This window comes from Acomys russatus, chromosome 32, assembly GCF_903995435.1.
Source record: "Acomys russatus chromosome 32, mAcoRus1.1, whole genome shotgun sequence".
Taxonomy (NCBI): Eukaryota; Metazoa; Chordata; class Mammalia; order Rodentia; family Muridae; genus Acomys; species Acomys russatus.
The window spans coordinates 32976464-33046013 of NC_067168.1; the positions used below are offsets into that span (position 1 = coordinate 32976464).

General features: G+C 48.5%; 5 protein-coding genes and 1 pseudogene across 5 annotated transcripts; 4 read left to right on the plus strand and 2 right to left on the minus strand.

Moving 5' to 3' along the window:
- Positions 1-1231: 1231 nt before the first annotated feature.
- Positions 1232-6993, minus strand: Parp3 (poly(ADP-ribose) polymerase family member 3). The gene is given in 11 exon segments (XM_051140499.1): positions 1232-2013; positions 2364-2454; positions 2456-2520; positions 3847-4024; positions 4274-4360; positions 4510-4656; positions 4886-5112; positions 5209-5347; positions 5461-5649; positions 5866-5991; positions 6506-6993. Coding segments are annotated over 11 exon segments (1596 nt in total). The 5' UTR covers positions 6683-6993; the 3' UTR covers positions 1232-1843.
- A 927-nt stretch (positions 6994-7920) lies between these two features.
- Rrp9 (ribosomal RNA processing 9, U3 small nucleolar RNA binding protein) lies at positions 7921-17864 on the plus strand. Its single transcript, XM_051140762.1, has 15 exons — positions 7921-8229; positions 8465-8547; positions 12454-12560; positions 12944-13011; positions 13097-13138; positions 13601-13727; positions 14589-14713; positions 14797-14889; positions 15260-15360; positions 15453-15587; positions 15672-15734; positions 15953-16098; positions 16185-16264; positions 17589-17662; positions 17771-17864. Exons 1-15 carry the CDS (start codon positions 8134-8136, stop codon positions 17862-17864), a joined length of 1434 nt encoding a protein of 477 aa, XP_050996719.1. The 5' UTR covers positions 7921-8133.
- A 1499-nt stretch (positions 17865-19363) lies between these two features.
- On the plus strand, positions 19364-24467 carry Iqcf1 (IQ motif containing F1). The gene is made up of 4 exons (XM_051140383.1): positions 19364-19412; positions 19877-19974; positions 22856-22957; positions 24027-24467. The coding sequence occupies exons 1-4, from the start codon at positions 19364-19366 to the stop codon at positions 24465-24467; spliced, it is 690 nt and encodes a 229-aa protein (XP_050996340.1).
- An 11983-nt stretch (positions 24468-36450) lies between these two features.
- On the plus strand, positions 36451-37409 carry Iqcf5 (IQ motif containing F5). Its single transcript, XM_051140384.1, has 2 exons — positions 36451-36454; positions 36967-37409. Exons 1-2 carry the CDS (start codon positions 36451-36453, stop codon positions 37407-37409), a joined length of 447 nt encoding a protein of 148 aa, XP_050996341.1.
- Positions 37410-39918: 2509 nt separating this feature from the next.
- On the minus strand, positions 39919-41439 carry LOC127184138 (IQ domain-containing protein F2-like). The gene is made up of 3 exons (XM_051140385.1): positions 41422-41439; positions 41165-41242; positions 39919-40302 (listed from the first exon to the last, which is right to left on the minus strand). The coding sequence occupies exons 1-3, from the start codon at positions 41437-41439 to the stop codon at positions 39919-39921; spliced, it is 480 nt and encodes a 159-aa protein (XP_050996342.1).
- Positions 41440-46192: 4753 nt separating this feature from the next.
- On the plus strand, positions 46193-46400 carry LOC127184394 (ATP synthase subunit e, mitochondrial-like; annotated as a pseudogene).
- Positions 46401-69550: the final 23150 nt, after the last annotated feature.

Here is a 69550-nt window from a genome sequence, read left to right on the forward strand (position 1 = left end):
AGCCAAGGCTACACAGAGAAACCCAGACAAAACCAATCTTTGCCGCCCCCCACCCCCACCCCCGCAAAAAAAAAAAAAAAAAAGAGACACAACAGAAAGCAACATATGACCCACAGATGGGACCTTGACCTTGCTTTCTGGCACCTGCACCCCAGGCTAGGACAGGGACATCCAGATGACAGCTGTCAGTCTCTGAGGATTGCAGAGCTGTGCCCTCTGGTACAGACACCAGGACACACAGGGGTGCCTGGTTCTCCCGGCAATGCTTAAGCTAGGAAGACAGCACCAGATGGGTTTCCAAATGACAAGTTTCTGAGTTGATGGTGAGGCTCCTCCTCGGATGCTCAGTTATTAAAGGAGACGGGTGCTACAGGGATGACCTTGAGTGGGCAGGACTGTGTGTGGCCATTATCGGCTCATGTGAGCACACATTTCTGGGTGTGTAGCCAGAGTTGTACGCACAGGGCCACCATGGAGAGAAAGGAAGCCCATGGCCACTGTAGCAAGACAGGCTGAGGCGAGAGGTTAACGATTAGCAAAGCTGCCTGTGAACGCAGGTTGTAACTCAGTGTCGGAGCATCTCCCTTAACATGCCCGAGGCCTTGTTCAGTCCCCAACCACAGAAACCGAAATAAAAGAAAAGAAAACACCCCAATAGGCTGGGGATTAGGGACAGGATCCAACCCCTTTTAGCCTGTGCCCCTTTAAACATCACTTTAGGAGGCAAGATTCTGGGGCCACAGCCATGACCAGGCTAGCTGGAATTGGAGGGTGCTGGGAATCACTCTTCTAGATATGGGTGTGTGTGTTGGGGGCTGGCAGGAAGAGGTAAAATGGATCTAGCAATCCCACTACTCCAAAGGAAATGAAATGTGTAGGTAGAATTTTTCTTTTTCTTTCCTTTCTTTCTCTCTTTCTTTCTCACAATAGCCAACATACAAATCATCCTAAATGTCCCTTGATGGGTGAATAAGCAAAGAAAATGTGGTGTGGACATAATACTGGAATACTACTCAGTCTTAAAAAAGGAAGGACAGGCTGTTGTTGAAACAACATGGAGACCCTGTGGGACATCATGTTAAGGCAACCAGGCACCAAGACAAACACGACATGTCACCTACATGTGGAGCCAAAAGAAGTTGGACCCACAGAAGTAAAGAGGGAAGGGGCTTAGAAAAGTGTGTACACAAAATTCAGTCAGACAGGAGACATGAGTTCAAGAGTTTATTGCACAACTCAGAGACCACAGATGATGACAATGCATAGCCATTCTTCACTTGATGGTAGTGACACAGTCTCAGGAGCATGTCACCATGTGGCCTGTCACTGTGTGTAGATTATGTTTACACAGACTGAGAAGATATCAGTATCACTAGGTGATATAAACTTAGATTATGCAGTCCATCATTGATCAGAGCATTGGCTTTTATACTTTTGAGGCACGGTTACACTCTGTAGCTCAGGCTAGCCTGGAACTCACTATTTAGCCCAGGCTGACGTTGAACTCACAGTGATTCTCCTGCCTCAGCCTCCCAAGTACTGGGATCACAGGCATGAATCGTCTTTGCCTGCTTCAAAACATTGTTATTTGGTTTTGGCTCGTGACTGTAATTTTTTTCTTTCCTTTGAGACATGTCTTCCTATGTAGCCCAGGCTGGCCTCCAAATCTCAGGGTAAAGAGTTTTCCTTGCCTCTGCCTCCTGAGTAGCGGAGGCGATAGGTGTGTGCCAATGTGCCTGGCCTGTACTCTGTTCTTGGGAGGCACACGGAGTGCTATGAGAGTCAGAGAGAGGAGAGTGAAGACTGTGGTCCAGCCTAGCGGGACCTGGGGAGGGCAAGCAGCTCAGAGGTGAATCTCTAGCAGGTAGCGCAGACGACACTGACTCTCCTTGTAGATGAGGTACTCACTCTGGCTAAAGCTGGAGCTTTTGAACGATGGGCATGGCACAGGCCGACCTTGAGGCACCACTACCCGATGCCCATCCAGCTCCAGTTCGATGTCCTGCCTGGGATCTGTAAGGGATGGAGGGCCAAGGGGGTCACTGATGCCTGGGGCTAGCCACGGCTCCTTCCCTGTCACCTGCTACTTGCTACAGAGAAATGCCATCTCATCCCCCATCTTCCTCTGGGAAAGCCCTAGGCTAGCGCTTAGCCTCTTTACAGCCCTCTTAGCCACCCTGGAGAGATCTGTCGAATCTGTGGGTGTTTGTTGCTGACACGCAATCAGTTCCTCAAGAAAGGCTGCGTGTCCTTGCCTCTCCTACAGTCTACTCTCTCTGCTGTCTTCTTTCTAGAAAAAAAAAAATTCCTCCAGTCCCTTATGTCAACCCCACTGTAGACCTGCCCAATTATCTGGGGCTCACCAGGCTCTGTCTGGCCTCGGGCGATGACACTGTCAAAGCCAGGGGGTGGACTCTTCAGGCTAGGATCATCGGTGGTGATGTGGTGCTCTTTTGCCGAGGGCCACCTCGCCCAGGAACATGTAGCCCACCTGGTGGCCCTCACAGTGCATGGCAGTAACTAGAGGACACAAGAGGCTCAGTGGCAGAAGGAAGCAGCTCAGGCCTCCGACCCCCATCTCTCCTGAAGTGGCAATGCAGCCCAAGGGAGCACTGCCATCTTCCAGCACTTCTCATCCTGGCCTGCTCCCTGCCACTTCAGCTGCTACCCTGATCCATGTCTCTCTCTCTCTCTCTCTCTCTCTCTCTCTCTCAAACACAAACACACACACACACACACACACACACACACACACACACACACACACACACACACACTCGGCCCCCATAGGCTCTCAGCTAATGAGTCAGCCAATGGCACCCCAGCCTGGGACCTAGGAAGGGGCATCTCTCATTGGCCTACTCTATTCACTTTGTCACTGGCATCGGGTCCCACCATGGACTCTTTTAAAAAAAATTATTATTATTATTATTATTTTACCATGGACTCTTTTGATTGGCTCTCTTGAGGCCCCACAGCCAGTCTTTCTTGGAATACTCTGTCCTCTTGGTAGACTTCCTTGTTCACCAAGAACTTCAGCCCCATTTGTTTTTGTTTAGATCCTCTCTTGTTTCTTGGACTAGTAGGTGATGGTGACCTCCAGTAACGTGGTCACCCTGGGCTGATGATGTCACTAAACTGAGGTCACCCTAACCATGAACTTGGAAGTCACTGGAGATACCTTTGACCTTCTTCCGCGTGCTACCATAGTGCCTCCTAAGCCCGCTGATGGTTCTCTCTTCTCATTTCTGTAGCCCTGGGGCCAGAGCCAGTGCCCATAGGAGGAGGGAGAGAGGGAGGGAGGGAGAGAGAGAGGAAGACAGAGAGACAGGGAGAGACAGAGTGACAGAGAGAGACAGATGGGGACAGAGACAGGGAGAGACAGAGAGAGAGAGAGACAGAGAGACACACAGAGAGAAGCCATCCTCCACTCCTCTGTCACCCTCTCCACTGCTCCAGCTCCTGAGGCTTTTTGATGTGCACATCCACCTGGTCTCTTCTTGGCTCTGGAGAAGGCTCCCTTGATGGTCCCATGTTCCCCTTTACCTGACACTGCTGTGAACGTCCACACAGAACACGCTGGCAAGGCCTGGCCCACATAGCCTCTCTCCTCCCCTTCAAGATTTCTTTTTCACTTCTCAGAGTCTGTTTGTTGCTCTCATCCTATTTGTCCCGCCTCTTCCTCAACTGCCAGGTGCTTCTTTAGGGTCTCTGAGGCCTGGGACACCTCACTGTGTACTCTGGTCAGTCATGCTTATAGGATTCATCTCCCAGGACTTGGTCCAGTCCATCTTGGTGTTCCCCACCCCACCCCAACCCCCAGGTCTTGATACAGGGGCACCTCACCATAGCTGGCTGACTTGCTGTTCTCCGAGGCAAAATAGATGCCCTTGCCAACACGACCACCCGAGTGTGGCATGATTCGGAGCCCACTGGTGAGGATAGCAGCCACCACGGCCACATTGGTGCCATGCCACAGCAGCCTCCGATTGCTCAGTTTGGAGTGGGCCTGGAATCTGTCTTCCTGAATTGGGGTTGTGGGGGGAGGAGGGGAAGCAGAAAACGGTAGCAACATTCCACATGAGGGTTTATAGGTGTCCCTCCTTCTTCTTGGGGTAGCATGACCAAAGCTTAGGGCCCCACAGGTCACTAGCATTCACCCAGCCTGGTGGAAACTGGTCGGAGTTGCTAAGCCAGTTTAGCAAGGGACAGATAAGTGAATGTTATCCCCAGAAGGGCCAGGGTGGTGATATATGGGGTGACCTGTCCTCACCTCCCCTTCTCGGTTCACTTTCCACACATGTTGTAGAGTTGGGCATCTGTAGTCATTACCAGTCTGTTCCAGGTAGGTCTCTATTGCCTGTGGAGAACAGATGCTGGTGGGAGACTTGTAGACTAGTGTGCTGTGGTCCTCCCATTCCAGAGTTCTCCTTAGGTCTGGGCACGCAGGAGAGAATGCTGGGAACCAAGGCTCCCTGGGTACCTCAAGGGTAGGTGGGCAGAGCTCACTTTGTACTCGGGTCCTCTAGAGTCCAGCAGCTGAAGCTGGCACCTGAGGAGCTGGTAGTCCCGGTCCAGTGGGTGTGGCACCTCTTCCACTTTCTCCTCCCCGGGGGCTGTCTGCAAGGTCTGGGCCAGCTCGATGTCCGCTAGCACCTAAGAGAATGGGCTCTGGGGGCTTGTCTGCCTAGTGGACTTCCATGTCCACCCTCAACCTCTCTGATGATGTGATGACAGACACCCCACCTATCCGTCCCTACCCCATCTCTCCATCTGGCTTTCCCCTCCCTTGGCTCTCGGCCTGACCCTCTGGGCCTTGTGGCCAGCTGCTTCTCTCATCTTTGCCCAGTCTGTCTGGTCTCCTCAGGGCTCGACAGCCCTTTACCAGCAGCATGTCCTTCTTGGCTCGAAGAATCTCAGGGGAGTTGATAGGCGGGGGCCGGGTGCGGCCGAAGTTGTGCGGGATGAGGGTGTAGAAGGTGGAGGACAGCTCCTCTAGGCTCTGGCCGCCACCTGGGGGGCTTTGCATGGCCTCCTCTAGAGCCTCTAGGGCCTCGAAGCCCCGAGCAATCTGCTGTTTGCTCAACTTTCCCAAAGGCATCTTCTTCAGATCTGGGGGATAAAGGGAGGGGCTTCAGCCCTATAGCTCCTGATATGGGGGGGGGGTGGGAGGGGGACCCTGCCACCTTGCTCAGAGCTCCTCCTCACCCAGGTTCATGAGGCTCATCGCGTCCTTGAACATCTCTTTGCTGAATATGTTGGTGATAAGCGTCTGAGTGGCGGGGTCTAAGGAGCAGGGCTTCATCGCAGTCCTCACGGGGCCTCCGTCCACCTGAAGAGAGAAGGCCTGTGTGGGCAGGATGCCCTCACAGGGGGCAGGACAGGAGAGGCCAGAGAGGGAGGCTGGCACTGGAGGGCGTGCTGCCAAGGCAGGCAGTCTTTTCCCTCTTCTTCACCCACCTTCACCACAGCCTCTTGGGTCTCTGCTTCTCCCTTCGTCTCTATAAGTGTGTACTTGCTGGGATGGGCCACGAAGTGGTCCCGCTCCTCCCATTTATTCTTAGTCTTCTCCCAAAATTTCTTCTTAAAGTCCTTCTTTGCATCCTCCAGGCAGGTGAAGTGGTTCGTCTTACTCTGGCCCACTTCTCCCTGCAAGTGACAACAACTTTCAGGGGTGTGCCCGTGACAAAAATGTTTGCTGGTCCCTGGGCTGGGTTGGTCGCCTCTGGAGAGCTGAAGGTGAAAGTGGAATAGTCAGCAGCAGTGGCCCTTCGGACACCTTGAAGTGTGTGCAGAGTGGTGGTGGTGGGGGAGGGGGAGGGAGCGGGCAGTGGAGGGGGGCAGCAATGGCGACGGGCCACTCACCACTCTGCCCCAGTGGTTCCAGCACAGGAAGCCGCCATCGTCTTCGAGCAGCTGGATGATGTAGAATTTGTTGTTGTTGGTGCCGATGTTGGTCTGGTTCAGGGTACAGTCATAGTCCTCATGGACCTGTGTGGGGTGAGTCCGGCAAGGCTGCTTGGCTAGGCAAGATGGGCTGGGTGTGCACACTGGGGGACATCAGAGGGGACCCCGTTTTGGTACCCGGTGACCCTGCCCTCGGGGACACGGCCTGACTGCACGTGACAAAGCCCTGCTGTACCCGTGGGAATTTGGAGAGGGTGCAGCTGCTTTCTGAGGGGGGAGGAGAGGCGGGGAGGAGAGGCGAGGAGGGGGGAATCTGAAAAAGGCCCAGTTCTGCCCTGAGGGGTGAGTTTGAGAGAACACTGGAAAAGAGTCTTGGGGAAATTGAGTCACATCCCTTCCCTGAGTGTGATGCAAGAGGCAACACCCTAGTGTCTGATGGTCAGACGTGGCACACCTTGATGTGATGGACTATGTCCCACCCTTGTGGTCTTGAGAAGACATGTAAGCAACCCGTGACTTCCCTAGAGGCTGAGCTACTGAGCTAGAACGGAGAACCCAAGGCGGAGAAGGCCGTGGTCTGAACATGGGCGCAGCTTACCTGAATTCCGGGGTTACCGCTGAATGGACATGTGGGGTCCACACGGATGATGTGCTTATCCGCAGGAGCTGCTCGGAGAGCCTCGGCAGTGGACCGGAAGCTATCCTCCTCCCCTGTCCCCCGTGGCTTCTTCTTGGAGCCCACCGGCTGCGCTGAAGACTTTCGTTTTGGAGCCATGGCTAGCTTGGGGCAAGAAGTAGGGAACGTTTCACAGATTCCTCACTTCCAAAAAAACTGCACTTTGTACCTCAGATATGCCCTCTCCCCAGGTTGCAAATACAAGGTTAGAGCCTGTCCAATCTGGCCACCCTGGGGTTAGGAAGAAATTGGCTCCCTAACCCTTGCCAGCTCAGCCAGTCCAGTGTGCCCTGAGGCAGCTGAAAAAGTGAAAGAGAAGAAGAATCAGCCCTCCCACTTCTGGGCACCTCCCTTTCTAGAACATTTCCTCCTCCTGTCAGCCATTGTGGATCTGGCAAGGTGTTGGGGCTGAATCATTGGAGCTATAGAGAAGGGGTGGGGGTGGGGAGTAGGGCTCTACAAGCAGCCCTTCCGCAGCCAGATCTACCTTTCTAGAGTTTAGTGGCGCAGAAGCCACTGGCTAACGGTCCTGAGTTCTGGGGGTGCCAGCCAAGGTTTCAGATAAGTGGCCTTCAGCTGCCCGAGATCAGAAACCACTTTAACACACCCTTCCCTTCCCTGCCCTGCCCTGCAGAAGACTCCAGGGCATGGCCACAGGACACTCACCCAAAAGAAACAGGATCCCGGAAGAGGTAGCTGTCACCCAGCCCGGTATCAGGAATGCTGAATGCTCCTCCTAAGAAAGTTTAGTGACCTTTCACGAGCCCTCGGTTTGTCTTTGGTAGGGATTTCCCAGCAACCACCAGAAAGGGGGGAAAGAACTTGAGGGTGGTGTAGAATTTCACTCATTTGGTCACTAGTGGGTGAGTCAGAGGCTGGGCAGGCCGAACTTGGTAGCCCGTCCTATGGTGGAAGAGAGGACATTAATCTGACACATCCAAAACCTCAGGGATTGACATATCCTTCATGCAGCTTTGACTAGGCGCAGGCAGCTCGTATCCGTTATTTGCCCGGTGACATTGGCTCTGGGTTCAGATACTGCTTGCTTCTCTCCAGACCTGCCTGGATTCTACTCCCTGTGTTTCAGAGTTTAGAGCCTGGCTGTGTTAGCTTTATCCTCCCTGCAGATGGGAGGGGCGGGGGCGGGCGGGGTGTGCCGTGATCTCTCTGGGAACGAAGAAGCCCTCACCTCTGGCTCCCCCCAGTGGCTGTAAGATGAAAGCGCAAGCAATGTCCTCTTGGCTCCATCCCTCTTTGAAGTCTGGTGGCAGCAGTGCGCAAGCGCCACAAGCCTAAGCCGGAAGCCAGCCGGAGAGACTTGCTTCCTACTCCAGCCTGGAGCTGGAGCCTATGGGAACTCTTGGAGGCGTGGCCAATGCATCGGCCCAATAGGCGATTGGAGGCGTGACAGGATCCTCTGAAGGGCCCAATGGAGCTGCGGAAGGCGGGGCCCGCCGCGCCTTGAGAACCTATCAGGGCTCCGGGTCTTGCCATGCGGCCCGGGTTTAGCAGCCATGTGAGTTTCCCTCCCCAGCCTCAGCGGCACCTTGATGAGCAATATGTCGACCACCGTTGCAGCTCGTAAGCGGGCAAAGCCGGCCCCCGGGCCCGGGGCCGCAGCAGGGGCCGGCAAGAGACGGCGAAAGGTGAGCATGGCGTTTCCTTGGGCTCGACCGATCTCGCGACTGGCACAGCCATCATTCCATCCCAGGGCCCCCATCGGGGCTCATCCCTTTGCCCAGCCCCATCTGGAGGCAGCGTCGATCTTTTTCTTTCATCCACCGAATCCTGGAAAGCCTTCCACCACTTGGCCAGGGCTAGGAGCCACTGCTTTTCTCTGTCCTGGGGCTCTTGACCAAGACAGGCTCGTATTGTTTCCAGGTCGACTCTGCTGGGGCCAGAGGCAAGTCTAAGGGCGGCGGCAAAATGAATGAAGAGATTTCCAGCGATTCTGAGACCGAGAGGTGAGTTGATTTCCACCAAGTGGAAGGGTAAACTGAGGCTCATGGTGACCAGATCGGCTCAGTGAGACTAGTAACAGAGCTGGGCGGAGAACTCGGGGCTGCCTTTGGCTTGAGATCATGGGTCTTTCCTCTGATATCTGGCAGTGAGATGTCTTTCATTTCTGATGTGTCTATGGAGAGGACTCTGGGCCCTTGAGGGAGAGCTTGAGACCTTTTTTTGGCCTCATGACAAGGAGGCAGGCGCAGGGCTGGATTGATTAGGAGGCAGTGGGAGAAGGGTTCAGAACACACCTGCCGCTTCATTCTATCTTCACACAGTAGTACAATTAGCAGTGTCTTGGACTGCTTTTTGAGATGAGGTCTCTGCTGTGTTGCCCAAGGGAGCCTTGACCTCCTGGCTTCAAATGGCTCCTACAGCTTCGGCTTTCTAGATAGTTAAGCTGGGGTGGGAGGGAGAAAAGATACAAGGGCGTGTGCTACCTGCATGTAGGTTTGTTGGAGGAGGGCGGAACGCTTCCCTCATTTCAGCAGGTGATGGAGATGGCTACATGGTTTCCAAAGACTTGGGACAGGTTGTCATCCTTAGGGAATCCTGGAACCTTCCATATAAACTGGATTTTGCAATTCTGTCCCCCTACCTCTACCCCCAGACAGGGTTTCTCTGTGCAGCAGTTGTCCCGGAACTCACTCTGTAGACCAGGCTATCTTTGAACTCAAAAGATCAGCCTGTTTCTGCCTCCTGAATGCTAGGATTACAGGCCTGACTAGCAGTTCTTCTAAAAATAAATATGCGTTGCCTTCATTAGCTCAGAGAAATGATCTCTTTCTTTTTTTAATTTTATTTTTTGTTTTCGAGGCATGGTTTCCTCTGTGTAGGCTTGGCTGTCCTGGAGTTGCTTTGTAGACCAGGCTGGCCTTGAACTCACATCGATATGCCTGCCTCTGCCTCCCAGTGCTGGGATTAAAGGAGTGCACTACCATGCCTGGCTCGAGGCAAGGTTTTTCCATGTAGCTATAGCTGTCCTGGAACTAGTTATATAGACCAGCTTGGCCTCAAAGTCAAAGATACTCGCCTGCTTCTGTCTCCAGGACATATGCTAAACATTTTAAGTTTCTTGTTTGTTTTTATATGTATGTATGTATGTATGTATACATACATACATGCATGAGTTTGTATGCACTACCTTTGTGTAGATGCCCAGGGAAGACTGAGGACATTAGACCCCCTGCAACCGTAGTGACAGGTGGTTGTGAGCCATCTGATGGGGGTGGTGGGGATCGAACCCAGGTTCTCTGCAAGAACAGCAAGAGCTTTAAACCGATGAGCCATCTTTCCACCCCACTTTTAAGTATTTTAAGTTGTATTATGAAATGAATGTATTAGATGCAGAAGCATCACTCAGTTTTCTTCTACTGATCTTCTAACATGGGCAAAATAGAAATAAATGTATACATGCATTACATTCAGGGCTGAAATAACTTTCTTTTGGTCTTCAAGGCAGGGTTTCTCTGTGTAGCCTTGGCTATCCTAGACTTGCTTTGTAGACCAGGCTGGCCTCGAATTTACAGCGATCCGCCTGCCTCTGCCTGCTGAGTGCCGGGATTAAAGGCATGCACCACTGCTCCTTTTTTTTTTTAATTTGCTTATTTTTGAGAAAGAGTTTCTCTGCGTTGCCTTGGCTGTCCTGGACTGCTTTGTAGACCAGGCTGGCCTCAAATTCAGTGATCATCCTGCCTCTGCCTCCCTGAGTGCTCAGATTAAAGGCATGCACCACTGCATCTGGCTTAGTTTTCTTTCAAAGGTACTTTTTTAACACAAAGTGATGCTGGGAGCTGGGCATGATGGCACATGCCTGTAATCCCAGCACTCGGGAGGATGAGGCAGGTGGGTCGGAGCACTGTGAGTTCGAGGCCAGCGGTCTACAAAGCGAGTCTAGGATAGCCAAGGCTACACAGAGAAACTTGGGAGGCAGAGGCAGGTGGAGTTATGAGTCTGAGGCCAGTCTGGTCTAGAGAGCAAGTTTCCAGGCAGCCAGGGCTACATGGAGAAACCATGCCTTGGAAAACAAAAGAAAACAAAGCAGAGTTGCTAAATCCAATTTATAAGGTTTTGGCAACAAGGGTCTTTACGTGCAGAGCTGTTGCACCACCACTCCCATCTGTTTTTCTGTGTGTAGGTCCTTAAAAATCAGACTGATTGGTTTGAGTAAACTCTGGGGCATGGTCTGGCCTTGACCTTTCTGACGCGTATTTTTTTGTTTTTGGGTAGGGGCCTATTTTGTAGCTCTGGCCGTCTTGGAACTTGCTATGTAAACCAGGCTGGTCTTGACTCGGAGAGATCTGCCTGCCCCTGCCTCCCAAGTGCCGGGCTATGCCCCACCACACTGGGCTTCCTGACGGGTTTTAAGGCCCCTTCTGGTAGAAGTCCTGGGCCAGGGCGCTGGGGGACAGAGCAGCTAGCAGACCGCATGTCTGCTGGCTTGTGATCAGAAGGACTGGGCCGCCCTGGACTCTCTGCTTGGGAGTTCTCAGCATCTACCTCAAACTCCCAGGAACAGACCAAAGCTGGACCTGTGTTTGAGTGAAGGGAGTGTTCTCAGCTGGTCCAGGGGCTGGAGCTTAGAAGAAGGGACAGCAAGAAATTCATCAGCACATGTCTTAAGTCACTACCGTGTAGGATTCACTTGGAACCCTCGGGGTACAAGGAGGATGCTGAGGCGGAGAGCCTAGGATAGCCCCAGCATGTCTGTCTCTTGGGTTCTGCTGGGCCTGTCTCAGAGTGGTTGGCATCCTGACCTTTTCTGTTCTCTATGGTGGAGTTCCTGTTTTTGGTACCCTGTGCCTTTCTCCTTTCGTTTGGGAAGCTCAGTAAAAGGAAAGGACCAGTTCTTGACACCTTGTACATCTGACAATGACTTTTTTTGTTTTTGTTTTTTAAGATTTTATTTATTTATTGTATATGAGTACTCTATCTGCGTGTATACCTGTATGCCAGAAGAGGGCATCAGATCACGTTATAGATGGTTGTGAGCCACCATGTGGTTGCTGGGAATTGAACTCAGGACCCCTGGAAGAGCACGTGGCACCCTTAACTACTGAGCCATCTCTCCAGTCCCCTGACAATGACATTTTAGCAAGGAGTTTTAGAGATTGTCTTATTACAGCTCGGGCTGACCTTGACCCTGTGGCAGTCTCCTTGTCTTAGCCTTCCAAATTCTAGGATTTTAGGGGTGCCACTGTGCCTGGCTTGACGATATGGTTTTGGGGGCTGGTGCTTGAACTCAGGACCTTACTCTGTCACTGAGCCCTGCCCATGGGCACACCTTCATCTGCCACTGTTTTATCCAGGCACCTCCTCTCTCCCCCTCCCCCAATGCTTCCCTTACTCAGCCACTGAGCTACTGTAAGTCTGCAGGCCTGTAGCCCCCTTCCTCCTCTTTTTTTTCTCTTTCCTTTGAGACAGGGTTTCTCTGTGTAGCCCTGGCTGTCTTGGACTCACTCTGTAGACCAGGCTGACCTCGAACTCACAGAGAGCCGCCTGCCTCTGCCTTCCTGAGTGATGGCATTAAAGATATGGGTCACCATGCCTCTGGCTAGGCCTGCCATTTTTTACTTCTGATCTTTTGCATACAATCTGGTTTCTTAGAAGCTTGTGGAACCTTCTCTTTCTCTTCTTGTTGAAGGTCTGTAATCATTTCCTGGTATTAGGGGGCCCTGGCTATTTTTTACCCTTTTGCTGGACACCGAGTGGAGCCTTTCAGTAGGTCAAGTCGCATCCTTCAGTTTTCTGCATAGTGTCACTGGCCCCGAGGATTGCCAAGGGCAAGGCTGGCATTGAGGAAGCACAGTTCTAGCCGCCAGATGAGGGGCGCCCATCCCCTTAGACTCTGCCCCTGTTTCCCACAGCTTGGCTCCGAGGAAAACAGAAGAAGAGGATGAGGAGCTGGAGGAGACTGCACAGGAGAAGAAGCTACGCTTGGCCAAGCTCTACCTTGAACAGCTCAGGCAGCAAGGTGAGCTGGAGGGCTTGATGAAGGCCAGGGTGCCTGCCAGAGCCTGCCTCCTGCCCCTGTTGTAGCCCCAGCCATCTGATGGGCAGCCACATAGGCTCACACTGCTAGTGCCAGCGCAGACAGTGTGATGGTGTCGGCTACTTTGCGGAGGGAGGGTGGCTAGGATCTCCATTGGGCCAGTATTCCCTGGGACAGAGTAGACCTGTATGGAGCTAAGGCCAGTCTGATAAGCAAAGCCAGAAAAGGACTGTGTAGTTTCCCGTTCCCTCTGTGAGGCATTGGGAGCTTCCTATAAGATAGCCCTGGGGTAGAGAGCTAGGCACGGGACGGAAGGAGTGAAGGGGACCTCAGTTTTGGATTACGTGGACTGGTCTGTCCCGCAGAGGAGGAGAAGGCTGAAGCCCGCGCGTTCGAGGAGGATCAGGTGGCGGGGCGCCTGAAGGAGGATGTGGTGAGTGTAGAGGGCATGGTGTCAATGTGGTGGGAGGCTGGGCCTTGTCCCAGGTCCTCACTCCTCTTTTCTCTCCTCTTTGCAGCTCGAGCAGAGAGGCAGGTTGCAGAAGTCAGTGGCAAAGGAGGTGAGTGTGCAGGGCTCCTTGGTGTATGGTGAGAGGGTCAGCATACTCTCCTGGGTTGGTAGGCAGTTGGCTTAATGCTGCTCGGGCTATTGGAGTCTTTGTAGACTACAGTGGACACCTAGGCAGATATAGTCAGGTAAGGAGGGGTCTTACCCTGGTAGCTTTGGGTCCCGTGTTCCTTCTGGCTAGGGTAGGTGGGGAAGATTGGTTCTGGTGGGACGTGTCTTTTTTTTTTTTTAAGATTTATTTATTTATACAGTATTCTGCCCACGTGTGTGCCTGCACGCCAGAAGAGGGCACTAGATCTCATTATAGATGATTTTGAGCCACCATGTAGTTGCTGGGAATTGAACTCACGGCCTTTGGAAGAACAGACAGTGCTCTTAACCTCTGAGCCATCTCTCCAGCCCGGGATGTGTCTTTATAGTTCCATCTTCAGTGACCCATTCCCTGTCTGCCCAGATCCAGGCCCCACCTCCCACCGACATCCGAGTCTTGCGGGGCCACCAGCTCTCCATCACCTGTTTGGTTATCACGCCTGATGACCTGGCTATCTTCTCCGCTGCCAAAGACTGCACCATCATTAAGTGTGAGTGAGACCTTGAAGGTGTGTGTCTGAGGTAGAGCCCCGATGATGGAAGCTTCTGGAAGCAGCTTTGTGAGTGACAGTTGGAGCTTCTGAGCAGCTGTAGGGCTTCTGAGTTCCTTGTGGCAAAGACAGGAAAATGGGGACCGAGGCTTCAAACGAGCAATTGGAGTAGAAGGTGTTTGAGGCTCTGCACTGACTGGGATGGAGTCCTTGGTCCTTCAAGCCCTCCACACTTAAGCATAGTCCTTACCTTCCCACCATCCTCAGAGGAAGCAATCGTGCCAGCAGTTCCAGTGCACTTCCCCCGCCCCCTCAAAACAGGGTTTCTCTGTGTAGCCTTGGCTGTCCTGGGCTTTGTAGACCAGGCTGGCCTTGAACTCACAGTGATCCACATCTGGCCCCAGTACACTTTTCTTCCTCCTCTTCTTCCTCCCCTCCTCCTCCTCTTCTTGCACTTTTCTTCTTCCTTCTCCTCTTCCTCTTGGTCTCTTATTGCTTTTATTTTGTGTGTGTGGTGTGTACGTCTGCCACAGCTCACATGTAGAGATGTCAGAAGATAACCTGTGGCAGTTGAGCGGGTTCCTGGGATTGAACTTGGGTCCTTGCCCATTGCAAGTGGTCCCCACTGAGCAGTACCTCCACTCTCCAAGCCACTTTTGTGTTCTCTTTTGGGGGTTATGGCTGCCATGAGGGACTGTTGGCCTCGTTTGGCAGATGAGACCAAAGTGACTTGCGCACCTAAGTCCAGACCTCCTTCCGTGACCCCTTGTCCATGCTGCCCGTTCATACTGGGAGAGGGGAGGTTGCTAAGCAGCCAGCCGTATTCCCCATCTCAGTAACCTCTTCCTCTCCTGGTGGCAGGGAGCGTAGAGAGTGGGCGGAAGCTGCGTGTGATACCTCGAGCCCAGAAGGGTACCCAAGGGCAGCCCACGGGCCACAGCAGCCACATCCTCTGCATGGCCATCTCCTCTGATGGCAAGTATCTCGTAAGACTAGGTTGGCCCCGTGGGCAGGTGGGAGGTTTGGGTGTGTGGTGTGTGCCTGTGGCCATTTATCTTCTGTCCCACAGGCCTCTGGCGACCGTAGCAAGCTCATTCTAATTTGGGAGGCCCAGAGCTGCCAGCACCTGTACACCTTCACGGGACACCGGGACGCTGTGTCGGTGAGGTTCTGGGCCAGTGACCCACTTGGGACACCTGTTGAGCTTGTGCACCTGGTGCTAAGTGCCCCCCTCCCCAGGAGACCTCCATTCTGGGCGGTGTGTGAAGGGCATCAGTGGGATAGAGGGAGACCAGGTTCAGCTGATACAAGCCCCCACGGAGGGCCTGAGGGATGTGTAGCTAGCTGTTTGAGGCCAGGCAAGCATGTTCCTGGTTCCACACAGGGCCTTATGTAATTAATGCTCTCAGTGCTGGGAGAGCAGGCTCCAGGGTTACGTGACTTACTTTCAGGAGCGCTTCTCTTCTCTGGGCCTGCCCTCTGTTTCCTCTGCTTTAGTCCAGACTCTTTTGTCCTCTCTCCGGCCATTCTAGGGACTGGCCTTCCGAAGAGGTACCCACCAGCTCTACAGCACTTCCCATGACCGCTCTGTAAAGGTGTGGAACGTAGCAGAAAACTCCTATGTGGAGACCCTGTGAGTGTGCTTAGGCAGTGTGCCTGTGGGTTCCCCTGTAGGCGCGAGGTCACGTGTGACCCTCCCTTCCTGCTCTGTTCTTTTCTCTCTAGGTTCGGGCACCAGGATGCTGTGGCTGCTTTGGATGCCCTGAGCCGAGAATGCTGTGTGACAGCTGGGGGTCGGGATGGGACCGTGCGCGTGTGGAAGATCCCCGAGGAATCCCAGCTTGTCTTCTATGGCCACCAGTAAGGCAGTCTGCTGCACTGTTTCAGGGCTCTATGGGCTGGTAAGGGGGCTGGAACTTGGTCCCTCACAGCATCTCTTCCTAGGGGTTCCATTGACTGTGTCCATCTGATCAACGAGGAGCACATGGTGTCGGGTGCGGACGATGGGTAAGAGTTGTCTTTCTGATGTGTCTGAGCACTGCAGCTGCCTGTGAGTGCTTCCGGCCTGCCAGGCTCTGGACTGACCTGGACTTAACGTATAGAAGCATTTTGGATCATTGATCTTATCCATGCCCCTCAGCTATGGTCCTATGCGCTTGGTCCTCTGTGTCCTGTGCCTTCTGTCCAGCTGCTCCGGCCCCTCAGACTGTCTTCCCCACCCACAGTTCTGTAGCCTTGTGGGGCCTCTCCAAGAAACGGCCACTTGCCCTCCAGCGTGAAGCCCACGGGCTGCATGGGGAGCCGGGCCTGGAGCAGCCCTTCTGGGTATCATCTGTGGCAGCCCTGCTCAATACAGACCTTGTGGCCACAGGTGAGTGTCCTGTGAGGTGGGGAAGAGGGGGGGTGCAGCAGAGTGAGTTGGAATAGGGGTAGCTCATTGGCTCTCTCTCCTCCAAGGCTCCCACAATGCCTGCGTGCGGCTTTGGCAGTGTGGAGAGGGCTTCCGGCAGCTCGACCCTCTCTGTGACATCCCCCTGGTAAGTGAGCTTAGATGTCTTTGCCAGACTCTGGAGGGCCCTGGAATGAGCAATTTCTCATCCAGAGGAGTCTCTTCAGGGCAAGGCCACTTACTGTCACAGAGCCTAGCAGGGACTCCCTCTTGGCTCCTTTTCCTTCCATTCCCTACCCCCAACCCCCATCTAGTTCTGACTTTGTGTACCAGGTTGAGAATAGTATGGTGAGAGGGTGGAGGCCTGCCTGTACTGGGGTTGGCTCTGTGTAGCTGGTACTGGCTTGAGAACCAGGCTGGGCTGTGTGGAATTGATTATCCACACCATGGGGTGACCTGTTGGATTGTCTCTGGGTATGTCAGTGACAGCTTGGGTCAGGATGGCTGCCCTGATGCCAGGAGCCAGACCCAAGGCAGCTTTTGACACGCTTGAAGGGGCACTGTCTCCTTAGTCCTTACCATCTTTCTGCTCCCCTGGTGCTCCACTTGCCCAGGGGGAAAGGGTTGGTCCACCAAACCAGGTGCAGGAGGCAGCAGGCCTTCCCACCAAACTCTTGACTGTAAAAGTGGGATTTTTTGTTTGCCTGCTCAGCTCCCAAATAATGGCATGGAGACCTATTAAATTATTAAAACCTAAGGTGGGCTGGAGAGATGGCTTAGAGGTTAAGAGCATCGTCTGTTCTTCCGAAGGTCCCAAGTTCAATTCCCAGAAACCACATGGTGGCTTACAACCACCTGTAATGAGATCTGGTGTCTTATTGTGGTGGGCAGGCACACGTGTGGGCAGAATACTGTGTAAATAATAAATAAATCTTAAAAAAAAAAAACAAAACAAAACCTAAGGCACTATAGCTGGGCAGATGGTATTCTAACCCACCTATGCTGCCCTGGCCTACTTCCCAGCCACATGGCCTGTTACCTGTCATCTTAGTAGTCTCCCTCTGGCACCTTGTTCATCTGACTCCTTCCTGGTGCCTCCTCTCTGGTCCCCACCTGAGTGCCCCTCTGTCTCTCTGGGCCGGGGAAGTCCTGCCTTAACTTTCCTAGCCAGCTCTTTATTAACCAATTAAAAGGTGATGGAGAACAATTTTTACACAACATTGAGACAGTAGATGCTTCGTAAAAATAACAGTGCCAAAGTCCAGCCTGTAGCCAGATGTCTGGGTAAAGAAATCAGTATTTGAGCCAGGCGTGGTGGCGCACGCCTGTAATCCTAGCACTCTGGGAGGCAGAAGCAGGCAGATATCTGTGAGTTCGAGGCCAGCACCCAAAAATATCCTCCAACACTTGACTGACGTCAGGAGCTGTGGTGAGGAGCGTCCTGATGTCTTACTGTGTCCCCCCTCTCTCAGGTTGGTTTTATCAACAGCCTCAAGTTCTCCAGTGCTGGGGACTTCTTGGTGGCAGGAGTGGGGCAGGAGCACAGGTAGGTGATGGGAGGTGGAGCTGAGGGCAAGGTGGCACAGGCCAGATGGGAAGTGTAGAGGGGGTGTCTCCGGTCTGTTTCAGCTGATGGATCATTCATTCCGCATAGGCTTGGCCGATGGTGGAGGATCAAAGAGGCTCGCAACTCAGTCTGCATCATCCCGCTCCGCAGGGCCCCCGCACCCCCTGTTGCAGGCTCCTGACGCTGTCCTTATTTAAGTGCTTTCCAGGCCCCGCCCCCTTTTTGTATTAAAGCCTCTTATTTTAGACCTTGTTCTTCTGGCTTCTGGAGGGGGGAGCGGGAGGGGGTGTGTGTGTTTGTGTGTCAGAGACCTGGGAACCTGGGAAGGCTGGACTCTTGCAAGCTCTTGTCTCAGCCGAAGGCTGACCCCCCCCCCCCCCCCCCCCCCCCAGGGCTGTGGGTGGGAACCCCAGCTGGCTCTTGCTTGACCTTATCAGCCAGCTGCTCTCAAGACTCTGGGCTGATAGGGGTCAGAGTCTGTTCCCCCACAGCCAGGACACTGTGGCTTTCCAATCCTGCGTGAAGGCTCAAGCTGGGATCTGAGGACCAAACAGAAGAAGATGGCCCCTGGAGTGGGAGTCTGTGCTTGGGGACAAGGTCAGAAGTGGGGAAGAGGTTTCAGTCTGATAGCGTTAGGCAAGGACCCTGCTGGGGAGGCGGGTCAAAGAATATTTTTACATATTGGGTGACTCACCCCGATCATGGGGTGCAACAGTGAATGAGAGGAGAGACTGGGGAGGTAGAGGAGTAGGACAGGTGGTCAGGTGCCCTCCAGGGCTTTTTTTTTTTTTGAGAAGTGACATTGAAATCTAAAAAGTGATGGAGAGAGCATGCAAGGACAGTGGGAAGCCGTGAGGATTGGGAGCTAAGGGACCGGTTCTGGGTCACATGGAAAAAATGACCAGGCTGATGAGATGGCTCAGTAGGTGGCGGCACTTGCTGCCAAGCCTGACAACCTGAGTTTGAGCCTCAGAACACAGATGGTAGGAGAGAACTGACCCCCAAAAGTTGTATTCTGACTTCCACACACGCGTGCCATGGCACATGCCATCTTGATAGATAAAATAATTAAGTAAACAAGTAGACGACATAAGCATCTGGCTGCAGGGGTAGTGAGCAGGAGAGCTTGTTAGGGGTGGGGAAGGGAGGCCAGTCAGCAAGCTGCAGTAATAATGTTATAGGCAAGATGGTGGGGGTGATACAGGGATGGCAGCAGAGGCAGGGAGGGCACAGCTGTGTTCGAGGTGGGGGCTGGGCTCGCGGATCTTGCTGATGGATGGACTGGGATGGCCAGAGATGACTTGCGCCCTGAGGTGAGGACAACTAAGTGGGCGGTGGAGCAGGGTTTTTTTTTTTTTTTTTTTTAATATTTTATTTATATAGGGGTAATAGGATAGCCAGACAATAGAGTGCTGAGGAAGACAGGTTCTGTAGACAGATAACAGGATTCCAGGTCAGATGGGAGAGGGTCCCAGGAGCAACCAGGCTATACCTCCTTGGGAAACAGGAAGAAATCAGAAAGGAAAAGGAAGTATGGTGTGGGTCTGCCTTTGGGTTTTCCCACTCCCATGACTGAAGCGCTGCCTGTGGGTTGTGAGCGCTTAGCCTCTGTGTGTCCATGCCATTTGGGGTTGAGCATGAGTTGTGACAGAGGAAATGTGGGGGCGGGAATGGCTCCCCATGGGCTCTCTGGACCCCGGAAATGAAGGTCTTGGAGTCGGGCTCATCGGTGCAGGAGAAGCACCTTCTCCACATTGCTCTTACCCCAGGGTGGGTGACTGAAATGGTGTTTTGTCTGGACTCACTGCACAAGCCCCGGTGTCCTGGGAAGGGAGGGAGAAGCCAGACCTCTGCTTAATTTCCAGCCTGTGCCTCTCCCCACCCCAAACTTGGCGACAACTGGCTTTTCCTTCCCAGTCTGTAAGTTTGGTAGAGTATGAAGAATTCCCCTTTCAAAGAAAAGTGTGTCTATGCTCTTCCTTCTATACGGAGGTTGTGTAGATGGTTCCTGTCTTTCTTTTGAGGCTTTCAAATCTAGACTGGATGATTCTTAGAGGACCGGTAAGTACTCAGGCGATTCCACGGAACATAGCGCGTAGCTAGGCACCGAGGCACCTACATTGGCTAGTGGAGAAGACACTTTTCTCTCTGTGGCCTCTTTAGCACTGTGATTAATGCCACCTGGTCTCCCAGTCCTCCCAGTCCTGCAGAGCTGTGTGGCTGCCTTCGTCAGTGTGGGCACCTTCACCAACGCCCACGAACACAGCCGCGAGAATTCTCTATGGCCAGTCGTCAGAGGACATGCTTTTGTTCCTAAAGTCAACCTGCGAAGGTGCAGGCTTCAAAGTGACCCGGAGCTTCAGCAACAGTTTCTGAAAACGAAGCACCGAGTCCTAGGCTTGGGAGAGCAGAGGCTATTCAATTCATTGCCCCATGTTCTCAGAAGTAAAAGTTGGGCTCGTTCTTAAAGACGTTTTGAAAATCTGTGTATGTTATTATTTTTATTTCTGTGTAAGCCTGTATGTCTGGAAGTCATGGGAGTGGAGTGCCCTTGGAGGTCAGCTGAGGACAACGGTCCTTTGGGCTGTAATGAATTGCCCACTGTGGGCCTTGGGATCCAAACTCAGGTCTCTGCAAGAACAGGTCTTCTGTTTTCATAGCTGAGCCATATCTCCAGCTCCTTAAAAAATGTTTTGGTTTTGTTGTTGTTTTGAGGGGTGGTGGTGGTTCAAAACAGGGTTTCTCTGTATAACAACCTTGGTTGTCCTGGAACTCACTTTGTAGACCAGGCTGGCCACAAACAGAGATCTGCCTGCCTCTGTCTCCTGAGTGCCACCGCTGCCTGGCTCTTTAAAAGTTGGGTTTGTTTTTGTTTTTAATAGTTTTTTGGGGCTGGAGAGATGCCTCAGCAGTTAAGAGTATTGGCTGCCCTTCCAGGACCTGAGTTCAATTCCCAGCACCCACATGGTCTCAGCTCACAACTGTCTGTAACTCAGGAGGTCTCACACACAAGAGGGCAGAACACCAATGTACATAAAAAAATTAATAGTTTTTCTTCAGAATTATAAACTCTCAAATGTCTCTTATTTCTTGTTTTCCTCACATTCTCACCCAGAATGACACTCAAGTATCTGAATAACACTAGGTAATTATTCCACTCTAGAGGGAGCTGGAGAGATGGCTCAGTGTATGGATAAGAGCATTGTCTGGCCTTCCAGGGGTCCTAAGTTCAATTCCCAGCAACCACGTGGTGGCTCACAACTATCTATACAGGAATCTAATGCCCTCTTCTGGCATGCAGGTGTACATGCAGATAGAGCGTTCATATATAAAATAAATAAAATCTTTAAAAGAAAGATTATAGCCGAGCAGTAGTGGTGCACGCCTTTAATCCCAGCACTTGAGAGGCAGAGGCAGGCGGATCTCTGAGTTCGAGGCCAGCCTGGTCTACAAAGTGAGTCCAGGACAACCAGGGTTGCACAGAAACCCTGTCTCGAAAAACAAAAAAACTTACTCCACCCTAGAACCACCACCACCATGTAGTTGTCTTGATCGGGATCTCAGTGTTTCCCTAGAACATAAAATTTTTCCTCCACTGTGTTAGTACAGCTTATTGCCAATGTCAGATGACCTCTGGTGAGGTGCTTATGGCAGGTGGCAGCAGCATATGTGTGAGCAATATTATGGCACTCAGAAATTCTCGTGTAAACCCTGCAATAGCCCCGCCCCCCATTTGTGAGAGAGAAAGGAGGTAAAAACAACTGAGGCGAGTGCATCTTTGACTTTGCACCTACAACCTGCCCCCACATCTCCCTCACCTCATTCACGTCACACTGACACTTCGCGCCTCACATGACCCCCTACTCTTCAGGGTAGTCCCTTAGTCTCCTGTACTAACCATATACATTCTGAAAGCACTGCCCAGTGACCCCTGGGACATGACTCTGAACGGACTCGGGGCCCTACGCTATCAAGATGGGTCTCTTTGGGTGATGGGAAGACCAGCAGAAGGGGCCTCCCCCTGTGGAGCAGCTGCCTTTTACCTGTCTGGGTGCGTCCCTGCTGTCTTTAAGGACAGAAGAAGAAAGAAGACAATGAACCCAGAACTGGGATGAAGCCCAGGCTGGTTCTTGGGGTGTCCTGGGCCCTGAGTGGCTGGGTCAGGCCAGCCATCCCCTGCCTCTGGCATGGCTGACAGTTTGTGTAAATGCCTTTCACCTGCCAGGCATTCCTGTTCAGATATGTATATTGTTGTTAGTTTGCATAAATTCAGTCACGGTGAGCTGCAGTTTCTTTACTTACAGATACATTTCTGTAGATAACGTGGGGTTTTTTTGTTTTGTTTTGTTTTGTTTTTGTATTTTGAGACAGTTTCATTTTTATTTTTTGAGACTAGCTCAGGCTGGCTTTGACCCCAAAGCCTCAGCCTCCTGAGCACTGGAATTACAAGCATGAGCCACCACGTCTGACTTGACTCACACTTTTTAATACTTATATAGTAAAAAAAAAAAAAACAAAAAAAAAACCCCAAAACTTATATAGTATTTGAAGGTATAAGCAGTCTATGGCCATACCACCCTGAATGGGCATTTATGGCAGAAGGAGGAGGAAGGAGGAAAAAGAAAGAAGAAGAAAAGGAAAGAAGAAGAAGGAAAAAGAAAGAAGAAAGAACAACACTCCCTTTTCCTTGGAAGGGATTCAACTGCTGCCTGAGTCACAGCTGCCCTTGTGACATCATGGGACACCCTCCTTTGCTCTCTGTTCAGCCAACACTGGAGCAGCAGAGACCTGAGGGGATTTGAACCATCTACACCCAGTTCATGTGTGAACCATGGTAAGCAAGAGAAGGCAGACATATTATGCTTGTAATGTGTGTCCCCATAGATGTCTCACAACGAGGGGACCCTCTGATAGCTCAAGAGTCTGAGAAACAGCCAGGCGGGGATAGTATACACCTTTAATCACAGCACACAGGAGGCAGAGGCAGGTGGATCTGAGTTTGAGGCCAGCCTGGTCTACAGAGTGAGTTCAGGACATCCAGGGCTACACAGAGAAACCCTGTTTCGAAAATAACTAGAAAATAAAAAGTCTGGGAAGCTCTAGAAGTCAGGGATGTGTGGGGAACAGTGAGGGAGAGGTGGCACCTCTGACTTCCGTAATTGCTGACTACAGGGTGAGCAGCAGCCAAAGCCTGAAGACTTGAATGCATCTACTGACAGTGTTCCTGAGGAGGAGCAGCAGCTGGTTGGTCTAGCCTCAGAAACGAAGGCAAAGGTGGGCAAGGCAGCTTGGCCTCGGCGTCTCTGGCCCTTGCTGTTTGCATGGTACAGAGCTCAGAGCGGGAGCAGATGGTTTGCCCTTAGTTCCTTTCTGTCCCATTTCACTTCCAGGCTAAGACTCTGGTTCAGAAAGGGAAAGCAGTTTTAATGTCGGTGTGAAATTGGGAAGACTATGACTGCTCAGACCAAAGGACTAGGGCCGAGTCTGGGAACGTGTTTGTGGAATGTAATAACTAAGATGTAGGGACATTTGCTTAGAGCTGTGTGTGTGTGTGTGTGTGTGTGTGTGTGTGTGTGTGCGCTTCTGCACACTTGTCTGCCTGCCAGCTAAGATGAGACGTGTGAAAGCCATGAGGAAGACAAACCAGGCCCTATGGTGCACACCAATAATCCCGGCACTTGGGAGGCTGAGGCACTAGGAAAGAAGTTACATAGACCTTGTCTTTAACCCCGATCCCCATCCACCCCGCCTCACCTACCCCACCCCCGAGCCCGTGTGTGCACGCACACAGGATGGGGACAGGGTGGGAAGAGAAAGGTAGAGGGAATAGGAACAAGAAGATGAGAGATTGGACTACATGAGTTGGAGAAAACTCAACCCGAGGATTCAGCAAGAGGAGGGTCAGAAGGTTGAAGGTGGGTCGAGTCAAGGAAGAGAGGGACAAGTGAACAAAGGGCACCAGTTTCTCCGGAAGTTCTAACGGGGAAGGGACCTGGTCCAGGGAAGCTGGGCAGGCTCAGCCAGGACATAACTGTTTCCTATGGATATGGGTCACAGGTTTTGCTCTCAGCCTGTTAACCTGGTAGGTGGGGGAAGCTGGAATGCCAGGACCGAGACTCAAGGAACAAAGTGAGCTGCCAGTGGCCCAAAGCCAGAACGTGACAGTGGCAGGACGCTTAACCCAATATTCTGCTTCCAGTCAGTATCCTGACCGAGGCTATGAATTTCACGGGGAAAAGAGGGAGGGGCAGTTATAGATACGAAATCAGGGCCTTTCTCAGCACCTCCTTGTGCGGAAGTGGATGAGAAAATTCACTGAGTGTCCCCTCTTTTTTCTTGCAAGTTCCCCAAAAACCAGGAAACCGCCGAAAAGACCCCAGCTGTAAAGATCCAAGCTTGGTGGCGCGGCACACTGGTACGTCGGGCGCTGCTGCACGCAGCCCTCAGGGCCTGGATCATCCAATGCTGGTGGCGGCTGATACTGCCAAAGATTCTGGAGAAGAGGCGGCAGTCGCTCCTGGGTACCTTCCAAGAGCAGCAGTGGGCAGTGGTCAGGTTGCAGTCCTGGATCCGCATGTGGCGAATCCGCAGGCGATACTGCCAGGTGCTTAACGCTGTCCGAGTCATTCAGACTCACTGGAGGGGCCATGCTTGCACTTCAGGCGGTGTCATCAAGGGCCGATACCGAATTACGGCCAGACAGCTGCATCTTGAGCTGGAGATCTTGCTGGGCTCTGGGCCTTGTATAGTGTCTGAGTGTATTCCCTTACCGTTAAAGCAGTGAGGCGGTACTACGCGCAGTTTCTCTGTTTGACAAGTTTCAGGAGGGCATGATGGGAGATACTTAGCGTTTTTTGTATACTAGCTCCGAGGAAGTAGCAACCCTGGGGGTTTTGTCTCCTTGCTGGACTGGCTATCATCCTGATCTTCGGCTTCTGAGTCTAACTTGTCACTCAAACTGGAAGCTGTCAAGGGAGTCCCACCAAATTCGTTTTTTTTTTGTTTGTTTGTTTGGTTGGTTGGTTGGTTTTGGTTTTGGTTTTTCAAGACAGTGTTTCTCTGGGTAGGTCTGGCTGTCCTGGAACTCACTGTGTAGACCAGGTTGGCTTCAAATTCAAAGATCCACCTGCCTCTGCTTCCCAAGTACTGGGATTAAAGATGAGTGCCACCCCTCCCAGCCCCACCAGATTCTTATTCCCACTTCTCCCTTGAGCCCCAGAGGAGACCAGGTTCAGCTTTCTCCACATTTGGCCAATGGAGGGGGCTCTGCAGCTGTAAGTGTCCGGACTCAGATGATACAGACCCAGGAGCTGAGGAAGTCTTTGTTTTCCTCTGCAAGGGATGATTCGGGGAATTATAGACTCTCTGAATGTCTCTTCCTGTGACATGCTGTCATACATACACACACACACACACACACACACACACACAAACACACATAGACACATGTATGTACACACACACACAGATGCACACACACACAGGTGCAGACACACACACATAGAAACACACATAGACACACAGAGGCAGACACATGCACACAGACATACAGACATACCGACAGATACACACAGACAAACACACATAGGCACACACACAGAAACACACAACAGACACACACACAGCCACACATATACAGACACACACACATACAGACATACACACAGACACACAGACACACATACAGACACACACACAGACACTCACACACAGACACACATGTATACACACACATCCAGACAGATACACACACATATACACACACATCCAGACAGATACACACACATATACACACACATCCAGACAGTTACACACACATATACACACACATCCAGACAGTTACACACACATATACACACACATCCAGACAGTTACACACACATATACACACACATCCAGACAGTTACACACACATATACACACACATCCAGACAGTTACACACACATATACACACACATCCAGACAGTTACACACACATATACACACACATCCAGACAGTTACACACACATATACACACACATCCAGACAGTTACACACACATATACACACACATCCAGACAGTTACACACACATATACATATACATGCACATTCTCTCTCACACACACACACAGAGTGAGTGAAAGGGAAATATAAAGAGTGAAATTAATATCCTCAGTGGAGGGAAGAGGTTGCGTTAGGCATGAGACAACCACCATCAAAGAGCCATTAGAAAGGAACATGATAGGCCATTAACTGATGGGAAAAGCAGAGAGGACACACCAAGTGCAGGCTCATGAGTCAAACATTTGATGTGGAAGCAAAAGGGCAGAGAAATGCAAAGATTACAAAAACAACACCTCCCTTCCCAAAACAAAAGGCAGAGATGGACCAGTGCAGAAGTTCCAGGCATAGCTGAGTCCCAGGGGGAAAGGTGAGGAAGGATGGAGAGTAGCATGGACAAGATTCCTAACGGAACTCACTGGCCCAAAAAAGATGGAGACAGATGGTGCTCCACACCAGTCACAGCAACAAAGTCATAAAGAGATAAACAGGTTACCTATCCAGCGACCGTGTATCAGATTGGCATGGGTGCTCTCAACAGCAATGTGGGATGAGGGAAGAGTGTGGAGTGACCCGGTGCTCTGAAAGAGATCAAGGAGCACTGAATGACCCCCAAATGCCACTCAAGTAGAACAAAGTGCAAAGCACTTTTTTTTTTTTTTGGCTGTGGGGGCAAGGGTGCTCATTTAGCTCATCTTAAGGCTAGCCACCTTTAATCCCAGCACTCAGGAGGCAGAGGCAGGTGGATCGCTGTGAGTTTGAGGCCAGCCTGGTCTACAAAGTGAGTCCAGGACAGCCATGGCTACACAGATCCTGTCTCGAACCCCTCCCCCGAAAAGAGTAGCCGTGTATCTAAAGATGACCTTTGTACTGGTTGGCTTTGTGCGTCAACTTGACATGAGCTACAGTCATAGATAGAGGAAGGAGCATCAATTGAGGAAATGCCTCCATGGGATCCAGCTGTAAGGCGTTTTCTCTATTAGTGATCAACGAGGAAGGGCCCAGCCCATGGTGGGCAGTGCCATCCCTGGGCTGGCGGTCCTGGGTTCTGCAGGAAAACAGGCTGAGCAAGCCATGGGAAACAAGGCAGTAAGCAGCATCCCTCCATGGCCCCTGCCTCAGCTCCTGCCTCCAGCATCCTGCCCTGCTTCACTCCTGACTTCCTTTGGTGCTGTGGAAATGTAAATGGAATAAACCCTTTCCTCCCCGACTTGCTTCTTGGTCATGTTTTGTTACAGCAACAGAAACTAAGACAACCTTGAACTTAGTCCTTCCCTAACCCTCCCCACTCGCCCCACTTTTGTTTTTGTTTTTTTGGTTTTTCGATACAGGGTTCCTTTGTGTTAACCTTGGCTGTCCTGGACAGTTCTGTAGACCAGGCAGGCCTCAAGAATAAATCTCAGATCGATCCTTGTGCAAGGAAGCATTTTACTTTCTCCCCAGGCAATCTCTGAAAGTATTTCTGGGGAGTTAACTCTGAACATGATCATGATACAATAAGCATCAATGAACAGCTGTGACTAAGATTTATTGTCACAACCAAACAAGATTTCTCTATATGTAGATTGCTATAAAACAGGAGTGCAGTCTCACATGACACCAACACAGGAGGTTGCTGGAGGCAGTGGGGAGCAAGGGGACTCTGGGCTAAATCTCCCCCACCTTCCCACTGACACAGGGTTTCTCTGTGTAGCCTTGGATGCCCCAAAACTTGCTCTGTAGACCAGGCTGACCTGGAACTCACAGAGATCCACCTCCCTCTGCCTCCCGACTGCTGGGATTAAAGGCGTGTGCCACCACGTTCAGCTTTAAGGTTTCCTTAAGTCTCTCTCGACTATCCTGTTTCTGGTATGGGATTAGCAATGCTTTCTCTTGTGTGTATATGACCATGTGTATGCAGGTGACTGCAAAGAAGAGGAAGTCAGATCCTTGGAGCTAGAGTGACAGGCAGTTGTGCGCTGTCTGATGTGGGTTCTTTGGAAGAGCACCAAGTGTTCCTAACTACTGAGACACCTCTCTGGACCCAAGCAGACTTATAAAAAAAATTCTTTCAAGAATATTATCTTGGGGCTGGAGAGATGGCTCAGCGGTTAAGAGCACTGGCTGATTTTCCAGAGTTTTGCTTTTTCTTTTTGCTTTTGCTTTTTCTTCCCCCTTAAAGATTATTTATTTTGGCTGGGCCGTGGTGGTGCACGCCTTTAATCCCAGCACTCAGGAGGCAGAGCCAGGCGGATCGCTGGGAGTTCGAGGCCAGCCTGGTCTACAAAGCGAGTCTAGGACAGCCAGGGCTACACAGGGAAACCTTGTCTCGAAAAACCAAAACAACAAAAAAAGATGATTTTTATGCACATTATCGGATGCATGTCTGGATGAGGGTGCCAGATACCCTATAACTGGAGTTGTGAGCTGCCATGTGGGTGCCGGGAATTGAACCTGGGGCCCTCTGGAAGACCAGCCAGTGCTTTTAACCACTTAGCCATCTCTTTAGGCCCCCATGGGTTTGCTTTTAAGTTTTGGGTTTAATTCATCAAGAAACACAAAGATGTGGGGAGAGAAAAAGATCTTTGTTATTATTTTGTTTTATGTGTATGGGAAGGTTGCCTGCCTGTGGGCCTGTGCCTGGTGCCCACAGAGGCCAGAGGAAGACATTGGATCTTCTAGAACTGAAGAAGCAGGTGGTTGTGAGCTGCCATGAGGCTGTTTGGGATCCAACCTGGTCCTTTGGAAGAATAAGTCAGTGATCTTAACCACTGAGCCATTTTTTTTTCCAGCCCCAGAGAAAAACGTCTTTAAAAGGAAGAAGAAGAGGTGAATAGAATATGTGTGACTGAAACCAGAAGATGTCTACAGGAAGTGGGACCAGCTGGAGGGGGCAGGGGGACTGGGGTGGTGAAGGCAAATTAACAAGAGCAAAGACCTGGTGTGGTGCACGCCAATAGCCATGTACTTGGGAGGTGGAGGCAGGAAAATGAGGGATTCAAGGGCAGTCTCAGATACTTAGTGAGTCTGAGAGCAGCCTGGGCTACCCAGGCCCTGTCTCAAAAAACAAAAACAAATGAGCCCCCTCCCACCAAGAAAACCAAGAACAGGATTGGGGCCCAGTTGAAAGAGTGCTTATAAGCTCCAATGTCATGAAGACTTGAATCCAATCCCTAGCGCCCATTAAAAAGCCAGGAGTGAGGGGGCTGGAGAGATGGCTCAGAGGTTAAGAGCACTGGCTGCTCTTCCAAAGGTCCTGAGTTCAATTCCCAGCAACCACATGGTGGCTCACAACCATCTATAGTGAAGGCATACATGCAGGCATATATAAATAATAAATAAATCTTTTTAAAAAGCCAGGATTCAGGCGGGCATGGTGGTGCCTACCTTTAATTCCAGTGCTCAAGAAGCAGAGGTAGGTAGAGGTCTGTGAGTTCGAGGCCAGCCTGGTCTACAAAGGGAGGCCAGGACTATAAGAGAAACTCTGTCTCGAAAAGCCAAAAGCCAGGAGTGGTGACCCAGGCTTGTTACTCCAGCACTGGGGCTGGATAGCCTGTTAGCCTAGCTGAATCAGAGAGCTCCAGGCCAACGAGAATCTAAAGACAGAAAAAAAAAAAAAAAAAAAGGCATGGCTCAGCAGGTAAAAGTGATTGTCTTAACAACCTGAGTTCCACCCCCAGAATTAGTGTAGAAAAGCCAAATGCAGAGGTGTGCATATGTAGTCCCAGTACTCCTACCAGGAGATGGGAGGCAGAGACAGGAGAATGTCCTAGAAGCTCATGGGTCAGGCAGCCTAGAGCATGCAGCATGGTAGAAACAGAGGGACCCTATCTCAACAAAGTGGAAGGAGAGAGCTGACTGCACACACACACACTCACACACACACACACACACACACACACACACACACAGGTATGCACTCACGTGCGCGCACACACACAATGGGGGAGATTTAGGCAGAGGGGTGCACACCTTTGATCCCAGCACTTTGGAGGTAGAGGTAGGTGGATCTCTGAGTTCCAGGCCAGCCAGGACTATACAGTGAAATTCTGTCCTGGCACCCACACCGTGGCTCACAACTGTCTATAACTGTAGTCCTATGGGATCTGATGCCGCCTTCTGGTGTCCAGTTGTACAGGCAGACAAAACACCTTTATACACAAAATCAATAAATAAAAAACAAAACAAAACCGCAAAATCCAAAATAATCCTGCTTCCCCCAAAACAAGACAACAATGAAAATCCAATTAAATAGCAACAACACACTGAAGAAAGACGGCTTCTGAGGAGTTAGACCTAAAGTTGACCTACAGCTTCTATACATGCGTGTACATCTGGTGCACACACATGTGCCCCTGCGTGCACACGCACACACACACACACAAACACACACACCCCACATCTCCCCACAAGAACAAAGTATGTATGAAAATGCCAAAGGAAGCCTATTACTTTGCATACTAATCTTATATATTTTTATAATTTTAAAAATAAGATTTATGCAGCCGGGCGTGGTGGCGCACACCTTTAATCCCAGCACTCGGGAGGCAGAGGCAGGTGGATCGCTGTGAGTTCGAGGCCAGCCTGGTCCACAAAGTGAGTCCAGGATGGCCAAGGCTACACAGAGAGACCCTGTCTCGAAAAACCAAAAAAAAAAAAAAAAAAAAAAAAAGATTTATTTATTTATGCATCTGGATGTTTTGCCTGTTGTATGCCTGTGCACCACATTCATGTAATGCCCGTGGAAGTCGGAAGAAGGCGTCAGACGCCCTGCAATTACAGCCAGTTGTGAGCTGCCATGTGGGTGCTAGGGTCTGTAAGAGCAGCCAGTGCCTTTTTTTTTTTTTTTAAACTCTTGAGCTATCTCCCCAGCCTCTTCCCTCACGCTAATTTTAAAAAATTCTAAAACACCAAAAACTCTAAAAAAAAAAAAAAAAAAAAAAAAGGAAAAGAAACGTGAAGGTACCAGAACATAGGCTTCTCTTCAGTGTTGGGTACTAGTAGCTACAGATGGATTTTTTTTCTCATTCAGAAAATTTGAATCTTGGTTCAGTCAAATATTCCCACTGCTAAGCCATGGAACCCTGGGGTGGTTGGGCAGGGCAGCTGTGGAATTAATGATGGCTAAATCGATGATGCCAAGTAGTTTCCTAGTGGCATGCAGCACGGAAGATTCCACGAATGTCTATAGTATTTCTGTTAATGGATATGGACACAGTGATAAGCCGGAGGCTTTAAGCACTGCACACGTTTGTTTGTTTGTGGTGCTGAGATCAAATCCCCAGGGCCTTGCACAGGCTAAGGCAAGCATTCTGTCCTCAAGTGTCAGCCCGGGGCTTTCATTTCTTAAGCTTGTCCCCCCTCCCTCCCATTTTGTCCCACTCCTATTTTCATTGCTATGGGGCTTATCACTTCTAGGAAGAGTCCATGTCAAGTGGTGTTGAATTTTTTCCCCTTGACTACTTCAACAGCTATTCTCACATATGTTTGTTTCGCACGTGCTATTTATAGAGACTCACTCGCAATCACTTCAAAGCTGGTGTTTGCCCTGACAGTGACAACAGCTGCGCTGTGTTGGTATGTCTGTCAACTCATTAAGAGCCAAAGGAAAACCACTTGAAAACATGCTCCTTATTTCAAAATTGACTATTGATGTTTTCCCCTCATGTCTTCAATTCTCCGAGCAGCTATTTTTTACTGAAAGGCTAATAATGCCTTTTTTTTTTTTTTCCTGGACACATTTGTTCAGCTGTGGCAATCAAACTGACTTAATTAAGCTCACTCCTGGTGACGGCGTTCCTTGTTTGGTTAGCAAATGAACCAGTATGGAAATTCATTTTCTTTGCAGTCTCATTTTCACATTTTAGTTTTTGAAAGGTTCTTCTGTGAAGAGATATGACATTGAGTATTTCCAACCTGTGTGTCTGTATATGACGTGCATCCGGTACCCTTGGAGGCCAGAAGAGGGTGTTGGAGTCACATAGATTGGAGTTACAGATGGTTGTGAGTCACCATGTGGGTGCTGGGAATTGAAGCCATCTCCTCTCTGGAAGAGCAGCCAGCTCTTGTAAACACAGAACCATCCCTCCAACCCTTTATCTTAGTTTCTTTTTCTTTTTCTTTCTTTTTTTTTTTTTTTTTTTTTTTTTGTGACTGTGATAAAATCTCTTGCATAAAGCCCTTTAAGGATGAAAGAGGTTATTTGAGGGGCTGGAGAGATGGCTCAGAGGTTAAGAGCACTGACTGCTCTTCTAGAGGTCCTGAGTTCAATTCCCAGCATTCACATGGTGGCTCACAACCATCTATAATGAGATCTGATGCCCTATTCTTGCCTGCAGGCTATTCTGGCTCCCAGTTCAAGGCACAGTGCATCACTGCGAGGAAGTCAAGGCAGCAGGTCCCATTGCGTCTAAAAATCAAGAAGTAATGGATTAAGGCGAGCTGCTTTTCAGTTCCTCTGACTCCTTAGCATAGGCGGGGACTCCCTCGCCTAGAGAATGGTCCTGCCCTAAATTAAGATGGCAGCCAGAGACCCATCTCCGAGGTGATTCTAGATTCTGTCATGTTGACAACACAAACTTTCACACCGATATACAGTGATGGCCAAAGAAACTCCATTTTATGCCAGGTATCCATCTTAGTAGCCGCTAGTCACTTGTCTGACTCGAGTCCCTGGAAGGTAAGTTCCCAGTAACCCTGATTCAGTGACCCTCCCCAACCCAAAAACGTACAGTTGTGACTACCTACCTGTTATATGACCATTCAAATACCCAGAGATTGCGTTGAGTTGTCTTAACACCTAAACTTGGTATAACAGATCAGTTTTTGCTTGCTTGTGTAGGTACTGAAGGTTTTCTTGTGGTTTTCCCCTTGAAAATCCTTCCCTTGCTGGGCATGGTGGTGCAAGCCTTTAATCCTAACACTGGGGAGGTAGAGGCAGGCAGATCTCTGTGGGTTCGAGGCCAGCTTGGTCTACAAAGTGAGTTCCAGGACAGCTAGGGCTGTTACACAGAGGAACCCTGTCTTGAAAAAAACAAAACAAAACAAAACAAACAAAAACCCTTTCTTTAATCCCTTTCTAATGGCACTCTCAAATCTGGCTCAGAGATTGTTCATTCTTCATTCTCCTCCTCCTCTTCCTCCTCCTCTTCCTTCGACAGAGCTTCTCTTGTAATCCTGGCTGTCAGTTTGTAGACCAGGCTGACCTTGAACTCACAGAGATCCACCTGCTGCTGCATTCTGAGTGCTGGGATTAAAGGCGTGAGCCACCATGCCTGGCTTGATGATGAATTCTTTTAGCACAACTCCAGTGCTATTGTGTAATGTTTTGTCATTATTTTATAAGTATGGCTATCTTTTCTTCTTGGCTTGGTTTTTTAAAAAATATCTGTTTTTAAAAAAAGATCTATTATTTATTATTTATATTCTCCCTGCATGTGAGCCAGCAGTCCAGAAAAGGGCACTAGATCTCATTATAGATGATTATGAGCCACCATGTGGTTGCTGGGAATTGAACTCAGGGCCTTGGGAAGAACAGACAGTGCTCTTAACCTCTGAGCCATCTTTCCAGTCCCTTTGTTTTTATGTTTTTTTAATAATGTTTTTATTATTTATTTATTTTAGGTTTTATTTTTTTTTTATGTATATGAATGGTCTATCTACATATATATCTGCATGCCAGAAGAGGGCACCAGATTTCATTATGGGTGGTTGTGAGCCTCCATGTTGTTGCTGGGAATTGAACTCAGGACCTTTGGAAGAGCAGCCAGTGATCTTAACCTCTGAGCCATCTCACCAGCCCCTCCACTGTGGACTTTAATCTTCTGTTAAAAAAAAAAATCCCTGCAATTTCAAGCTCTGTCTGATAGAAAACTCCAGAGTCTAGGGAGGACAAGTGCATATTAGAGTCGAGAGCAAGAATTCCATCAAACTTAAAGCCATGCTATGATCCGGAAACATCAACCTCCATCTTATCAAGAGGTACAAGTAATGAAAGAACGCCACCATGCCAGCAGAGATAATGAGTCTTTAACCTCAGGAGGTGATCTACTGGAAGGGACCTTGCTGCCCAGGTGCAGTGGTCATGGCCTGAAAGTACAACCAGAGAACAAGACCTCCCAGAGGCAAGGGTCTAGACCACCACCTCTCTCTCTTATCGGCAGATACCTCAACCAGGAAGAGATGCCCTCTAGGACAAGACCTTTTTGGACACAAGGTTCCATATAGTTCAGCCTGGCTGAGGAGACCAGGAACTGCCGCTTCTTCCTACCTCCCATCAGAAGAGCTGGGATTACAGGTATGTGCCCCATACCCAGCCAAAGAAGACATTTTTTTGGTGTGTGTGTGTGTGTGTGTGTGTGTGTGTGTGTACATGCACAAGTGCATGGTCATATGCAGGCACACGTGTGTGCACATATATTTTGTGCCTGCGGAGGTCTTGGAGGACAACCCCGGGTGGTGTGATTCCTTAACTGATGCCCACTTTTTTGTTTATTGTTTTTTGTTTCATTTTTGGTTTTTTGAGACAGCTCTGGCTGTCCTGAAACTCACTCTGTAGTCCAGGATAGACTCGAACTCACGGAGATCTGCCTGCCTCTGCCTCCCAAGTGCCTAGGATTAAAGGCATATGCCACCACCGCCCGGCCTCACTTTTCTTATTTTGATACAAGGTCTCTCGTTGGCCTGTCGCTCACATAATGGGCTAGGCTGTCTGGTAAGAAAGCCCAGGCATTTTTTGGTCTCTTCTACCTCAGCAGCCCTGGGATTACAAACATGAGCTTCTGAGCCCAGTCACGTTATGCAGGTTCTAGGGAATCACACAGCCAGCACTTTAATAGCTGAACTCTATTTCCAGCCCAAAGGCATTATTAATTTTTAAAAATTACGCTGGGCGTGGTGGCACACGCCTTTAATCCCAGCACTTGGGAGGCAGAGGCAGGTGGATCACTGTGAGTTCGAGGCCAGCCTGGTTGGTCTACAAAGTGAGTCTAGGACAGCCAAAGCTATCACAGAGAAACCTTATCTCGAAAAACCAAAAAAAAAAAAAATTATTTTATGTGACATGTATTTGCCTGCATGTACGTCTGTGCACAACATGTGTGTAGTGATCACGGAAGCCAGGAAAGGGTTGTGAGGCAGCACATGAGTGCCGGGGATTGGACCCAGGTCCCCTGGAGAAGCACCCAGGGCTCTTAACCGCCGAGCCATCTCTCCAGCCACAAAGCAGCTTCCTGAAGGCATGAAAACATACTGTGGCTGTTGTTGGTCTTCCTGGTACTCAGATGAAAGGGTGTCATGGGACTCGGAAGCCCAGGAACCACACAGCTCTGGAGTGGGGCAGAGTCCTAGTGGCACCCTGAGACATGGGAGCCCAGGAACCACATAGCCTGAGAGGAAGCCTTCTCTGGAGAGGCACTGCAGCTCCCAAGGGAGGGTTACCCCAAACCCTAGATGAGCTGAGGAGCTTAGAAGCCTGAGTCTCGCTCCTTCTCCAGCCCTTGCAGCCCCCAAGGACTTGAGTGTGTAAAGAAGTGTGTTATGGAGACTTGTAGACGGGGTGTAGTGGCTCCTCCCTTCATAGCCAATGACATCACACAGGGAGGGGCTGAGAACACTGGTTGTCGGAAGGCCTCGTGGTACTTATGCCATAGGTGCCCTTATGACATCATCACTCTCCTATGTACTCACTATGCTGAATTGGAGCTAGAGGAGTGCAGACCGGAGGGTGATGGGAACATCTAGCCCCTAACTATGGGTAATTCGTAGTCTGTAGAGTGTTGAGTGTTTTCTAAGAGGTTCACCTAGCCAGTGCGTCCAGCCCACGGCCCTCAGGCAGCACATGGATAAGCATAGCCAAGAACGCGGCCCGATATGAAATTGTAACCTTCCTTAAAATGCTGTGAGATTTATGTGTGTGACTGATCTTGTTCTGTAACTCAATCATGTGGTCATGTGGGTGTGTTTTTTTTTTTTTTTTTCCTCGTGTGAACTTTGTAGATGACAGCGCCAAAAGTTTGGACACACTCGATAGGGTATGGTAAATGTCTCCTAGTTACCGAAGGAAAGAATTTCCCCCTCCATGTCTTGTGTTGTACCAAAGGCCAGAAATAACTGGGTGTGGTGGTCCACAGCTTTAATCCAGTGCTTGGGGAGGCAGAATCAGGAGGATTTCTATGAGTTCAAGGCCAGCCTGAACTGGACAGCCAGAGTTACACAGTGAGACCCTGTTACAAACAAACAAACAAACAAACAAACAAACAAGAAAGGCCAGAAATGGAGTTGATTTAGTACCAGGGAAAACATTTTTACCTTTTCCCTTATTTTCCTTCTAAGCACAAAAAGAGTTTAATATTTTTATTTATTTATTATTTTTTTTTTTTTGTGACAGGGTTTCTCTGTTACACAGAAACTTGACTGTCCTAGACTCTCTTTGTAGACCAGGCTGGCCTCAAACTCACAGAGATCCACCTGCCTCTGCCTCCTGAGGCACGCGCCACCATGACCAGCCTGAGTTTTTAAAATTATTATCACTAAGATAAAAGTAATCCAAATGCTCTGGAAGCTGAGGCAGACAAATTGCTACAAGTTTGAAGCTAGCCAGGGCTACATAGTGAGTTTCAGATCATTAAAGAAAACAAAGAAGCATTCTAAATATGTTATGTGTTGTGTATGTGCACCTGTGTATGTGCACCTGTGTATGTTTGCAATGCTGTATGTGCTAACTAAAGTTTAAGCTGTTGATAACATGGGTGGGTGACAGTTCTCTGGTAGGTAGTTGAACAGAAGGTTCTGGATCCCAGGGAGGTGGTCCTGCACAAGTGAGTCTTAAAAGCATTTGACTTAGCCGGGAGGGCGTGGTGGCACACACCTGTAATCCCAGCACTCTGGGAAGCAGAGGCAGGAGGATCTCTGTGAGTTCGAGATTAGCCTGGTCTACAAAGCCAGTCCAGGACAGCCAAGGCTACACAGAGAAACCCTGTCTTCAAAAATAATGAACCAAACAAAAAGAAACAAAAAGTGTTTTATTTCTAGACTGACCATACAGGCTTATGGAAAACTGGGTGAGGTAGCTAGGCCAGATGGGCTCCCATTTTACCGACAGGCAAATGTCCAGATAACTCAGAGGTCCGGTTGATGTATCCATGCCAAATTAACCTGCATGTACCAGAGGCAGGCCAACCTAGCCGTGGCCCTGCAGGGTTCCTGTCTGGCACACCCGGAGCTTCCTAAGCGTCCTAAGCGATCTGTTCTCTTTTGCAAGGCCCAGAACAGACTACCACCATGAAAAAAACATCTGCAGCTGTGCTCATCCAAGCATGGTGGCGCGGCACAGTGCTGCGCCGCTCGCTGCTGCATGCCGCTCTCAACGCGTGGATCATTCAGTCCTGGTGGAGAAAGATACTGGCGACGATGCAGGAGGAGAGACGGCGGGCGGCTCTGGAGTTGTATGCTCAAAACACATGGGCAGCTGTCAAGTTACAGTCCTGGTTCCGAATGTGGCGCGTTCGCCAACGATACTGTCGTCTGCTCAATGCTGTTCGCATCATCCAGGTTTACTGGCGTTGGCACAGTTGTCACACTCGTGGCTTTATCCAGGGCGACTACGAAATCAAAGAAAACAAACTGAATATTGAACTTGAAATTTCCCTGGGCTCACAGGCTTGCAAGGTGCAGCAGTGCATAACCCTACCAATAAAAGAGTGATCAGGTCTGCCAAACCGTGTTCTCCACTCTCTATCAGAAGCATTTCCAAGACACTATTAGAGGCAGCATGGCTCTATTCACACAGGTGCCTAGCGAATCAGCTTTGAGGGACACTAAAGAGAACTCAGTGATGGAGGATGAGGATCAGGGATGGATTAGCAATGTCTGCCATGGGTAGGGGAGTTAGGATTTCAGGGTTGCCAGGTGCCTTTCAGTTCCGGGGAGAATATACAATTGGTCTCCCTTGACAACACAATATGGAAGCTTGTCTTTTGGGGTTTTGTGTTTAAATCACGGGTGAAAATATGACACAAACTCACCGTTTAAAACTAGACTGAAAAAGGTACTTACCTTGCACAACTGTCACCATCTTCGTGGTGTTTTCATCTTGCAAAGCTGAAATTTTCTACCCATGAAATAGTAATTCTTTGAGAAATTTTCTCAGTCCTTGACTACTTGTTGTCTGTCTGTATGTATTCAACTTGCCATATGAGTGCCCCTGCCTCCGGCTTTCTGGAGAGCCCAGAGAACTCATACGATACCTGTGTTGTCGTGACTGGCTTCTTTCAGTTCCCCCAAGTTCGTGTTGCAGCACGTGTCAGGTTTCCTGTTTGAAGGCTGCGGAACAGCCCAGAGAATCCCTATATTGCCTTGTATTCATCTGTTGCCTGATATGCGTCACTCTGCCTTTTGGGAGTTTGACAACGAGGATGTTATCACAGATGGACAAATAGCCTTCTTCCTTCTTTTAAAGGATCACAGGTGTAAATCACCACACTTAGTTGTGGGGTTGTTTGCCTTTTTTTGTTTGCTTGTTTTGAGTCAGGGTTTCTCTGTGTAGCCCTGGCTGCTCTGGACTTGCTTTGTAGACTAGGTTGGCCTCAAACTCAGAGATCCGCCTGCTGTGGGAAGGAGTGTAAGCTTTGTCACAGGTGAAAGCAGTCTTGGCAGGCTTTGCCCTTGGACACACCAAGGATACTCCCTGAGATTAACCTTGAGATAGACTGGGTGGAGTCATCCTGGGCCTGGAATTCAGGAAGTGGACCAGGGGACTCCACCTGGATTATTGTGTTTCTAATGGACCCTCGATGGGAGGAGGAGACCGGCCCTTGCACGTGAGAGACAGGCAGGCGGAGAGGACGAGAGGGGCAGCAGGTTCATACCGAGCTCGAGCTCAGGAAGAGGATCAGCGAACAGGCCGGACCAGCGCGCAGGTCAGAGATACCTAGGGACCTGCCCCGTGGAACGGATACCGGAAGGTTCGTTCTTTTTTCCCTTTAACCTTTTTTCTCTCTTATGTAAGATAGTTGGGTTGTATAATAAAGTTTAATTGTTAAGAAACAGAGCCAACAGCCTGCCTCTGCCTCCTCAGTGCTGGGATTACGGGTGTGCACCACTGCATCTGGCGAACACCCAATGAACTGTAAAAATCTGTTTTTAGTATGGTATGGCTCAATTTTTGAACCTAGAGCTTTCTGTTTACTGTAAACAAGCACTGGTGTGTTTTGTTTTTTGTTTTTTTGACTCAGCCCCAGCACACTTTTAATCCAAAGCTTTCTGTAAACAGGTCAAGAGGGTGACAGGGATTAAAGGAGGGACCTTGGGTAAAGGGTATTTAAGACAGACTGTGGGAGGGGGACAGGAAGGGAGAGGGGTAGGGGGAAAGGGAAGAGGAAGAGGAAGCAGAGGAGGAGGAGGAAGCGGAAGCTTTTGTATTTTTTCTGTGCCTTTTTCCTTCTGAGCTGTTGCCTGAGTAGGGAGGTCAGCTGGGTGCTTACTTGGCCTCTGTGAACTAGCAAGTTTTCACCTCCACCTGCCCCACCCCACCCCAAATCTGGCTTGGTAAATGGAACGATTGGAATTTTGTTTTTAAAACAACAGAGGAAGGAAGGAGTGATAGCACCCTGTTTGGGTGAGGCAACTGTGAAGAATGAACCAGGGGGTGGGGTGGGGGTGCTGAGTGTCTTCCTACTTGTTCTCAGGGTCACCTCCTTGCTTGTTGAGATGCCCTGCCCCAGGCCCGCCCCCCAGCACCATGGCCAAACTCCTATCCTCACTTGGAGCCACATTATGATGCCCTCACTCAGGGGCTGGCATTTGCTTTAGGGGCTTCCCAGAGAGGAAACCGAGGTACTCTAGATCCCAGTCAACGCTGACTCTAGACCCCAGACTCAGTCTGTACGAGCAGGTGTCAAGAGTTTTCAAGGGGTGTAGCTCACTCACCTTCCGAACAGTGGTGGGGAGAAAGGAGCGGGAATTAAGACTTCGGGCTGTGTCATAGGTAAGGTCAGGTTGGGACCTGGCTGCTGTTTTGGTGACTGAGTGGCACGTGACCATTACCGTTCCAACACACAGACACAGGAAGACCTCACGTGGTTCTTTGTGAGGGACAACAGGAGCCACAGAGGCCCAAGTCTAAAGGCTTCCAATCAGCTGTGAACGCAAACACGCACAAAGCACTTAGGGCTTTATTGGGAACCAAAGACACAGCTTCTTTCCTAGTCAGCCCTCAGTGGTCAATGATCTCAATGTGGAACTGCAGGTGAGTGGCCGTGATCACGCAGTGACCCCGCAGTAAAGAACAGGACTGGCAGTTGTGGTATTTCCAGTGGCCCTGGATGATGTAGATGGCACTGAGGACCTGGCAGTAGCGCCAGTGGACCCGCCACATCCGAATCAGAGACTGGAGCTTGACCACCGCTTGCTCTTTGTGTGAGTAGTCAAGCAGCATTTTCCTCCGCTTCTTCTCCTGCATCCTCCTGACTGTCAGCCGCCACCAGCACTGGATGATCCAGGCTCTGAGGGTTGCGTGGAGCAGTGTCCTGCGCACCAGGGTGCCACGCCACCAGGCCTGGAGCCGAATGGCTGCTCTCTTTTTGTTTTTTAACTTTTTCTAGACAGAGATAAGAGAGATTTACTCAGGGACTTTTTTTTTTTTTTTATGCTAGTAACTTCCAGCATCATCACCTGTCTGGGCTGTGTCTTAACACTGGCTCTTCCTCAGAGAGTTTGGGGGGAATCTAGCAGAACTGTGACAAGGAGCCAGGAGACCTGTTAAGGACCCTTCATCTCCTTCGCTGTGTCACACAGTTCCTCTCCTTTTCATTCCCTGTATGCTGTTCTTGATCTCCTTGTGTAGAGGAGGGATGGTCTTAAATTTCTGTTCCTCCTGCATCCGTCTCCCAAGGGCTAGGATTACACGCGTGTACCTCCACTTTTGGCCCGTAGCATTCTTTGCTTGCCTACCTCACTGCTTGCTGCCTAGGCCAAGGGAAAACCAGACTCACTGGCAAGGTGTCCTGGGGATGAGAGGGCCTTTGCTAGTCACTCTACATCTTCAGGGCTCGCTGGTTTGGGAACATTTGCTATCCTCATGCATTTGTCTGTTTTTGTTTTTGTTTTTATTTTTATTTTGTCATTGACTCATGTCCCAGAACACACCATCTGATTGCTCTCTGCGATAATCATGCATTTTGATTTCATGATAGGGTTTGTAGCACTTCCTGCGTATTCTACAACCAGCCTTGCTGTGTGTGTAGAACATTCTGCTTGACTCAGAGTACCCGTGTTCTTGACTTCTAGCCCCAAGCAGTTTCTGACAGGTTTCCCTCTTTCCAGCCGCTAGGTCACAAACAGATACTGACTTAACTCTTGGTCATTTTAGACTCAGATGTGTGCGAGGCAGGATCCCACAGCCCTGGGACGTGGGTACAAATGGTCCGGAGTTCTCTTCACTGTGAGGTGACCCGACTCACTCTTACCTTTTGTTTCTTCTGCCTTTGGATAGTTTTCTGTTCATCTTCACTTACAAGGGCAACTAAACTGCTCTTGGACTGTCACCAAAATTAAATGAGAAATACATGCATGAGTAAAACCATTCTTTTCGATGGCGCTGTGCAAATCCACCCATCGCTTTAGTATTGCCTCTTTTCCTTAGATGGGGTGAAGTCCAAGATGATACCCACTCACACCCTTATTCTAATCACCTGCTAGATCTGGTCATGACCCTTACACAGAATTTAAGCACCATAGCCAACCTGCATCTAGATGGCTCATTAGCCTTGGTTTGCCTGCTTCCCAGTGTCTGATGTGAGTGATCTGGGGCGGCAGAGAGGGGAGGGATGGAATTAACCACGGCTTTTGTGATATAGACTTAAAATATCTGCCTCAGACTCTCCCCTCTCTACTTACACATTACATGTGCCCTACTTTCCCTCCTCTCTCAAGTCCTTTCTCCTCCCAGCGGCCCCTCTTCTGGCTTCCTCACCTTGACAGGCCTTCCAAGGAAAACCACACAAACCTAAAAATTCAAGGTTAGGCTCTGCATATGAAGCAACATGCACCTGTCTTTCTGAGCCTGGGTTGTCTCACTCAATAGAACACTTTCTATTTATTTATTTATTGGTTTTTCGAGACAGGGTTTCTCTGTTTAGCCTTGGCTGTCCTGGACTCACTTGTAGACCAGGCTGGGCTGCAACTCACAAAGATCCATCTGCCTCTACCTCCCAAGTGCTGGGATTAAAGGTGTGCACCACCACGCCGAGCTAGAACACTTTCTAATTCCATCCATTTACCCATAAGTCTTATAATTTAACTTTTTTTTTACAGTTGAGTAAAATTCAGTTCCCTGTATATGCAACATTTTCATAATCCATCATCAATTAGTGGGCATCTAGGCTGACTGCTTCCTAGCTAATGGAGTCCAGGACAGCCAAGGCTACACAGAGAAACCCTGTCTCAAAAAACCAACCAACCAACCAACCAACCAACCAACCAACCAAGAATATTGATGACCATGGGTGTACAAGTATCTCTGTAGTCAGAACTAGAAGCTCCAGTCTAGCGTTCATAATGCTCATAGGCTGTATGCATACTACTTGGAGAGAAAAGTAGTCAACAGTCTTATCCAGCTGTGAACTCTGCAGGCTATAAAAACAACTGATCTGACTGGTACAATAGTAGCACAAATATTATTATTGGAGTAACCAACTACTTTCAGATTAGCTTTTAAGTCCATTCTACAAGAATGGAACCTGTGTCTGGCATTGTTGAACTCAGTAAGAGCCCAGGGAAGGCTGGTTCATAGGCCCTACGGGAGAACCTAGTAATATTCTGCCAAATGGTCATGGTAATAAATGTTCCCCAAGCTCTTATTTTTATACCCATAGATTAGTGTAGCTTTCAACCCTTATTAAAGATGATCTTTTTATAGTAGATGGAGATTAATACAGAGACCCAGAACCCACTGAGAAGGCATTTAAAGATCTATCATAAATAGGCACTAAGAACCAATAGATCCAATCTTTAAAAACTTTGGTGGTGCATCCCTGTAATCCCAGCACTCAGAGGCAAGCACATCCCTTTGAGTTCGAGGCCAGCCTGGTCTACAAAGCAAGTCCAGGACAGCCAAGGCTACACAGAGAAACCCTGTCTTCAAAAACCAAAAACCAAAAACCAAACCAAAATAAAATCCTCTGCCGGGCTCATGCTTTTAATCCCAGCACTTGGGAGGCAGAGGCAGGTGAATCACTGTAAGTTTGAGGCCAGCATGGTCTTCAAAGTGAGTCTAGGATAGCCAAGGCTACACAGAGAAACCCTGTCTTAAAAAAAATAAAAAGAAATAAAAACAAACAACCCAACAGCAACAAAAAACAAAAAACTTAGAAATTCAGATGTTGCTTATTAAAAATTATCCCAAAAGATAAGAGTTTCACAGGGGGGTGGCCAGGGTGGCTGGAAGAAAGACACCTAAGTACCTGTTGTGGGTACCACTATGATGAACGAATGTGTGATGGAGAGATGGGAAAGATGGAGTACATGGTGGAGAGAGGGAAGATAAAGAGAAGCCAAGAGGTTCATACACTGTGGGGAAAGGTGGAACTAGAGACTTGACAGTAGTGAGGAACAGGCAGAAATGAGGAGGCTATGATGAGGTCCCTGCCTGGGCAGCCACCAAGGGCCATGTGAGGTCCATGGTCCTGCTGCAGCTGGGGTCGCTGTTGATGTCTGTGGCCCGAGTTACCACCAAAGGCCAAGTGGATGTCCATGGTCTTGGCTGCTACCAGAGACCATGTGGATATTTAAGGGCTGCGTTGTCACATGGGGACATGCTGATTTGAGTGGCCTGGGGCCATGGGGACATCCTGGCCCATGCTGCTGCCAGAGGCCTTGTCTGGGTCCTTGGTTCTATGGCTGCTGGGGTCTGTGTTGATGTCTCAGGTTCATTTTTACCACCAAAGGCCATGCAGATGTCCCTGGTCTGGGCTGCTGCCTGAGGCACTGTGACAAACTGGTCCTGCCCCTTCCCAGTCACCACATGCAGGAGAGGTCCCTGGCCCTAGTCTGCCATGGAGTGACTTGGGCAAGAGAGAGATGCCCTCTTCTACCTCATCCCTTGACACCTGTGGCAGGTGGGAGAGCTGACGCTGAGGTCATGAGAGCTGCCCCTGTCCCTCACTGGCTGCAGCACTCAGGAGAGTGGCCTCTGCACCTGTCTGGGCAGCACAGTAAAGCTGGCCTTGGTGGTAAAGGTGAGGGCATGAGAGTGAGGAATTTGCCCCTGTCCCTTGCCGGCTGCAGCATTGGGTGAGCTAGCCTGGGCAAGGCTGGAGAGCTTGCCCTGGTGGTGCAGGCACAGGAGAGCTACCGGGCTCACCAACTCAGCCACCTCCCAGGCCCAGATCCAGGGCTTTGTGTTGGCCCACCCCAACATCTACCCCATCTATGATCTGCTGGAGCATGTGGAAGGGCTGGTCCTACAGATCCAAAGCTGCAGGATCTCACAGGGCAATAACAGGATGTCTGAGAAGAGAGCCTGTGAGGATCCAGTATTGCTGGGTTAGCAGAAGCCAGAGGCGTTGAAGCAGACCAATGGCTCATTGCAATGAACATTTGCAAGTAAAGTTTTGTGAAGAAAAGGGTATATACTGTGGGACACACTATAGCTTCTACTTCAGGTTTTTCTTTTTTTGTTGTTTTGTTTTTGTTTGTTTGTTTGTTTTACTATCTTCTTATCTTTTTGAGGAGAGCTTGCAAGACCAAAGGGTGAATACAAAGGAACGAAGAGATGACTGGAATTGGCGTGCATGATTGAAGTTCACAAAGAATCAATAAGAAGATTTTTTTGTTTGTTTGTTTGTTTGTTTGTTTGTTTGTTTTTGAGACAGGGCTTCCCTGTGTAGCCTTGGCTGTCCTGGGCTCGCTTTGTAGACCAGGCTGGCCTCAAACAGATCTGCCTGCCTCTGCCTTCCTGAGTGCTGGGATTACAGGTGTGCAGCACCGTGCCCGGATCAATAAAAAGGTTTAAAAAAAAAAAGAGGATTCCCCAGGGACAGCTGAGCTTGGTGGCAGACATCTGTAACCCCAGCACTTTTGTGTTTCTGATTAGAATCATGCATGTGCCCGTTGTGTCTGGAGTCTCTCACTCACCGAATGTTTTCATTGTTTATCCGTGTTGCAGTACGTATCGGTACTTGATAATTTTCTATTGCTACGTCACCTTTCACTGCATGGACATACCACGTTCTACTTATATGCCCACCCTTTCATGGGCATTTGTATTATTTGATTTTCATCTTTGGGCTATTATAAATAATGCATCTATAAATACCTATGTACAATTTTTTTGTGTGTGAATAGCCTTTTCTCTCTCTCTCTCTTTTTTTTTTTTTTGGTGTTTTGAGACAAGGTTTTTCTGTGTAGTCTTGACTGTCCTGGACTCTTTTGTAGTCCAGGTTGGGCTGAACTCACAGAGATCCACCAGCCTCTGCCTCCCTGAGTGCTGGGATTAGAGGTGTGCGCTACTATGCCCGGCTTGGGAATAGCCTTTCATTTCTCTATACCTAGGGACTGAACTTCGGGTTCATGGTTAACTATCTAATCACTGGGGAGCAGAGGCTTTGCTTTCCATAGGGATCAGCCATTTAAATCTTCTGCTAATGTGTGTCAGGTCTTAGTCTGTATTCTTTTTTTTTTTTTTTTAACATTTTTGAGATTAATGCTGATAAATATATTTTGTGTGCTTATTGGACATTTGTGTGTCTTAGGAGAAATGTTTGGTTTTAGGTATTTTGCCTACTTTAATTTATTCATTGTATATTTTCTGAGGCATTAAAAGAACTTAAAAATACAGTAACACGGGGCCAGCGAGATTGCTAAGTGGGTAGAGGCACTCGCATACAGGGCTGGTGATCGGAGATTCATCCCTGAATCCACAAGGTGGCACTAGAGAACTGAGTCCCCAGCTCTGGAGGCTGTCCTCTGACCACAAGGAGGTAGGCTGTCAGTGGGCACCTGGCACACACCCACAGACGCCTAAAACGATAATAAATGATTAAAAATTAAGTTGCAATTAAGAATAAAAATTATATATATAGAATATTTATATTTATAGGAAATAAACACATTTTAAAAATAGCAGTACTATCAAAGCACAGAAAGCAGACTTTAGAACAATAGCTCCAAAAGCTATTTTGAATAAGCAAGCGTTCCAAGCCAGGTGATGTGGCATTCACCTTTAATCCGGGTACTAGGGAGGCAAAGGAGGGCAGATTTGTGAGTTTCAAGGCCAGCCTGATCTACATAGTGAATACCAGGATATCCAGAGCTATATTGAGAGTCTGTCTTAAAAAACAACAACAGAAAGCATTCCTGTGCCACATTGGTCATCGAGTTATTACTGTTAGTCCCGGGTATGCCTTGTGCTTATAACCAACGTGTGCTGTGTCCTTCCGCCATGCCACTGGGTGAGACATTTTTGCGGCGAAGGTCAAGGACAAGACAAAATGGTTCCACTGGATCAGGTCTCTGTGCTCAAGTTCTGCTGACACTCCGCCCTGGTCCTCATCATGGCCTACGGCGCCAAATGCTACAGTTTCCGAAAACTCGAGGCAGAGGAGGAGAGGAGCAGCAGAGGAAAAGAAGAGCCGACATGAGCTGAACCGCATTGAGAGAGAACTGGCGGACGCACACGACGACAGCGTTCTCAGGTGAGGCGCCAGGGAGCTTGTCTTTAGTCACTGAGGATGAATAAAGCTTTGTTATGTGAAAAAAAAAAAAGTTTTAAATCACTTGTAGAGCAACTGAGCCCCCCCCCCCCTTTTTCGAGACAGAGTTTCTCTGTGTAGTCTTGGCTACCCTGGACTCGCTTTGGAGACCAGGCTGGCCTCGAACTCACAGCGATCCGAGTGCTGGGATTAAAAGCATGTGCCACCCCACCCGGCTTCTTTGTCCCTTTTTAAAAATTAAAAATCTTTAAACATTTTTTTCAGACATGTGTATTATATTTACAGTTTCTTGCCTTCTCTTTTCCCACCAACCCTCCCTGTGCCCTTCTACTTTGTTCTTTCTCAAATTCATGACTTCTTTTTCTTTGTTACATATGTATTTTTATATATGTATATTTGTCATATATTTATGAATATGTAGTCACAAATATGCAATATGTTATATATAATATTTTGGCATGTACATAATATATATTAATAAATACAACATACTGAGGCTGTTTAGTGTTGCTTGTATGTATACTTTTTTTGGCTAAGCACTTAGTATTGGATAGCCAGTTAGGGAGCCTATGCCTGAGGAAGATGATTTTTCCCTCTCTGTCATTAATTTCCTATAGCTTTTTGTCTAGAGATGGACCTTGTGAGATTTTTTCTTAAAGCCACGGTAGTCTGGGGACAGGGAAGAGTAGGCAGAAACAACAAAAGACAGCAACAGAGGTTGAGGCGGGGGGGGGGGGGGGGGACAAAGAGGAAGGAAGGAATCCTGCTGCAGAGACTCACTCCAGACTGTCCTCAGTGTGGGAATGTGTCATTCGCAAACTGGACACATCCACAGGCTTGAGGGGGATTAGTCTATGGAGGTCCTCCTGGGCATCAGACTCCTCCCTCCTGTTAGGGTCAGCCTGTGGAGGTCCTCCTGGGCATCAGACTCCTCCCTCCTGTCAGGGTCAGCCTGTGGAGATCCTCCCAGGCATCAGACTCCTCCCTCCTGTCAGGGTCAGCCTGTGGAGGTCTTCCTGGGCATCAAACTCCTCCCTCCTGTCAGGGTCAGCCTGTGGAGGCCTTCCTGGGCATCAGACTCCTCTCTCCTGTGGGCTGAGGTCAGGATTTCAGACTCCGGGTTTTCAACAGGACTCATTGGACTCTTCCCATTGGAGTGTGATGAGGACTATGCAGGCCAGGGTCTTTTCAAAGATCAGGATCATGATATAAAGGGTACAGTGTCTGACCCAGCAATACACAGAAGAGCGGTCTCAAGTTCGCCAAAAATCCCCTCACCAAGACACACTGACCGCATGCATTTCCACAGAGGCGCACAGCAGGCACGCAGTGGCTCTCAGGAGAAGTCGATGAAGGCTCTAGTTAACAAGGGTCCTCTTCCATGAGATCTGCTGGGTAAGCATTTGTCAAGTGGATGGACAGTGTCCTTACGGCTTGTTTGGAAGTGCCTAAGAAACAGACCCTCCATGGTCACTGTCTTGGTGACTGTTCTGTTGCTGTGAAGAGACACCATGGCCGTGGCAACTCTTATAAAGGAAAGCATTTAGCTGGGGCTTGTTTACAGATTCAGAAGCTTAGCCAATTATCCGCATGGCAGGGAACATGGCGGCACGCAGGCAGACACGGTGCTGGAGAAACTGAGAGTTCGGCATCTGGATTCCCAGGCAGCAGGGAGAGACTGCCCACCCTTAGTAACATAACAGTAACCTTCCTTCAACCAGGAAGTCCCACCTACCCCAACAAGGCCACACCTCCTCCTCCTAATCCTTTCAAGTAGTGCCACTCCCTAAGCATTCAAAAACATGAGCTTATGGGGGCCTTTTTTTCCCCCTGTTTTTTGAGACAAGGTTTCTCTTGTAGCCCTGGCTGTCCTGGACTTGGTTTTGTAGACCAGGCTGGCCTCGAACTCATAGAGATGTGCTTGCCACTGCCTTTCAAGTGCTGGGCTTAAAGAGGGACCATTCTTATTCAAACTAGCACATTCAGTTCATAATTTAGATCTGTGATCTGTGAAACATTTGAGCATCAGCGTGCTTAAGATCGCCTTACCCAGAGGCCTCTGCCGTAGGATACAGGGACTGTATGGGCGTGCTGCCCTCCCACCAGTCCCATGGGAGGCCCTCCAGGCAGTCCACAGCTAGTGTTCAGGGCTGGCCTTTGTCTGGTGAGCCTGGCAGGGAGGGGACAGGCCTAGCCTTGCTGCCACCAAGCCTTAGTCTTGACCCAGGGGCTCCAGCCAGGCTCATCAGAATTTTATAATGAGTTGTTATATACTAGACACAAGTTCATGATCCGATGTGTCCCACTGTGGAACATTTTCTTTGACTCTGTGGGTGGACTTTCTGAGAGGGTGTGACACACAAGCACGAAAGACTTGAGCTTGGATCTCTACCACCTACATAAACAAAACAAAACAAAACAAAAAAAACCAAAACCAAAAACCAGTATGGTGGCACACACCTGTACTCCTGCTGCTGGGGGAGGCAAAGCCTGGTGGATCCCAGGCGGTGTACATAGGAATAAAGTATGTCCTTTGGATATGTCCCCGGAAGCATGGTTCTGGGTCATATGGTAGTTCTATTTTTATTTTATTTTTTTAAAGGCTCTTCCATATTGTTTCCCATATGGCTGTCCCAATTTTCCTCAACACCCTTGCCCACACTTTTTGTCCCCTGTCTTTTGGATGATAACCATCCTAACAGATGTCAGGTAGTGGTTCATTGTAGTTTTGATCTTTTTTTTTTCCCAGAAGGCCGGTGATGCTGACTACCTTTTCACGTACCTGGCGGCCAGCTATGTGTTTTCTCTGGGGGGAAAAAATGTCTTTTTAAGTCTTTTGCCTACTTTTAACTTTCTTCCCCACACCCTGTCTGATTTTTAAAATCAGAAAGTGTGTGCCTACAACTTTTTCATCCACAGCTCATTCAGCCTGTTCAGAGTCTCTTGTGGTTCTGTATGTATTTTAGTTGGGATCTTTTTTTAAATGCTTAGAACTTTCCCATTATATTTTGAAATGTTGACTTTAAAAAAAAAAAACCCTCTCAGTTTTAGAAATATTGTTTTAAGGGTGAAATGTCACTTCGGAAACTTGAGAAAGAATTCTAATATTGTATAAAACTTAAAAAATAGAAAGAGCTGCAATAAAAGGCACACCACGCAGTTAAATTTATCTCCTCACAGTTAAAACAAAATTGATGTTATTTAGTAAAAAGCAATTGAGTGTCTTGGTACCATTACAGATAAAAGTTTTGAAAAGCCTATGGAGGGTTTGCTGGGTTCATAACTAGGCTGACGGTCTCTTGCATGTAGCTTGCAGCCTGAGGTATGAAAGGGGAATGTCACGGTTCCATCTGAAATGTCTGCCACAGGACTGTGTTTTGAATGTGTGTCCCCCAGCTGGTGGAGCTCTTTGGAAGGCTGTGGCGTGGGTCTTAGCTGGAGGTGGTAGGTCCGTAGGAGTGAGCCTTTGAAGGTGGTAGCCTGGCTCCTGATTCAGGTTGGTTTTTGCATCCTGTTTTGCTGGATGGAAGCAAGCTTCTAGCACACAGTCCCCCTGCCAGGACCTGCCCTGCCCTGCCCTGATATACTAAAACCATGAGACCGAAAAATAAACCGTAAAATAGGGTCTCTTTCTCTCTCTATAGCCTAGACTGGTCTTGAATTTACAATCCTGTCTCTACCTCCTTAGTTCTAGGATTACAGGTATGTCACACCATGCCTGACTTTTTTTTTTTTTTTTTTTTTAAGCTTTCTGGGGGAAAAAAAATCATAACCTAAGCTGTATCTCCAATTATTGCAATACAATATGTGCCCTGAGAAGCATCCATTCAGTTTGAGACATCACTAGGGTAGCCTAGCATTCAGCTTTGTCTGTCAAGGCCACTCCTAGCTTCCTGTTTCCACTTCCCATATGCTAAGACTACAGGCATGTGTATCTAGCTCAATATTTTATTATTACTACTATTACTGTTTTTTAATTTTTTATTTATTTTTATTTTATATGCATTGGTCTTTTGCCTGCATGTATGTCTATGTGAAGATGTCAGATCTTGGAGTTACAGACAGTTGTGAGCTGCCATGTGGGTGCTGGGAATTGAACCCTGGTCCTCTGGAAGAGCAGTCAGTGCTCTTAACCACTAAGCCATCTCTCCAGCCCTACTATTACTATTATTATCATTAAAATCTCACTATGCAGCTCTGGCTGTCCTGGAATTCACTATGTAGACTAGGCTGGCCTGGAACTCAGAGATCTACCTCTGCCTCCCACATGCTGGGATTAGAAGCATGCACCCCTATACCCACCTCTACTTTTGAATAATTTTTAGGGAGCAGAAAAAGTATTTTAACAAACTATTAGCAGTACAAAATATTTATAACATAGATTAAAATATGTCGCAGGGCATTTCTAGAATACAATATTACAGCTTTATCTACAATATCCATTTTACCTTTACCAAAAAAAAAAAAAAAAAAAAGTCCCTTCTGGGTACCCTTTGTGCAGAAGACAGGAAGGTAAAGTCTTGGGTGTAGATTTTCCTGCCTGAATCAGTTTTTCCCTATCAGTCTCCAGGCTGTGTCAGAAAATGTACAGAATGCCAAAGATACTAGCATCACATTTGCATTTTCTTTGAAAGTAGCTATAACATAGACATCTCATTCTCGGGGTTTGGGAGGCAACTCAGTCCCCTCACAAGTATGAGGACCCGAACTCCCATAAATAAAAGCCAGCTGTGGTGAGGTGTGCTTGCAACTCCAATGATAATGAAACGGGAGGCGGAGATCATGTGTGCACTCACCTGTACAAACACAGAGGTACACACACACAGACACAGACAGACACACACACACACAGATATATACACACACAGACACACAGACACATACACACAGACGGACAGACAGACACACACATAGACACACAGACCCACACACAGATATACACACATAGGCACACAGAGACACACAGACCCACACACAGAGACACACACACAGTCACACACACACAGACAGACACACAGACACACAGACACATAGACACATAGACACACACCGATGCACCCACTCAACCACAGACACACACACATCCCAAAAGAGAAAACAGGGGGGAGAGAGATGGATCAATGGGTAAAACGCTCGAAGTTCAAACCTGGGGACCAGAGCTTTGGCCACTAGCACACAGGCACATGAGGGTATGGAGGTGCATCTGTGACCCTAGTGCTGAGTCACCAGCAGAGATGGGTGGGTCCCTGGAAATCACTAGCCAGTCTGTTTAGCCAGTGCATGAGCCTCACCTTCATGGAGAGACTCTGTCTCAAAAATATAAGGTGGAGTGATAAAGTTACCTAATGCCAGCCTCTTGCTTCACACCTGCACACACAAATAAAAATATAAGGACATAATGAAACAGCGATTCTTTACTTTAAAAAAAGGATTAGTAGCCAGGCAGGGTGGCCCACGCTTGTAATCCCAGAACTTGGGGAGGCAGTGGCAGGCAGATCTCTGTGAGTTCCAAGCCACCCTGGTCTACAAAGTGAGTCCAGGACAGCCAGAGCTGCTACACAGAGAAACCCTGTCTTGTAAAACCAAAATAATAATAATAATAATAATAATAATAATAATAATAATAGAGGGTGGGAACAGAAAGATAAGAGCAAGGGGATTACAATTGCGAAATAATGTGAATAAGTTATAATAAAATAAATAAATCTAATAAAAATAATAGTAAATAAATTACATTAAAATTAAATTTAAAAAAGGATGAGTGAGGTTGCTAGTGAGGTATATCATCCAGGAAGAACAAGTGAGCATGGTCTGATTATGAGGTACATCATCCAGGAAGAACAAGTGAGCATGGTCTGATTTGGAATAGCTTCCCTTTCCTAAAAAGTCTTCATTATATTGTGTAACTGAAGCTGAGAGTGTTTCTCATTTCTCTCTGTGTTGTGATAAAAATAGCACTTACACAGTTTTAAAGAGTGTTATCATAGAGCAACTAAATAGTAAAAATCAGCCGCACGTGGTGGCACACATCTTTAACCCCAGCTCTCAGGGAGGCAGAGGCAGGAGGATCTCTGAGTTCAAGGCCATCCTGTCTATAAAGCCCAGGATAGCTAAGGCTACACAGAGAAACCCTGTCTAGGGAAAAAAAAAAAAAAAAAAAAAAAAGCAAAACCAACCAACAACCAACCAACAACAACAACAAAAAAAAACCCCAAAATTAATGACTAAGTATATACACTGAGTTTTTTAGAGGCCGTATCATTAAGAAGAAACTTTCAAAAGAAAAAAAAAATTAAAATTTCTTGCTTTAAAAAGGTTAGTATATAATGTAATTCATTATATTATAGCATACTATGGGGTTATTTTTTTCAGTGTGTGTGTGTGTGTGTGTGTGTGTGTGTGTGTGTGTGTGTGTAGAGATTAGAGGATTTGCAGGAATCAGTTCTTTCTTTCTATCCATGTGAGTCTTGGGATTAAACTTGGGTTGTGAAGCTTGCCAGCAAATGCCTTTACCTGATGAACCATCTCACGGGCCTCAGGTAGAAGGTATAAAGAACTTTCTTGCATCAATAGTTAGAATAGCATCTTGGTCAGAAAGAACACAGAAGTGGTACGGCCTGGCCTCAGTGAGGAGGGCTCTGATAGCTTTAGGTCAACAAGGCCCATGAAAGTATGAAGAGCTATCAACCGATCCCCGCAAATCTCTACATGGACAAGGTGTGTAAATCTGGCAGGAGACGATCTCTGGACCTTCAGTGTTCTGAAGTGCGGTAAAACACAACGTGCAGTGGCTCTGTGGAGTTTGTCTTTTCTCAGTATCCTTACACCCTTCTGCCTTTCAAGGCTTGTACTCTGGATTCCCCCCTTTTTCCCACTCTTCAACCCTCCCCACCCTCACCCCCCCACACCCCTCCACCCCCCATCCCACACTCCTCCACCCCTCTCCCCCCACCCCCCACACTCCCCCACCACATAATAGAGTTTTTCTCTTTGCTTCACCTCAGAGCAAGTTTGTTACTTTTCTATTAACATGACAAAACACTGTGACCAAGGCAACTTATATATTAAAAAAAAGAAGCATTTAATTTGAGGACTTGTGGTTCCAGAGGGCTAGAGTCCATTAACTTGGTAGAGAACATGGTGGCCACAGGCAGGCCTGGAGCTGGAGCAGTAGCCGAGGAGAGCTCATACCTGACCCACAAGCGCGTGGCAGAGAGCGCTAACTGGGAAATCTGAAACCTCAAGGCCTGCCCCCCAGTGACAACCCTCCTCCAACAAAGCCACACCTCCCATCCTTCCCAAACAGTTCCACCACCTGGGGACCAAGCATTCCAGTCCGTGAGCCTATGGGAGCCAGTCTCATTCAAACCACAATATTGGGTTGGAGAATCCACAGCCTTGCCTCACTTCCTGTTTCCTCTCCCTGCTTCCTGTTTGTGGCAGAAGATGAAAATTTTCAGCTTCCAGCTTGTCACGATGTGTGCCACTTGCTGCTACGCTTCCCCCACGCCATGGTAAACTCCTTATCCCTCTGGAAGTGTAAGCCCAAATAAACTCTTTCTTCTAGAAGTGACTTCGGGAGATTGTGTTTTATCACAACAGGAAAGTAACTAATATAGTGATCTTATTCCATGCTATTTTCATCATTCAAAACAAAAACAAAAGCCACCACCAACAAAACCCCTGTGACAGCCACTTCTTTCCCGCTGACGCTAGCAGCTACTGGTTTATTTATAACTCTATAATTTCCCTCGCTTGGGCCTTTTATATAAATTTTATATAATTCTGCAATATGTGCCTTTTTTTTTTCCTTTCACTTAACATAATGTTTTCAAAGTCTGGAACTTCTTCAGTTTTTCACATGTATTCTCTGTCTTCCTCCCGGCGTGAAAGTGTACATGTGCCACATGTTTTCTAAGAATTTTGTGCAATGCATTTTGATCACATCCACTCCCTCACTCCTCCCAGGTCCTTTCAGTGGACTTGCTGTGTCCTTCGCCACCACCAGGTACTATTTATGCTGCCGATATTCTCTCAGATGTGCGGCCTTCACTGGAGTTAACTTGCCAGCCCCTCCCTTCCCCCCAGCAGGTGACAACTGTCAATAGCTCTTTAGCTAGGGGTGAGATTCCATGCTCGCCCCCCCCCCCCAGATGCTGGACTCTTGTCTGGTACAGGTTTTTTGCATGGTGTCTTAGCTGCTGTGAACTCACGTGTGCAACTGCTCTGCTGTGTTCAGAAACACTGCTTGCTGCTCGTCAGTAAGACCTCTGGGTCTTACAATCCTCCTGCCCCTTCTTCTGCAGTGATCCCTGAGCCTTGGGAGGAGGGGCTATGCCCTTTTCACTTGTGGGTTTCTGTGTTAACTGCTTTCCACTGCAAAAAAGAAGCTTCTCTGATGAGGGTTGATAGATGCACCGATCTAGGGGGTGTAACAACAAGCTACCAGGAGTCAGTTTAACGGAGTGGTAGCGGTAGGGTCTCCTGTAAGGCCTATGGCTTGCCTAGCCATGAGTTCATGGCCCCGGGTATGGTGCCAGATGTGGGTGTTAACTTCTGAAGTGGGCCTTAAGTTCAGTAAGAAAGTGGTCTGTTGCTCACATGATACTTGTGCACTTGTGACACCTCTCGACAGACCAGTCGCTGTTGTATCTCACAGGGCTCATAGCTAGGACAGATTGATGATTCCTACTCTTCTCCTCCCAGCACCTTGAAGGCTAGGCAGCATGGGTGATGCTTCCGCGTGAGGATCAGCCTGACGCCTCTGTGTCCTATGACTCAAGCTGTTTGGCATCTTTCGCCTCAGGGTCTTAACCATCAAGTTATGGAGGTAACCAGGCGCACTGGCAATATCCTGTAACATCTGGGGTCCATGGGACTCATTTGCCAACAGCTTCTAAAGATGCAACACATTCCCAGCTTTGGGCTTTTGTTATCCTGTTGTGTCCAGGAGGGCAATTCTGCTCTATAATAAGGTCATTCTATTTAAACTCTTTATATGTCTATGTATTTTTAGACAGCTTCTACAATAGTAGGCTTCCATATGTCTTTTTCAAAATGTCTGTAGTGTTAGTTGTCCCTCCCGTATTATCTCCTCTGTCTCCTCTTTCCTCTAGTATGCCTCCCAGAGAATAACCTGTGGGAGTCAGTTCTCTTCTTCCAACGCGTGGATTCTGGGAGTTGAGGTCAGATCATCAGGCTTAGAGGCAAGTGCCCTTACCCACTGAGCCACACCCCAGCCCACTCCCCATACCCACTTCTTGACAAGGTTTCACCATGTGGCCCAGGTTTGGCCCGCCTGACTCAGCTTTGCAAACACTGGGACCAGAGACGCAACACCCCATCACCACATCTGGCTTCCATTTAGGTCTCTGAGGAACTGACGAACTCTTTCCTCCCAACCGACAAGACTTTTAGCTCATCTGGTGCCCAGGGGTAAAGCAAGACAGAGGGCTAGGCTCATTTAAAGGTGGAAAGAGGGGGCCATTGGGATGAAAAAATAGAAAAATAGAGAGAGACAAGAGCAGGAGTGGCGCAGCTGAGAGCAAGCCATTGGTTAGGTCTGTCTCTGAGGAGTTCTAATTAGACTTTACAAGAGATTCGCCTACTGCCTAAGAATCAGCAAGGGCCAGATAATATATTGGGCCTAATGTTGCTCAGTCTCTATTTGTAAAAAGCCTTGCTGTACAAGCCGTAATATTCTGACCTCTCTCCTAGAAGGGAGGAGGCAAGAAAATGATGACAACAAACCAGAGGCTGTACTGCTTCTGGGCCATGAGGAGATGCTTGTAAGTGCTTGCACCAAGTGCTTTTGGCGTGAGAAGCTCAGCCCCTTTTCATTCCCGACTTCAAAAGACAGGAATGGTCCCTGGGTTGCGTAATGAGATACCCCATTCTGCCTTTCCTGGTTTGGAGGTGCCTGTGGTGATGGAGAAGGTCTTCCCCTTAGAAGAGGAAAAGGGATAGAGTCTGAACCGTTGGGCCAGGGGTGTCTCTGTAGCATGACCATCATGGAGACTCACAGGACCAGGTCAGGTATTTATTTAGGTGTTGAAGCCAACTCTTTGTGCTGCAGGCCTTTAGATGGATAGGATTTCAATGTGGAACTCTGGCTGCTTGGAAACAACTCTATATTGAACCTGCAAAATGTCATCCTTCTGGAAGGTAAGGCAGCTATCCAGGGACTGGACCACACAGAGCGTGTTGCATATCTTACTGAAATACCGACGGCACTGCAACATGCGAACCCAGGCCTGGAGCCTGACAGCCGCCTCTTCCTCGATGACATATATCCTCAGCAGGACCAGCCGCCTTTTAAGAATCTGCTTGTACAGGATGTTCCTCCACCAGCACTGAATCATCCAGGCACTGAGGGCAGCAACCAGCAGACTTTGCCTCACCAGGAATCCGCGCCACAAGGCCTGGATCTTATTGGCTGCTTCGTTCTTTTTTTGGTAGCATAGCAGTTTTGAATGATGGCGCTAACCAGGCAAAGGATAGGATGCTCAGTGGATGGGGATACAGGAGAGATAGGTAGAGTCTTTTGTCTCCACCTCTGTTTCATTCACGGCTATGGCTATAGCTGCTCATCTAAGCCGCAGTGACCTCCTCTATAAAGTGAGGTACATTTGTATTGTGTTCACAGGGGACTCAGGGAAAGACTCTCTGACCCTGAAGACCTCATGAGGTCCTTATAAGGACCAGGGATCATTACAAACTCTCAGTTCTGAACCAGCCCACAATTCTGCTAGGTACCCCCTTTCACCTCTCTCAGTCATGCCTGCCCATGGCAACCCTTGCACCCCTCTGTGACTCACCTTCCTGTGTCCCGCGCACAGATCACTCAGGATAGGGAGGGGGTTTGAGGAACAAGAGAGCACTGCTGGGCCAATTGAGTGGGAATGAAGCTAGCACCTCCATGTCTACAAACCCTGAGGTCAAGGTTCCGGGGACTGTGATTCACTTATGGTCCTGGGTCGCACCTACCTTCCGTTGCATCCTTTTCTCATGTAGATGAAGTTCATGGTTAGACTTCTGCAATTAAAATGGGGAGTCATAGGTAAAAGCCAGCACCTTCTGCAAAACTCCCTGATGCCCAGCTCCCCAGTCTTCTCAGGGTCCCCTAGAGTAGCTTGGGACTTCCCTCTGCCAAGTAGCACACCCTCGCCACCACCCCCCCCCACCCCCGCCCATCGGCCGCAACCCTAGGCCAGTGAATGCCACAGTCTTACACAACATTGAGAGCCCATGGCAGAGAACAGGGGCTCAGGTGTTCATTCCCCCTTGGTTGCTGCTCATTCAATGCCAGTAGGCCCAGGATGGCTGATGGGAGAGATGACCATGATGTCATAAGGGCAACTGTGACCCAGAGACCAGACTGTCTTCTCCAGTATCACAGGTATTGGATGGAGAAGAAACATCTTTCTGTTTCTAGCCAGGGATGGGCTGGAGTTCTTAGGGTGTGAATCTGTCCTATGCCAGGCATGAATATGATTTGGCTACTTCGGGGACATTCTGTCATTGGCCACTGAGGACAGTAGCTCATGTTGTGACAAGAAGATACATGTGCCTCTTACCTCCCTTATCTTCTCCTTCTATTCTCTGCCTTTCCCTTGGGATGATGGGAAACTCCTTCTTTTGATGGGTGCAGAACATGTGGAGTGTCCTATTCATCTCTTTATTGCTGTGGGAAAACACTTGGGAATTTTTAAAGGAGGAGGAAAGATTTCTTTTTCTTTCTTTCTTTCTTTTTTTTAAATTTTTTTGAGACAGGGTTTCTCTGTGTATCCTTGGCTGTTCTGGACTCACTTTGTAGACCAGGCTGGCCTAGAACTCACAGTGATCCACCTGCCTCTGCCTCCCGAGTGCTGGGATTAAAGGCATGCGCCACCACCACCCAGCTAGATTTCTTTTAAAAAACTCTCAAGTGATGTATTTTATTTCATGTGTGTGAGTGTTTTGCCTGCATGTATGTCTGAGTGCCACATGTGTGCCTGGTGCCTGTGGATGTCAGAAGAAGGCACTGAGTTCCCTGGCACTAGAGTTACAGATGCTTGTATACTCCCGCATAGATGCTGGGAATCAAACCTGGGTCCTCTGCGAGAGCAGTAAGTGCTCTTAACTGCTGAGTAATGCGCTGGCTAGTTTTATGTCAACTGGACACAAACTACAATCAATTGAGGAGGGAGCCTCAGTTGAGAAAATGCCTCCATAATATTAGGCTGCAGGCAAGTCTGTGGGGCACTTTCTTAGTAATTGATATAGGAAGGGCTCAGCCTATGGTGGGTGGTGCCATCCCTGGGCTGGTGGGCCTGGGTTCTATAAGATATAAAAGTATCTTTTACTCGCCTGCTGTAATTGTTTCCGAAGCTTACTGCCTTTGTCTGCTACCCTAGGCCTAGTCCCGGAAGCTTCTAACCTCTGTACTATCTAATCTAGGGCTACAATGCTTTCAGCCTCTGAGACTTACTGTTGAATAAGATCATCCTTTCTAGTTCTTTCTGAAACTCTGGCTGGCTGGTTCAACTCAGTTGTCTGGCTCAAACTCCTCTCTAAGCTGACTGATTCAATCTGGCTTCTCTCTCAGCCTGACTGAATTGCTGTGCTTGGCCTCAGACTATCTCTAGCAATCTGTTAGAATCTTCTGGCTCCTTCTCATTCTCTGGCTCTGTCTTTACCTGTGTGTAGCTTGTTCTTCCTTCAATCTGTCTCTGTATTATTGGGAATATCTCTTGTGTACTGTGTAAAGATTATCTTTGTATTGCTCAGATGTTGATTCCTGTACCAGCAGAGAGCTGAGTACAAACTGGACTTTATAATTGTTATTTTAAAAAAAAAAGAATGTATTTATTTCTATTTTTTATGTACATTGGTGTTTTGACTGCAGGCATGTCTGTGTGGGGTGTCAGATCCCCTGGAACAGAAGTTATAGTTATGAGCTGCCATGTGGGTGCTGGGAATCGAATCCCAGTCCTCTGGAAGAGTAGCCAGTGCTCTTAACTGCTGAGCCATCTCTCCAGCACCTGGTGTTATTATTTATATGAGGCATCACCTGTCTCACTGTTTTGTAAACATCGTCTACATCTCCTTCTGATTGGTTTAATAAAGAGCTGAATGGCCTATAGAAGAGCAGGAGAGAATAGGCGGGACACCCAACAGAGGTAGGAACTCTGGGAAAGGATCAGGCAAGGGAATTGGCCAGATAGATGCAGAGAAGAAACAGTGCCCTGGGCCTGAGAGAGTGAGAGGTAACAGATCGCATGGCAGAACATAGATTATGAAAGCCAGGCTCTATTTATTTATTTATTTATTTATTTATTTATTTATTTATTTATTTGAGACAGGGTTTCTCTATGTAGCCTTGGCTGCCCTGGACTCACTTTGCAGATCATGCTGGCCTCAAACTCACAATGATCCACATGCCTCTGCCTCCCAAGTGCTGGATTAAAGGTGTGATAGCTCAAGCTTTCATGTTAATAAAAGGTCTCTATGCTATTACTTGGGCAGCTGGCGGGTTGTGACAGTCGGCTGATACGGTATAGCTGTCCCAGTAAAATTGCCTCCTCTCCCTCTCTCTGTGCTGCTCTCTCTTAAGTAGCCTCTCTTTCCTGTCTGTGCTCATGAGAGTTGGGCATATCCTATTCTGTTGAGTCTTTTCCTCATTCGCCACTTTGTCTGTCACTCATTTAGACATCACTTTCAAACATGTGCTTCCTTCTACAAACTAACTTTACCATCGCTGTTTGGTGCTCTTGCTTTTTTTCCCTCTCTCTCTCTCTTCCCCCCTTGCATGGTGGCCAAGAGCTGCTTCCAATGAACCTAAATTTATATACTTTAACTTGCCTTGCATGAGAAGCAGTCCAGCATCCTCCTTCCTGCCACTCCTCCTTAGCTCCTCCCTTTTTTTTTAAATCATAGAAAAAGGGAGGAATGTTAGTTCACAAGCCAATCCATTACCCGGCTTCTAGGTTGCCTAGCAATGTGACTCATCACCTGTCACCTAGAGGGGCACCAGATAAAATACCAGCCACCTATCAGCTATCTTCACTCTCTTAGTTTTCTCTCTCTCTCTTCTCTCATCTCTCTCTCTCTCTCTCTTCTCTCTTCTCTCTCTCTTTCTCTCTTCTCTCTCTCTTACTTTGCTCACTCTCCTCCTTCCCTGTCTGTCTCTCTCTCCCTCTGTCTATCTGTCTGTCTCTCCCTCCACCTATGCTCTTCCACTGTCTATTTCTCTCCCTCACCCCTGCCGCTGCCTTCATACAATAAACTTCTTTGTAGAAGATCTGTTGTGTGACCTCTATATTTATATATTACAGCAGCATTTCAGCCAGGTCACACAGACCTAGGTCTTTGGATGTGATCAAAGCAGCCGTGTTGCTGGATTAAAATCCCTCTACAATAAGAAAGCAGGTGGACCAAGTCATGATGAGCAAGCCAGTAAGCAGCATCCCTTCATGGCCTCTGCATCAACTCCTGCCTCCAGGTTCCTGTCATGTTTGAGTTCCTGTCCTGGCTTTCTTGATGATGAACTGTGATATGGAAGCATAAGCCAAGCCTTTCCTCTCTAACGTGCTTTTGGCATGGTGTTTTAGTACAGCAACAGTAATCCTAACTAAGAAATTGGTACCAGGACAGAGGGGGTATTGCTGTGACAGACCTGACCATGTTGTTTTTGGGAGGATTGTGGAAGGACTTTGGAACTTTGGGTAGACAAGCCATTGAGTGTTGAGAGCTCAGTGAGCTGGTCTGTAGGAGCTTGGAAGACTGAGTTAGTTCGGTGACCCGGAGTCAGGTGTGGTTAACAAGAGACCAGCACCATTGACGTGAAACCTTTGCATCCCTGGGACATTTGATGCCGGTCATCCAGAGCTGAGCGGCAGTGGTGATGAAGAAGAGACCAGCATCACTGAGGTGAAATCTTCTGGGAAGTGTTTCCTGAGCGTCAGCATACAGACTATGTGTTCCACAGGCAGTCAAGGTTTTACCTCACACTGGCAGCAGAACTTGGTAGTATGAGTCACCCAGATGGTACTGGATTTAAAGGAATTAAGGGGTTACAGAGAGCAGCTGAGGACTCGGCACTGTGAGGGGCCAGGAGAAGCCATTGGTAAAGATGCAGCTTCAGCGGGCAGTTGAAGGCCCAGGAGTGAAGGGGTCATGGAGAAAAGTTGAGGCTTGGCACTGTGAAGAGAGCCCAGGAGAGGCTATTGGTGAAAGTGCAGCCCAGCTGTAGCAGGAGCCCCCAATGTTTGAGATGCCAGTACCATGGTATAACCACCAAGAACAGCAACAGCAGTGCAGTGGAGCCAACCCGGGCCTAGAAGACCAATTGTGTGTGCTGTAGAAGGTGGAGCCAGGGGAGTGGCCCAAGCCCTTTGGAGGAGCCCAGAAGATGGTGAGTGGATCTCAGACATTGGACATTGAGTTATTTACACAGTTAGACTTTGCTTTTGCTTCAATTTGATTGTGTTTGTGTCCATTCTCTTTTGACTTGGCCAGGTTGGGTCCCTCCCCAGACAACCTTGGTCTGGCTCCCTCACTCCTGCACCAGGTGGTCTGTCAGTTAGTGCAGGCCATGTGACTTATGTGACAATGACCTTTGATGGCTATGTGTGGGCCACTCTCTAATTTATCCTTTTCTATTTTTCTTTTTTTTTTCTTTTCTATTTTTCAAATCAGTTTTTAAGTTGATATCCACAACAATGGGTTTCATGAAGGCGTGTTCATATAGTCATGTTGTTATGCCCAAATTTTCGGAGGACTCCCTGAACAGACCACCCAAGAGCCGAGTCCAAATGCAATAGCAAGGAAGTCTTTAATGCAGGTTTGAACCTGGGCCGCCCCCCCCCCCCCATGCACTGTTACAGCAGATGCAGGGAAGTGGCCTCGAGTCTCAATTGAGAGGGGTTTTTATAGGTTTTAGACAAAGAAATGGGTTTTACAGTATGTGATTAGATGGCACTTGGACAGAAAAGCTGCAAGCAGGGAGTTACAAGCCTTGGCGTTTCGTGGTTGGATAATAGGTATAGGGGCAAGTTGGCCTATAGAAAAGATTGGTTGAAGCAGCCATGGGGGTATTAGGAACTTTGGCCTGGCTTCTCCTAATTGGTTGTTGCTATGTGCCAGACCACCTGCTGGTCAGCTTGACCAGCAGAGAGTATATTTGGACTTTCCCAAGGTGAACTGATTGTGTTGCTAGGGAATATCTTTCTGTTTAGACTAGTTTGTGGTTTTTCTGGAATCTGGGTTCAGCCCTTGGCTAGGTTTAACACAAAACAGAGTTTCTTTTTCAAAATGGAGTTTGTCTGGTCCTTACAATGTCATCATACTTTGTTCTAATTTTCTCTCCTCTCCAATGTCCTCTCCTATGCCCCATGTCCCTTTTGCTGGCTAACAGACCCCTGTATCCCTGAAGTTGGCTTCTAGTGTGAGGTTCATCCCTAAACAGTCTCTTATTCTGCTTTTCATGTCTCATGTATTTGCCACCCTGTCTTTCCTCAACACTGCTCAAAGATCACTATCCTCTTCCTCCTCCTCCTCCTCTTTCTTTTCTTTTATCCCACTCCACACACAACCATGTGTTCATGTGATGATCAATACTTCACAGAAATAGCTTAGGAAAACAAAGTTCCTTGCTCTCTCAGGCCATGGAGAAAGGTTCTTCTGTGTCCTTGGGATCACAGGTGAGTTTCCAGGTGTGGTGAGAAGGCAGCTGAGAGAATCAAGGAGAGAGGTTGGGTCCAATCTTATTAGTGTTTCCCTGGAAAGCTCAGACAGGGCAGGCAAACAGTTTAGGACTGGCTAGGTGGAAGTGTTGGAACGAACCTTCAGGGGCAGAACTGTACAAGGTCCTGGCACAGAGCCTGCATCCTTGAAGTTAGCTTCTAGTGTGAGGTCATATACTAGTCAGGGCTCTAACACAACTTATAGAATGAGTCTCTCTGTCTCTCTCTGTCTCTGTCTCTCTGTCTCTCTCTCTCTCTGTCTCTCTCTCTCTCTCTCTCTCTCTCTATATATATATATATATATATATATATTTTTTTTTATTTTTTTATTTTTTATTTTTTTTATTTTTTTAAATAGGAATGGTTTATAGGCCGAAGTCCTTAATCCAACAATGGCAGCCTGTGAATGGAATGGAAAGTCCAAGAACCCAGTAGTTGCTCAGTTCACAAGGCTGGACATATCAGTTGGTTTTTACTATATGCTAGAATCCCAAGTAATGAGTTCCAATGCCAGTGAAATAATGGATGTGCTAGCAGGGCAAGGGCAAGCAGGCAAAAAACAAAAGCTTCCTTATTCCACGTCCTTATACAGACTTCCAGCAGAAGGCATGGCCCAGATTAAAGGTGTGTCTTCCCACCTCAAGATCCAGGCTAGAAGTGGCTCCATCCACTTCAAACCAAGCAAAAATAATCTTTGATGGGCATGCCATCGATTTCTGGATTGCAGCTCATTCCAGATGTAGTCAAGTTGACAAGCAGCAATAGCCATCCCAGTCAGTAGACAATGAGGATAGAACGCTCAGGACCTGGCAAGTGGTGGCACGTTTTTGTGTACTGTGTACAGTTTATCTTTGTTCATTCAAATGCTGGTTTCTCTTCCCTATTATCTGGTTTCGATCCATCATGGCCCTGTGATGTTTATTCTAAAGTATCTCCTGTCTTCAGTTTGCGAAAACATGCCAGCCATTTGTTCTCTGTTGTGTCAATAAAACGCCAATCAGCCAATACTGAGCAATAAAGAGAACAGTATGGGACATCTGCATCCAATGAGGGGTAGGGAAAGAAAGAGGAAGTGAGAGACTGGACCTTAAGGAGAGGACCAGAAATCATCAGAAGGAATGAACCAGAGCTATGAGATGATTGAAAAGCAAGTATGACTGGGGGGAAAAATCTGAATGGGAGGATGCTGGGCTAGCTTGGAGATTTGGGATGGAGTAATTATTGCTCAGTATTTTGGTCTGGGCTAATTAAATAAATCCTAGTCTCTCTGTGTGGCAATTTGGGAAAACAGGTGGTTAAAGAATCACTGCTGCATTACTGATAAATTGAATCAATACTGATTATTAGTATTTGTTCTACAGATAAGAACTTGGTACCTAGGGCAGCAGAGTTAGGAGCCAACAGGAGGTAGTCAGGGAAAGCTATGTAAATCAGGAGGGGACCTGTACCCAGCTTCTGTGCAAAGATAAACCCAAGTGAAGAGAACTTCAATAGAGGATCCCCCAGGGATCCAGCAGCAAGGGAAAAGTTCTGAGGTGGGAGCAAGCTTGGGGTGTTCTGCTTGAAATGTCTGATCATTGGCAGTGACTAGGTAAGACACAGACTATGAACCCAGAAAAGGAAGGGATAAACTCTGGGCCTTAATCTAAATCTTGATACCCACGGAGCGTATAAATATGTTTTTCCCTTTTTGACAATGCACACAATTTGTCTTTCTTTATAGTCTCCTCTTATTGCAAGAGCCAGAGGCACTGTTGTGACCAGGGTGGGGCTGTAATGCTTCCAGGGATGAACTGATTGTTGATATGTATTAAACACAAGGAAGATGTTCCTTTAAACATGCATCCTAGTGGCTGGAGAGGAATGGGTCAACAGTTAAGAGCACTGGCTGCTCTTCTAGAAGACCTAGGATCAATTCCAAACATCCATATGGTGTTTCACAACCATCTGTAACTCTAGTTCCATGGGATCAGATGCTCTCTTCTGGCATCTGAGGGCACCAGGCATGAAAGGAATACACATACACAATGCAGGCAAAACACCCGTACACATGGGAGAAAACATTTAAAATCTCGTTTATAAAAGTCTACCCTCAGCCCCTGTGATGGCTGTTCTTGGCTGTCAACTGGAACTACATCTGTAATGAACTAAAAAACCCCAAGTCCCTGGGTACACCTGTGAGAAGTTTTAGACAGTTGGGTCCTTTGAGAAAGGAAGACCCACCCTAAATCTGAGCCACGACTTCTTGGGGGCAGCCTACATAAAGCACAAGGAAGAAGGAAGCTTTTGCTCTTTTGCCTGCTTGCCTTTATGATCGAGTCTCTAGCATTACAGCCCACTCCTTCAGGATTCCAACATACACTGAATCCTTCTGTCTTCCTTCGGCTCCAGCCGAACCCACCTTCCGCTACCCATATTTTTGCCTATAAAATTTATACTCTTTGCCTGAGTTTTATCCTAATGTCACTGAATTCAAAGTTCCTTCCTGTTCAGCGTCATGGGAAGGACACCTAGAAAGTGCAAAGACCAGGCCACACCAAACAAGGTAACGTGGACAATGGGGGAGCTCCTTCATGCGGCACAGCTCAGGAGACATCATTTAAATGGACATTGGTGGGCCTCTGGACTTGGCCACACAACGCCACACAACTCTATAACACCAATATTGTGAACCAGCAGACATTGCTAATCAACCACAGATCCCGATCATGTAAACTTGAGGCTATCACATTCCCTGACCTCAGGGAATGCAGACAGTCTCTCCTGATCCTCCAGAGCACACTCTGCCAGTCATTTTCCCGACCCACTGATGAGACTAGACCTTGTCTAACAAAGACTCAGAGACACCTATTAGGAGCAACCCTGGTCACTTCTTTATTGGGAAAGGAACGCAGTCTGAGATCCGACAAATTTGTGATTCAAAAAAGATATCAACCTGAAGTTTCAGCTGGCCTCTTGAGATCTCATAGGAGCCCTGGATCATGTTATGATTTTTACAAACGTAGCGATGGTTGTTGGACTCTGGCAGGTTGCAGACAGCATTGCGCCAGTTGAGGTAACGCTTCCGGGTGAGCCACATTCGCACCCAAGACTGCAGCTTCACAGCTGCGTGGTCTTGCCTCTGTCTGTTTTGCACCTCCTCCTTCAGCTGCTTCTCCAGCAGCCTGGCCAGTGTTTTCCTCCACCAGCACTGAATGATCCAAGCGCTGAGGGCAGCGTGCAGCAGCGCCCGGCGCACCTGTGTGCCTCGCCACCAAGCCTGGATCTTTATGCCTGCCGTCACGACGTTAGCAGGCAGCTGCTATATTTTGAAGGGAAGTTGTTGCATAGAAAAAGAAAGGACACTCAGGAAATGGTCTTCAGACACCTCAGCCTCAGGATGCTCTGGGAAACCAAGAAGGTTCTCAGAGGTCAGGAAAGGCATTCAGCCCCTACTCTCTGTCTTTTGCTTTGTTTTGTTTTGTTTGTTTGTTTGTTTGTTTGATTTATTGAGAAGAGTTTCTCTCTGTGTAGCCCTGGCTACCTGCCCCTGCTTCCTGAGTTCTGGGATTAAAGGTGTGTGCCTGCCTGCCTGCCTGGTCTCTTCCTGTCAGTGTTTGCTTGTTTGTTTGTTTCTGTGGCAGGGTTTCTCTGTGTAGCCTTGGCTGTCCTGGACTCCCTTTGTAGACCAGGCTGGCCTCGAACTCACAGTGATCCACCTGCCTCTGCCTCCTGAGTGCTGGGATTAAAGGTGTAGGCCACCACGCCTGGCTTCTGTCGTGTTTATTAATGGATATACATGTGTCTCCTTCAGTCTCAATGTCCCCCATTAATAGAATGGGGTACATCTGCTCTTGCTGTCTCTGCTGGCTTGGCCAGGTTAGGACAATAGCCCTATGTTCTGTAGAATGCTCTTGGATCTAATCGGCCACTGGGCCCCCTTGACCTCTTTCTCCAGCCACACCTCCCTTCAGCCTGAATATAACATGTTCCCTAAACACACCCCATGCCCCAATTTCACACAGTCCTATTTACACTGTCTGGGACTTGTCCTCCCCACCACGCCAATCTTTGTAGCTCAGTCACCAGGCTCTCTAAAAGCCAACAAGCCAAGTGGATAAGACAAGGCTAAGCAAGCCCTATTCATAGCAGCATTGGGGGAGGATAACTGCCCCAGTTAGCTGAGACAGTTGTGGTGGTTTCTGGTGCTTGTTCGGAGTGATGGTTTCACTCAGACCTTTTATTCATACATGTACCATGCATGTACCGAGCATAAATCCCACGACTACCCTATGGTACAGGCCACAAAACCAAACAACAAACAGACAAGCAAAAGCCCATCATCAGTTGGGTGAGGTGGATCAAGAGATGTGTTAGAACAGAGGTCCCCCCCATCATTGGTACCCAACACCACCTACCTCTGCCTGGTGTGGATGCTCGGCTTCTGCAGTCTTACTTCTCTTAAGTATGGCTCCACCTGCTTCTGCAGCTTTGGTTTTCTTATCTTCGGTTTGCTTCTATAATCAGCGTCAAAGGGCAGAGCAGTCAGATTGTTCTGTGTCCAAGTCAGTACCGATTCTAACGCACACCCAGCCGCTTTGGTCAGACAGCAAGCCTGCCCAATCCTGACCACCGGTGGCAACCTACCTTCCCCTACATACAGAGTGTTTGCTGACTTCAGCCTGAGTTTTCTAAAGCACCTCGGCAAAACCCTTGGTCATTGGTGGGGTACCCCTAGAGCACTATGTGCTGCCCACCCCCGCCCCCGCCTCCATTCTCTTCACTTCCTTTCTCACGAGACCACACTTGCCCAACTTTGGAACCTCTGGATCTTCTGTTCTGTGGGATAAGTAGACTGTTGGGGATCTGATGTCAGTGTCCTGGTGAGGATGTGACACCAGACCCTGCTAAGGCTCTTGAGCCAGCCTCAGTCCTTGTGGAGACTGACCCTCTTTCGTCAGCCACACAGAGTCAATTGGTCCAACTGGAGTTCAACCAGCACCTCTGTAGCCCAAATCCAAGCAGCCCCTGGACCCGCTGCTTCTGGGCTTGGATGACTGCGTGGAGACACTCTCTCTCTCTCTCTCTCCCTCTCTCTCTCTCTCTCTCTCTCTCTCTCTCTCTCTCTCTCTCTCTGTGTGTGTGTGTGTGTGTGTGTGTGTGTACATATACTTTGACCTATTTTCTTTGTCTTGTCACATTTGCACAGCTGCCTTCTGCCTTGTAGGAATTCTGCATCATTGTTGCCTATGGATTGTTCCTTCTCACGTCCTTTTTAAAGGTGCAGTAGATAGATGATACACTCTTCTTCTGTTATTCCCACGAGCATGTAGAGGGAGAGTGAGGTCAACGCCCGTGCTCAGCATTTGGATCCAGTGTCTGTCGGGCATTCTGCTTTTTGTTTTTGTTTTCTTGAGTTTCTGGATGTGTTATGTTTCCTTTGAGGTGAGAGACCCTGAAGCACATTTTAGCCAGTGCCTGAGAATTTTCATCTGCAGATGGCTTGTGTCTTGCTTGTTTGCTTCACAAAAAAATAAAATAAAATAAAAAATCTAGAAGTGTAGTTTCTCCTCATCTCTCACCTTTTAATTCCCTTTCCTCTTTGAACTGAAAAATCAATAGGCTGGCCATTAAACACAGCTGGACAAAGAAGAGCCCGCCTTAAACAAAGCCGGTAAGGACGTCAAACCAGGTGATGGAGGCGTTGGTGTAGGAGGGGGCCCTGTAGGGAACCCCGGCCAAGATAGGTCAGGTCCACAGAGGGGGGGTCCAAGTTCCCAGCTCTAACATGTATCACACCGTTGGGATAAGGAGGTCTTCGGTGGTCTGCAGGAAGTCAATGTGACCTAAACAGGGTCGCACAGAGAGGCTGGTACTTTCTGTGCCTAGGTGGATGAAGGCGGTACTTGCCTGGGTCAGCAGGCCAATGTGGAGGTGGGAACCTCATCCCACTGAGGTCAGAGTTCACATAGGGATGTTGCCTGGCACAGTGCTGGGGCCCGAGTCGGGGAGAAGAGCATCAGTGTGGAGGATGGCAGGGCATGATGATGAGGGAGGGGCGGAGCCGGGCAGGGTAGCCACAGAGAGAGACACCTGATGTGGGGTATCAGAGCTTCAGGGGAATGAGGGAGGGTAGTGGCACAAGACTAGGATGGCACAGATGTGACCGTGGGAGGAAGTCATGAGGCAGGGAGAGGGAGCCACCACAAAGAAGTCACTCTGGGTAGTTATTAGTGATTGCTGTGTCTGTTCTTTCCCTGCTTAATTCCTCATAATTCACGTTTATTATTACAAAAAGAGTGATCTGTGCCAGGCGGTGGTGGCGCATGCCTTTAATCCCAGCACTCGGGAGGCAGAGGCAGGTGAATCGCTGTGAGTTCAAGGCCAGCCTGGTCTACAAAGTGAGTCTAGGATAGCCAGGACTACACAAAGA

What these genes read in the sequence shown, in the direction of transcription:
- Iqcf1 (XM_051140383.1), top strand. Translation starts at nt 19,364, where the DNA reads ATGGGCTCTCTGGACCCCGGAAATGAAGGTCTTGGAGTCGGGCTCATC. An exon ending in TCTTGGAGTCGGGCTCATCG is followed by an intron (nt 19,413 to 19,876) that starts GTGCAGGAGAAG and finishes CTGGTCTCCCAG; the next exon opens with TCCTCCCAGTCCTGCAGAGC. An exon ending in CCTCAGAAACGAAGGCAAAG is followed by an intron (nt 22,958 to 24,026) that starts GTGGGCAAGGCA and finishes TTTTCTTGCAAG; the next exon opens with TTCCCCAAAAACCAGGAAAC.
- LOC127184138 (XM_051140385.1), bottom strand. An exon ending in AGAAGAAACAAAAGGTAAGA is followed by an intron (nt 40,303 to 41,164) that starts GTGAGTCGGGTC and finishes ATCTCTGTCTAG; the next exon opens with AAAAAGTTAAAAAACAAAAA.
- Rrp9 (XM_051140762.1), top strand. Translation starts at nt 8,134, where the DNA reads ATGAGCAATATGTCGACCACCGTTGCAGCTCGTAAGCGGGCAAAGCCG. An exon ending in CCTCTGATGGCAAGTATCTC is followed by an intron (nt 14,714 to 14,796) that starts GTAAGACTAGGT and finishes TCTGTCCCACAG; the next exon opens with GCCTCTGGCGACCGTAGCAA. An exon ending in CTCTCTGTGACATCCCCCTG is followed by an intron (nt 16,265 to 17,588) that starts GTAAGTGAGCTT and finishes CCCCTCTCTCAG; the next exon opens with GTTGGTTTTATCAACAGCCT.